The sequence below is a fragment of the Setaria italica genome, chromosome IV (genome assembly GCF_000263155.2).
Source record: "Setaria italica strain Yugu1 chromosome IV, Setaria_italica_v2.0, whole genome shotgun sequence".
NCBI classification, from domain to species: Eukaryota; Viridiplantae; Streptophyta; class Magnoliopsida; order Poales; family Poaceae; genus Setaria; species Setaria italica.
Genome location: NC_028453.1, coordinates 39,931,568 through 39,997,681, shown reverse-complemented (window position 1 = coordinate 39,997,681; position 66,114 = coordinate 39,931,568). Strand labels below are relative to the sequence as shown.

General features: G+C 46.5%; 12 protein-coding genes and 1 non-coding gene across 16 annotated transcripts in view; 4 read left to right on the top strand and 9 right to left on the bottom strand.

Annotated features, from left to right (window-relative positions):
* LOC101784452 (epidermal growth factor receptor substrate 15-like 1) overlaps positions 1–4,623 on the bottom strand; it is an 8,259-nt gene extending 3,636 nt beyond the window's left edge. Inside the window, exons 1-6 of one of the 2 annotated variants that reach the window (XM_004966468.3) lie at positions 4,377–4,623; positions 2,414–3,554; positions 1,522–1,740; positions 1,196–1,422; positions 614–688; positions 40–111 (exon numbers count right to left, since the gene is read on the bottom strand). In XM_004966468.3, coding sequence (XP_004966525.1) covers positions 40–111; positions 614–688; positions 1,196–1,422; positions 1,522–1,740; positions 2,414–3,554; positions 4,377–4,499 — 1,857 coding nt within the window. In that variant the 5' untranslated portion in view covers positions 4,500–4,623. The remainder of the gene's footprint in view (positions 1–39; positions 112–613; positions 689–1,195; positions 1,423–1,521; positions 1,741–2,413; positions 3,555–4,376) is intronic. The other variant, XM_004966469.4, reaches the window with a different exon arrangement.
* A 2,899-nt stretch (positions 4,624–7,522) lies between these two features.
* LOC101783772 (translation initiation factor IF-2) lies at positions 7,523–9,391 on the bottom strand. The gene is made up of 2 exons (XM_004966466.4): positions 9,197–9,391; positions 7,523–9,102 (listed from the first exon to the last, which is right to left on the bottom strand). The coding sequence occupies exon 2, from the start codon at positions 8,985–8,987 to the stop codon at positions 7,845–7,847; it is 1,143 nt and encodes a 380-aa protein (XP_004966523.1). The 5' UTR covers positions 8,988–9,102; positions 9,197–9,391; the 3' UTR covers positions 7,523–7,844.
* Positions 9,392–10,503: 1,112 nt separating this feature from the next.
* LOC101755837 lies at positions 10,504–11,772 on the bottom strand. Its single transcript, XM_022826182.1, has 3 exons — positions 11,639–11,772; positions 11,089–11,534; positions 10,504–10,985 (listed from the first exon to the last, which is right to left on the bottom strand). Exons 2-3 carry the CDS (start codon positions 11,350–11,352, stop codon positions 10,800–10,802), a joined length of 450 nt encoding a protein of 149 aa, XP_022681917.1. The 5' UTR covers positions 11,353–11,534; positions 11,639–11,772; the 3' UTR covers positions 10,504–10,799.
* Positions 11,773–13,958: 2,186 nt separating this feature from the next.
* Positions 13,959–14,030, bottom strand: TRNAT-CGU. Its single transcript has one exon. It is a non-coding gene; the product is annotated as a tRNA-Thr (tRNA).
* Positions 14,031–15,747: 1,717 nt separating this feature from the next.
* LOC101783372 (DNA-binding protein MNB1B) lies at positions 15,748–17,497 on the bottom strand. The gene is made up of 8 exons (XM_004966465.4): positions 17,346–17,497; positions 17,180–17,232; positions 16,955–17,065; positions 16,810–16,867; positions 16,663–16,707; positions 16,494–16,574; positions 16,282–16,398; positions 15,748–16,066 (listed from the first exon to the last, which is right to left on the bottom strand). Exons 1-8 carry the CDS (start codon positions 17,487–17,489, stop codon positions 16,046–16,048), a joined length of 630 nt encoding a protein of 209 aa, XP_004966522.2. The 5' UTR covers positions 17,490–17,497; the 3' UTR covers positions 15,748–16,045.
* Positions 17,498–19,154: 1,657 nt separating this feature from the next.
* LOC101782287 (probable tRNA-splicing endonuclease subunit Sen2) lies at positions 19,155–21,381 on the top strand. Of its 3 annotated transcripts, none has more exons than XM_012845114.2 (3): positions 19,155–19,582; positions 19,922–20,146; positions 20,404–21,381. In XM_012845114.2, the coding sequence occupies exon 3, from the start codon at positions 20,407–20,409 to the stop codon at positions 21,274–21,276; it is 870 nt and encodes a 289-aa protein (XP_012700568.1). In that variant the 5' UTR covers positions 19,155–19,582; positions 19,922–20,146; positions 20,404–20,406; the 3' UTR covers positions 21,277–21,381. The 3 variants fall into 3 exon arrangements, with proteins under 3 accessions (XP_012700568.1, XP_004966520.1, XP_022681702.1); XM_004966463.3 differs by having other exon boundaries at positions 19,871–20,146; XM_022825967.1 differs by lacking the exon at positions 19,155–19,582 and having other exon boundaries at positions 19,593–20,146.
* Positions 21,382–21,570: 189 nt separating this feature from the next.
* On the bottom strand, positions 21,571–24,173 carry LOC101781885 (transport and Golgi organization 2 homolog). The gene is made up of 5 exons (XM_004966461.3): positions 23,996–24,173; positions 23,510–23,699; positions 22,889–23,095; positions 22,239–22,433; positions 21,571–22,080 (listed from the first exon to the last, which is right to left on the bottom strand). The coding sequence occupies exons 1-5, from the start codon at positions 24,076–24,078 to the stop codon at positions 21,955–21,957; spliced, it is 801 nt and encodes a 266-aa protein (XP_004966518.1). The 5' UTR covers positions 24,079–24,173; the 3' UTR covers positions 21,571–21,954.
* A 5,078-nt stretch (positions 24,174–29,251) lies between these two features.
* LOC101755425 (glycosyltransferase family 92 protein Os08g0121900) lies at positions 29,252–31,001 on the bottom strand. Its single transcript, XM_022826161.1, has 2 exons — positions 30,362–31,001; positions 29,252–30,294 (listed from the first exon to the last, which is right to left on the bottom strand). The coding sequence occupies exons 1-2, from the start codon at positions 30,999–31,001 to the stop codon at positions 29,252–29,254; spliced, it is 1,683 nt and encodes a 560-aa protein (XP_022681896.1).
* A 3,395-nt stretch (positions 31,002–34,396) lies between these two features.
* On the bottom strand, positions 34,397–36,101 carry LOC101755016. Its single transcript, XM_004967247.2, has 4 exons — positions 35,975–36,101; positions 35,577–35,867; positions 35,415–35,495; positions 34,397–35,290 (listed from the first exon to the last, which is right to left on the bottom strand). The coding sequence occupies exons 1-4, from the start codon at positions 36,089–36,091 to the stop codon at positions 34,514–34,516; spliced, it is 1,266 nt and encodes a 421-aa protein (XP_004967304.2). The 5' UTR covers positions 36,092–36,101; the 3' UTR covers positions 34,397–34,513.
* A 7,289-nt stretch (positions 36,102–43,390) lies between these two features.
* Positions 43,391–47,139, top strand: LOC101781483 (probable serine/threonine-protein kinase PIX13). Its single transcript, XM_004966460.2, has 6 exons — positions 43,391–43,662; positions 44,542–44,891; positions 45,501–45,636; positions 46,064–46,206; positions 46,299–46,422; positions 46,541–47,139. Exons 1-6 carry the CDS (start codon positions 43,590–43,592, stop codon positions 46,960–46,962), a joined length of 1,248 nt encoding a protein of 415 aa, XP_004966517.1. The 5' UTR covers positions 43,391–43,589; the 3' UTR covers positions 46,963–47,139.
* A 1,280-nt stretch (positions 47,140–48,419) lies between these two features.
* On the top strand, positions 48,420–51,624 carry LOC101781085 (probable galacturonosyltransferase 3). The gene is made up of 8 exons (XM_004966459.4): positions 48,420–48,614; positions 48,750–48,814; positions 48,901–48,946; positions 49,044–49,190; positions 49,287–49,397; positions 49,506–49,840; positions 49,933–50,905; positions 51,055–51,624. Exons 1-8 carry the CDS (start codon positions 48,486–48,488, stop codon positions 51,331–51,333), a joined length of 2,085 nt encoding a protein of 694 aa, XP_004966516.1. The 5' UTR covers positions 48,420–48,485; the 3' UTR covers positions 51,334–51,624.
* Positions 51,625–52,960: 1,336 nt separating this feature from the next.
* On the bottom strand, positions 52,961–57,006 carry LOC101780682 (catalase isozyme 1). The gene is made up of 8 exons (XM_004966458.4): positions 56,822–57,006; positions 56,600–56,696; positions 55,364–55,641; positions 54,069–54,845; positions 53,845–53,934; positions 53,611–53,678; positions 53,415–53,508; positions 52,961–53,291 (listed from the first exon to the last, which is right to left on the bottom strand). The coding sequence occupies exons 1-8, from the start codon at positions 56,999–57,001 to the stop codon at positions 53,232–53,234; spliced, it is 1,644 nt and encodes a 547-aa protein (XP_004966515.3). The 5' UTR covers positions 57,002–57,006; the 3' UTR covers positions 52,961–53,231.
* A 7,027-nt stretch (positions 57,007–64,033) lies between these two features.
* Positions 64,034–64,606, top strand: LOC101754605 (zinc finger protein ZAT3). Its single transcript, XM_004967246.1, has one exon. It carries the CDS (start codon positions 64,034–64,036, stop codon positions 64,604–64,606), a length of 573 nt encoding a protein of 190 aa, XP_004967303.1.
* The last annotated feature ends 1,508 nt before the right edge of the window (positions 64,607–66,114 follow it).

The following is a 66,114-nucleotide window of genomic DNA, read 5'->3' as shown; positions in this document are numbered from 1 at the left end:
CAGAGCTCATTTCTTAATCAAGGTTACAGAGAAAATTACCTCACGTTTATCAGCAGACATACTTTCCGAGACTTCATTAAGCCTGTTCTCACACCTACTTTTGTAAAGAATCTAGGATAATATAATGAAAATAAGTCAGACAATAATACATCAAAATAGTACAAATATTTTATACAATGCAGTGTCATTCAGCACTTCATATATATGTTATATCCTTTGTCTGTGGCTCTTGTTGGGTTTCATCAAGGAAGTGAGCCTAGCTCAACTGGCTAGGGTGGGAGGTGTGGTCATGCACTCCAACCACCCAGGTTCGAGCCCCTTCTAGCTCGAATTTGGGTGCCTATTTCTTCTTAATGAAAAATCGCCTAGCTCCTCCTAGGTTGATCTAATTTTATCTTGTTGGGTTTCATCTATGGCCTAGCCCAACTTATTTGGGACAAAAGGTTCTTTTTGGGGGGTCGATGATGCAAGTTAGCAAAAGATAGTTATGCAGCTAGATGGCTAACTAATGAAATTGGAGGGTAAATGAAAATGATAGCATGGGAATTGAAATTAGTTCAGTAGAACCACATGTTTCTATTTAAAGAAAGGCATGATGCGAGAGAATACTCACAAGCTCCTGCATCTTGGTGCGATAAAACTCGGTCTTCTCTCTAGAATCCTGGATTTCCTTTTCCAGTTCTTGGACCTTCACAGAAGATTAAAAATATGTTATGATAACATATCAGGATAACCTAAATGAGTAGAATTGTATGAAGTCGAAATCTTGAGTTTCGCCAACCAAAACAAATTATCTAGACATCAAGTGCCACTGCCATTTTGATTACCATAGGAAATACAATTGGAACATCTGAAACAATGTTCTAGTCATTAATTTGTGTGCCAAAGAATTTTAGCTTGGTTATATTTTTCAAGTTTTTAAACCTTGGTCATGAGGTATCCAAGAATTATTAACCGTGTGACGCTTGAGCTGTTCGAAATAATCTGCTTGCCTCACTGGCACTACAAGAATGGTAGGGTTTTTTTGTGTGGTGGTGGTGGGGGGGGGGGGGGGGGGATAGATTTCTTGTCAACTCAACCGTGGTTAGAAAGACCCGGTTCTGAAAAATCACTTCAAAATATATTTGTCATTTCTTCTGTTTTCTCAAATCTTAAGACATGAAAGCTCTTGAAATAAGGAAATAGAACAATATACTTTCTTATCAGCGTCTGAAGCTTCCTTAAACTTTGCTTCTAGTGTGCCTTGTTCCTCCTTGCTCAGCTGGCCAACTAGATGTTCCTCCAAGACAGGGATCTTTGGCTTTTGTTGTTCTGCCTTAACAGTATCATCAGCATCTAAAGAAAGAGGCCTTCGAGATGGTGGCTTCATGGATGGCGGAAGCATCCCATGATGTGGTCCTTGCATTCCTCTATTTGCTAATCCTTCAACAAGTGTTCAGTAAAAACAGCATCATTGATAATGTACTCACTTACAAGTTGGTGATAGAAAAATCAACAAAGCAGTTTCTCTTGGATAAATACCTGTACTTGCATGAGAAGGCGGTCCACTAGGGTTTCCTGCAAACTGGCCAGTAGAGGGTAGCGAGGTGCCCTCGGCCCAAATACCATCCGGTAGTACATCAGGAAGAGGACGATGCTCTCGGTGCCTCTCCATTAAGTACACGGCAACACAAAATTCCTTGAAAGACAGCATCCCATCCTTATCCTGGTCAGACAAATCCCACACCTTCCTTAAGATATCTGTAGGTGGAGATGAAGATTTTTAGAAACTTTATATGAATATAGAAACTCAATTTCAGAGGAAATTTGTACATCAGAAGTAATTCACAGTGGGAAAAAAAGATAGTAAATGCGGAACTCTTCAATGCACCTTTGACACTGATAACATAATAAGTTGTAAATTGAAGTAAGGAATATCAGAGCATTGTGGTAATGCACAGGGACACTTAATTCCCATGATTATGATGCTAGGCCAAGTAGAAAACATCGCTCAAATGATATGAAGAAGCACTATGTGAATTCAATGTGCAGCTAGTAGTTGAAAAGTAATTGAGTAACAATATATACATGCACACAAGAGATGTACTGACAACAGCTAGCACACAATAGTTCTGAATGAATTTGGTACCCACAAAAATTAAGGAAACATTTAATAAATCATCTAAAATACAAGTTTCATGGCAAAAAATAAAAAGGAAAACGGAATGAAGGAGATTACAGACAATAAATGGACATCTCAAGATAGAAATTTCAAAAAAAAATTTGCAGGTTATACTGTGCATATAGTTACCAACATACTATTTGCTTGGATTACTGAAAATGTAATGAGTAGCATCATCAGCAGAAAGAAACATGGCTATGAACTACAGGATCTAGAAAGAGCAGAGTAAATATAAAGGGACATGTGATGTACCTCTTGGCAGCCTCCAACTTAAAAATAGATTCCTTGCCTCTTCGCCAGTGATCTTCCCATCACGATCCCTGTCTACCTTGATAAATACAATCATATATTTCCTGACATCCACTTGAGTGATTTTCGGCCATGGGGCCTGAGAGTGGTTTGGATTTGAAGGAATTCCACCAGGAATATTTGCACTCACTGGTCCTGGAGTGCTTGGTATAGAATTAAATTGTTGTTGCCTAGGAGCTGGTTGACTGTGTGGCAACTGGCTAGTATGAGAAGGAAGTGGCGATATAACCTGCGCGGGACCAGCCTGCATTGGCTTGGGAGGGTGATGAGGTCCAGCAGCTGAGGAAGGAGCTGTAGAACTGGGCAGATTATTTGGGACGTTGGGGTGCAAAGATGAGTCTTGTTCCGCTTGTGGAGTTGCCGAAAAGGGGTCAACACCAAAAGTTGAGTTAGATGACAATCCATTACCCAAGGGTACCAATGCCTTGGAGTCATTAACTGATGGTCGTGAAGGCATCATGTTTAAATTTGTTGAATTTGCGTTGGCAGGCGTTGTAGCACCGGCCGTCTGAGAATTGTAGCCTGGTAGAGGAGTTGAATTCTGTGCTGAAATTCCTGCACTATTAAGGTTGGCCTGCGGAGAAATACCTCTGGTTGGAGCTTGTGAAGTTGCACCCAACGGACTTGCACTCCTCTTACCACTAAACCAATCAGTAGCTAGATTTGTTGTGGTTGAACTAGTATGGTTTAGCCCACTAGGACCACCTCCGACGGGTGGCCTGGAAGCAATTCCCTGAGCAGGGGGCACAGCGTTTGCATTTGGAGGTTGTGGCGGCCTGACTTGTGGATTTGATGATGCACCAGGAAGCACTTGTGGTCCTCTTATAGCATGATTCTGTTGACCAGACCCTAGTGCTTGAGTGGCATTCGGGGGGCTAGCTGCACTATTTGTCTGAGGAGCAGCAGTAGAAATATTTATCCGAGGAGCAGGAATCTTTGCAGCAGCTGGACCAAACAATGCTGACCTAACAATATCAGGTGTCAATTCTCGACCGCTCTGAGCTACTGTGACAAGTTTAAGCGAATTGTAGAAGTCTTCACGCCCAAGGAAACCAGTCCGATTTTTATCAGCATACGTCCAAATCTGAACCACGGAAGAAAAATACAGAGCATCAGTAAGAAGCAAATGCAATTGTAGTGTGCAGTTCAATAGTGTTTAAATTTCTAATGATAGCAACATTCCAGTATATTACAATTGATTGGATAGTGCAATGTGCAGTTAAGTGTGGTTCCAAATAATGGGTGCACAGCTATTTCTTCCAGCTAACACTTGAAATGTAGCAAATGCTTACAGCAAAAGGTTGGCAAGTTTTGCAACAGCAAAGAAGTACTCCTCTAAATGTTCATTCTTAAAACTGTGATTCTCTCATCCAGAATCCAAACTTGAACAGCGCAAAGACACACTAAGGTAACCCTGTACTGCAACTTGGATCCCAACAGCATAACAAGTGGAAAGCCCCAAACCTCAGTTGTCTACACTTGCTAGTGAGAACATCATATATAGAAACTTAAAGTGATGTTCCAAGCTTAAATTGGTGAGCTCACCGTGCTATAGAGATAGAACGAGCAAAATTGCGAGCTAGAGCACGTAATTACGCAGCTGGATCAAGGCAGGAGTAGGGACATCTAACTGTAAGCATGAAGCACTGAAAAAGCAGCTAAAGTTGATCTGCTTGGTCGGTGGGAAAGGACGACATCCACAATGAGCAAAGCAGAGCAGGCTACAAATCTGGGCGCCTCGAGCCCACTAGAGCTCGAAATCCCGAGCGGCGCAACTGGCCTACAGCAACCACCCCCGCGATTGGAACCGCAGGGTGGCTCGAGTGCCACAGATCGTCGAGGCGCAAGGCGAAGGCGCGGAATTGGCGCGCGGAGCGGCGCTAAGGAGGGGAGATCTGAGGTTCACCTGCGCTAGGACGGGCTGCGGGAGGCCGGAGCCCTTGAAGAAGGCGACGGCCTCCTGGCCGCTGATCCGGCCGTCGCGGTCCAGATCCGCGGCGCGGAAGTAGGCGTCGAAGGCCGCCTCCATCGCCCCCAGCAGAGGGCGTGGGCGGCGCGGCTCGCTGGGGCGGGAGGCTGTCGCCGGCGGCGAGGGTACCCGGCCGGCGAGATCGGGGGGAGTGGGCGGGCGGGTGGAGGCGCGGGTCGGCGTGCGGGCGGTGGTGGTGGTGGGTATATTGCCTGGCCTTGTGTCGTCTCGCCCGGACGGAGATGAGTTGCATTTCGCTGGATCCTACACCTCCAGGGGCTTTTCTGTAAAAAAGTAGCCGTGCAAACACATGTCTTTTTTTTTCTTCCTTTTTTGAACTGGTGCAACTGCAAACAAAATGTTGGTTCATCGAAGGCTTAAGAATTCAGACCAGTGGAGTTAAAAGTTGAGAATAAATGTACTTACTGCCAGTTATTAAGTGTAATCGTAGTGCAAGATACAAAACAATTGAATTTCACCAAAATCATAGTCTGATTTTACCAAAATTTATTGTGACCAGTGTCGATCCACCAAAGAGTGGATACAAAATAGAGGCGCATTGCCATATGCTGAGAAGAGCTTGCATTGGACCTGCTCACTTGTGCTTTTTTGCAGATGCAGCCGCTCAGCTTCAGGCTAGACACTATGAGTTGCAGCTGCTGATGGCTGGTTAGCCGCAGCTCCTGTAGTGGCTGGTCGGCTGCAACGGCAGCTAGCTTGCCGAGCAGGTTGATTCTACAATGTCCTTACCAAGAATAAAAAAACTAGAAAGCACACCAATTTTATTTTGTTTATGGTGGCAAGAAAAAAAAATTGATCCATCATTATAACCTTTTTTAACATTAAATGAGCATTCTCATTCATTTTTATTATTTCTCTCCGTTGAAGCTTGATCGAGGCTTAAATATTTTGGAATGCACCTGTAAACTTATCAATGCACATGATAAGCTCAAAAAGAAGAAGAAAATTGGCTGCAAATGTTAAATGGCTGAATATACTCCGGCAAATCACAGGGCTTAGCAGAAGTAGCATATATATTAATGATACATCATCCATGTGAGCATACATGCTAACTTGTTGAGTTATTATTAGTTAGTCGATCTATGTTGCAGCCGACATGTACATATATGTTACACATTATTATCAAAGCCTCCAGCACAAGGGGCTCTGTATAGCTAAAGGGAGATGCATCATGCATGCCAACATCAACAACGCACACTTGCTCACAACAAGATCGATTATTTTTAAGGAAACAAGATCGAAATTAAATGATGCGTATATACTGTTCACCGGAAGTATGTGATTTAATTTTATTCATGAATTTATAGTTCCTTTTTTATTATACATGCGTCTTTATCAGAGAAGATATTTTTTTCTCGGGGGGTGGGGGCGAAGGACTAGGAGAATTCATCTTTTTGGGCAGTGGAACTGGATCGCATTTCTCCTGGATGACGGTGTGACGGTAGCTCTTGCATCCTGTTTAATTTCAACGTACTTTGCAGTGCGGCATCAGCACATACATGTTATATAAATTAAATTAAGTAGAAATATTGTAGTTTAATCTGCGCCGCGTGTCCTAATTTAACCCGCTGGGGGGCCCATCGGTCAGTCACTCGATCAGCAGGGAAGGCGCTGAAGAAGCACGCTTTCTTCGTTACCATACACAGTGCATGGATGGACAAGGCACTGGACAACCTTTGTGGTATCATATCATAAATATATTAAATTCTTTTCTAGTATCATAAATATAGTTATAAATATAATTATAGTAGAGGTAATAAAGATGTAATCAAATGTGTTGTACTCCCTCCGTCCCAAATTGCTTTTCTAGTTACTGAACATTTGATATGCACCAAGATATATGTTATGTCTAGATGCATAGCAAAAATCGTGTATTTAGAAAAGCTAAAATGAACAGTAATTTGGGAGAGAGCGGATGGCTGGCTGGAGCAACCAACCACTGTAGCAGGAGGATGTTTGGTACACCATTACATCATCCACATGGACTTTTGGAGAAAAGGAAGGAAGCTAATAGTATAAGCTGCCAGCCTGTCATGTTTAATCCCCATCACCTCTTCTCTAGTTCTCTCTCTCTCACACACACACCAGATGAGTGAGATACCAACAACAACATGATAATTGATAAAGCCAATGCAAAAAATGGTTAGGCTCCTCCAGATCAGATCTGAACCCTCAACTCAATCAATTATATAAATGCCACTCTGATTGCCCACCAAACTCTCGCTATTTCTGGTACAAGCCCAACTTCTTACCTTCAAACTTTTTACAGGGTTACTTGCTTCCAGTTTCAGGAAGAGTAGCTGAGCCTCCCTGGCACATCTCTCAGCCCACCACCAGGATACAGCACATGATTTCGTCTGCCCAGTTACTGTCACCTTTAGGAACTTGGGGGTTGAAGGGGAAATTAGTTCATTTCTCTTTCATCACCCTGCGATCGCTCCCAAAGAGGAATGGTTTATCCAAACTAGCCCTTACCGTTACTACTCATGCACCTTCATGTATGACAAATGCTGATGCGTACGAGGAGGCAGTATCGTCCAAAGTAACAGGGCTGGACGACCATTTTTCAGCGGCGATACCAATCGTCATCTAAATTGAACTGCAATGTCCATGCATCGTAGCAACTTTGCATCATGTAGGCTTTTCTTTTAACAAAATGGAAAGAACACCAATGATGGTTAAGCATTTGGAAATGGTGAGCTAACGACCAAAGTTTGGAAAGCAGCCAATTCAGTGGAAGGGCTCCAGAGTTTAACCAAATCACTTCACTTGGATGCACATTTTAGGAGCATAGCTGTTGCAGCTACAATGTAACAAGCAGCACAAACAGACTCACACACCAATCATGAAGGTATTATTAGTTAGTACATTCCTTTGATAACACATAACTTCTAATTCTACCATAACAAAGCAATCATGTTCACTAGTAGTTACGATCAAATACACAGATCTCTTGCATGTTGTCACAATCTTCCACATTTTAGGAACAAAACAGATATGCATCATAATCACAAGGGAGCAAATGAATCATGGGAAGGGAGGTAACTACTACAAGCTCAGTATATGAAGACCATTGGTTACACCGTGCCATTTATTAGAATGATGATATGCATAACAGGTACAACTAAATGGGTTTGTCACACTCCCTATTACTAATGACATCAAATGGGAAGGGTGGAACAGAAACAATACGGTAGAAATACCTTGTCACTTATATACCATAAAACAAGCACATTTGTATAAAAAATCAAAGCAAAGGCAAGATCTACCGAGAGAGATTTACCTCCTCTCCCTCTTGGTCCGAATAACCACTTCAACATACAAAAATCTCACAACAAGCATAGCTAAGACAAGCATCTGCCGACTATACGCTATGGTACCTCGCTAATCAGCTTTCACCGAAGCTGAAGTTTCGGCTGCTGTAGGAGAGGAACACACGTTGTGCAACACCTTGCTGTCGGATGAACAGTGTGACGTTTTTAACTTCTTGAACTTCCATACAGATGTAATCTTCATCGACGCCGTGCCGTCACCTGGGGCCTTTGCATCTGCTGGACTCCCATGCTTTTCTGTTCCATTTCCATTCGTCTTTGGCTCATCCTGTCCTATAGGTTGTACAGAGGGTTCTGTTTCCTTGGGCTCTTCTGTTTCTTTATTGTTATGTTGGTTCAGAAGCAATTCCTTCCTCTTGATCTTCACTTTCCGAGCAGCGCTCAAGTTTCCAGTGCCAACTCCATTATCAGTAACATCGCCTCTACTCTTTGCAGCATGCCTAGATGGGTCATCACCACCATCATCAGGACCCCCATGCTTGAACAATGGAACAGTTGTCTCGCTAGATTTCTCCTCACAGCATCCATTAGATAAGCCACCGCCAGCCTCAATTGGCGCATGAGTTGAAGAACCATTGCAAGCATCGTCACGACCTTCCCTGTTACCTTCACCGGGGGCGGCTCCATCTTTGCCATCACCGGCTTTGCCGCGAGGCCTCTTGGGTGGTCCAGTGTGAGAGATCCTCGGTGAGCTATTCATGGCACGGTGCAAATTGCGTGCGATCTCTTCATCGGACTGCTTGCGCCTCCTAGGCTTGGGAGCATCCCCCAGGGTTCCATTGGGCCTGTACAACATCTTGACCTGGACATGCTTCTTCCTCGACTTGACCTTGAACTGGAGGCCGTTCCTGGACGTGCCTGTCCTGGAAAAGGAATCGAGGAACTCCATAGCAGCCCGCGCAGCGGCCCTAGCCTTGGCGGCCACGGCCGCTTTCTCGGCCGCGGCGGCTCGGGCAGCCGCGGCCGCATCGGTAGCGGCTTCCGCAGCCGCCCTCGCCGCTTCGATCATTTCCTCGGGCGAGGAGGCCGAGGCGTTGGCGGCGAGCGCCATCTCGCGGAGGCGGGCGGCGAGATCGCCGGAGGCGAGCGGGGACGGGAGGGGCTCGGCTGCGTCGCAGGAGGTGGCCGCCGTCCTGAGCCCGGCGAGCAGCCGCTTCCGCGGCGGCAGGTGGGTGTTCAGATCCGACGGCTCCATTTCCAGATCACAATTCAAACCATCTCGGCGGGGCACCGCAAGATCGAACGCCGCCAGCGATTGAATCAGCTAAATCTGCGCGACCATCCCGAACCAGGCAAGGCGGGGAGAGGCCCTAGCAGGGGAAATAAAAATGGTTCCTTTAGCATCAGAACCATCGAAAACTTGGTCGAATTGGTAATAAGAGTGAAGGGGGAGAGAAACCCTACCTGTGGGTGCGCCGGGTGTACGGGGATCGGCGGCAATTTGGAGTGGATTTTTGTGGCAAGAAGAGGAGGCCGGCGAGCTGCGAGGAGGAAGAGGCGACGAGACGAGGCGAGGGGATCCCAAAACCCAAGGCCACGGGGGCGGAGGAGGAGGAACAGATCAGGCTTGAGAGCCACAGTTTTATTGTTTCTTTTCACCACCAAGCAAAAGCATTGCTCCTCCAGTTTTCCGACACAAACAACATTTAAATGCCCGTCCTCTCTTCAAGTATCATCAAACTCTCTGTTATTCCAAATTTCAAACCCATTGACAAAAAAAAACTTTCTTATCAACAATTCATAGTAGTAGTACATTGTTAAAAAAACCAATTCATACCTATACCTCCCTCCACTTAAAAAAATACCTATAGATACCTATATTTTGGACATAACAAGGTTTTAAATGTGAACCATAGAGCTAGGGGTGACCAGAGGAAGGGACTCCAACGCATGATTTTATTTGCACTTTTCAAACACGTGAATTTTGTCCCCTTGGTCAAATTCTCACCTTCCAAAACAATTATGAAACGTGCAAATATCTCCAAATAAAGAGGAGCATCAAGAAATTGTACTCTAGAAGAATATTTTGTATAGAAACAAACACTTACACATGCTTGCTCGGACCTATGAACCATGAACATTGATAGGGTTAGCAGGGGCGGAGCTAGGCCGCTTTGTTGGGGTCAGCTGATCCTGATGACTTTTTCAAAAACAATGATTAAATTACTGATGATGACCCCAGTCTTTAATGGTGATGACCCCGACATCGTTCGGTTAGTAAATCTCGAGATTGACGAAGTCTTGAGCCATTGGTTTTACAAGTTTATTATTTCTTTTCATTTATGGATCTTTTTATTAATTGGTGATTGTTCCTCGCTATAGTATGGAAGAACGGTGTCAGCTTGCGACTCCATCTTAACAAGGTTCTTGCCACGGGCTCACATGTGTATGGTTTTGCACTCCGTCTAGCACACATTCAACAACCATGGTGCCAGTGCGTAGACCGACAACCTACCGAGAGGTAGCCTGAGGTAGTGGATTTGTTGGTGGGGTCTCATCGAGATCAGGAACACGAAAAGAAAGTCATCCGCGAAGATTTTTTGTAGAATTAATTTTATAATGTTGTTATTTTTTTAGATTTTGTAATGTGTTACTGTAGAAGTTGTGTAAATACTTTGTTGATATCCGAAACATAAATGACTAACTCTGGGAGTAATTGGAAATATTTGCTGCTAAATGCTATTTGAACTTTCTTTTCAACCGTCGAAGGGAACATTTGTAAGTAATTTGCTCATTAAACAATTTTAACTATGACCTTTCAGGATTATAGTCTTGTATTTTTTTCCGCTACATCAATAAAAACTTGCACCGTCCTGTTTGTTCAAAAAGAAATTAAACAATTCTGAAGGTAAAGGGTACACACAAAGACAATCAAAGCCTATCCAATAGCAAAGTGGAGAATTTATTTCAACAAGACATGCAACTTGTGCATTGTTGATGCTCTTATTTTGAAACTGAAACTTTGCAGCTCAAGTCACTTATCGATGAAAGCATCTGCCCGGATTTATCAGATGAAAACCTCTACCATGAGGTCTTCAACCAGTTCATCAAAGATGGCACGTTCAATCTTCCTCCCAACAACATAAACATCCTCGTACAAAGCATCAGCCCACACAGATTTCCGGATTTCATATGCCACCATGCTATCTATTGTCTGCATTTCCTGCATCTGGGGGTTCCTCAGTGTTTGCACCTGAAATTTGAGAGAAACAAAGCTTCGGTAAAAATAAAAAATAAAATAAATTTAGCATGCTGCTACTATAGAACATGTCCATTATTTCGTCGAGATCAGTGACCTGCTGCCACACATCATCCACCAGCCTCCTCCCTCGCGACACACCAGTACTGTCAATGATCCACTGCCGCAGCGAGGAACCGGTCTTCGCACCCTGCACCAAGCTCTGCAATGCTTCGTTGGCAAGGTCGAACAGCATCCTGTGATCCGTTGCATTTCCTCCAGCGTCGTTGTACGTGCCGATGGCATCATCGCAATACTTGCCGCGGTAGTAGTAGATGTCCTCCACCTCCTCAAAGATGCCGTCGCAGATCGGTCTGGCCATGGAGTCCACCCTGGCATTGGCCTTGTTGTCCGATGACCCGTCGTCGTATAAGCCAGCGGCAACAAGGACCTCTCTGATGTAGGCCTTGTCTTGGTTGCATGCTGTTTCACCAGTAATGTCTGTCCTGTATGATAATTCACTGGCAGGTGCCTCGAATTCTGACACACATTTCGGGCTCAGTTCTGCAAACGATTAGGTTCAAAAGTGTTAAAAAAACAAACGAAGACATGGCGGCAGTTCAAGCTCAGCATAACTGTTTGTGGTTTAATTTACAGCCTTGTCATACCTGGCAAGGTGCAGTTCAAGTCACTGAAGAAATGGCGGCAGCTGTGGCCTACAACCTCCAGTGGGGACACTGGGCTAGGAGGCAACTCGGTGAGATTAGCCTAACAGCAAGCCAAAGACGGCAGAGTTTTCAGTCAGTCCATTTCTCTATGGGTGAAACAGTAACAATTCCTACCAAGCAAGGGATATGATGTTAGTGTTTTACTTGCCTGCGCAACCTTGAACAGGTTGAAAGTTTCAGGAGACGGAGGTGCCGTGCCAATCGCCATCTGAGGGTGGAGCTCTACAAGAGACGTCTTCTTCGACCAATGGGTCTTCCTCCTGAACAGATTCTTTCTCAGGCTGAAGCTGTGCCTCAAGCTTGAGACCGTCCCCCTGATGAAGCCGAAACTAGTACGGTTCTTGCTTGTCATCGCTGCAGAACCTTCAGAAGCCATGCCTGAAGCTTCATGCGTTGCGCTCCTCACACTGCCATCCCCAAACAGAATACCTAGGGAGAACCCCAACTCCGGTGCAGAGAACGACCGGAATAGTGCCCGTGCTGACGACACAGTACTGTGATCCTTGTGCTTCATCTGGCATTCGTCGCCAAAGCCAATGCCTGACGCTGACGGAGATACATCTGCCAACGACCTGACCCTTTCACTACTTGTGATGGAGCACGAGGAGCTCACTGATTCTTCATCGTCTTTCTTCGGTGACGACGATACTGTTTCGGTTCTTGCTCTTGGTGTGGCACTCGTGATCCTGTGAGCTAGATGGTTCCTCGTGACGATCCTGACATGCTCTGGAGATGCCTGTTTTGTAGTAGCCTCCTTGCGCTTGCGGTCGCTTCTGAAACCGCGGAAGGACTCTGACCGGAAGAATCGTTTACTGAGAAGATCCTTGGTGACAGTTTCTTTGGTCTGCTTTGCAAGGCCCCGAGCGATTTGCTCTGGCTCGGTTCCCCAGGTGGTTGTGTTGAGGTGGCTCGTGTCATTCGCTTTGAGCTGTTGCTGAAGCATCTCCTTTACCTCCTGAAGAAACCTGCTCATGTTGCCATCCCTCGTCACTTTTGGCAAACCAAACAGCGGTTCTTGACCCTCTTGAGCATCTACATCAGAACTTGGCTTGAGGAGCACTATCGTTGTCGGTTGCAGCAACTCTTCATCCTTGTCTGCCCCCTCAAGATCTCTGAATTTTCCAGATGCTGCTGCACCTGCACAGGGCCCTGCTCTCAGTACTGTTATGACCCTCTCTTCAGGCTTTGGATCATCAGTTTGTTGCATAGCATTCTTGAGTGAATTCTCACCCTCCATTGCCATGCTGCTCGCAAGACCATATCTCGCCATCTTTTGCTTGCGCAGGTTCTCCTGCGCGATCATCTGGATGCACCTGCCGTCCAACAGATGAGTGCTGCTTGTAGTCGGTAGCCGCGCTGCAGAAGTAACCGAACAACTGTCCATTGCATTGGACGCCTGCTGCCATGCGGCCTGGAAATCGTGCCTGATCGTCTGAAGCAGGTCCTCCTGGGGATGGCGGCGGCGCTGGCGCGAGCGCGATCTTCCGGGCACCCTCATCTTCTTCAGGCAATGATGCCTGGAAGAACTGGAATCTCCATTCAGGTCCCGGCTGCGGTACGACAGCAGGCTGCACTTGGCTTGCCTGAAGGGCGCCGAGCGAGGCGAGATGACCTTGGCTTCAGCGCCACTAGCGGTAGCAGGTGGTTTGAGGCAGCTGGTTGGGTGCGCATGCGCTTGGACGATGGCCGCAGGCTTTGGCGCCGGGATCGGGATCGGGATGGCGTCGATGCCCATGAGGCGGGCGATGACGTTCGGCGGTGGCTGGATGGGGATCTCTCTGGATGCCGCCTTCTCTGCAGTGCCCCTGCTCCTCCGTCTGGATGGCTTAGTATGATGATGACTCATCTGCATTGTAGCTGTAGTTGTAGTGTAGGAAAAACACCGGATTATCTCTCTGTTAAGCGGAGTGGTACAAGGCTGAAGAATGGCATCTACTGAAAAAATGGAACAAAATGCATGCTTTGTAATGCAAGAGAATGGGATAGGAGGATAAGCATTGACGGCCGTGTGTGTACCTGAATGTAGAACAAGATGCACAAGAGAAGGCTGCGGTTCTTAAAATTGAATTGAAACCAACCTTGCTGCTGCTGCTGCTAGGAATTTGCATTTGAGAGGAAACCTTCATCAATTCATTCAGAAAGGAGTTGAAGTGTTGGCGTCACGTCCAAAGTCCAAACCACAAACAAGCGGGGGAGGACAGGTAGTCCCACGCACGACCTAGCACAAACAAATGATAAGGAAAAAAAATAAAAATAAAAAAGCCCCCGGCGAGGATCGAACTCGCGACCTTTCGCTTACGAAGCGAACGCACTACCACTATGCTACGGAGGCCGAAGTTGAAAGGGGTGGTAGAAACAACTATTTATCTTCCTTCTCTTCAAGCTCAAAAGAGAGAGGAAGGGGAAGAGTGGGCGTGGATGCATGCTGATCCTGATGCTGATTAAACGAGGAGCAGAGCAGAGTGGATTCATTTCACTTGGCATGTGTAATCCGCAATTTGAAATCAAAACCGATGGAATGGGATATGGATGGGACAGCTTGGGCTGATGATCATTGCCTGACTCGACCGTTCTAGCTAGCCTCTTCTGCTGCTCACTGCTGTGCTGTAAAATTTCGACACGGGGGGACAGGAACTAGGACACCACCAGGTGGGCCCATTACCCTAACGGACATATATGCATCATGCACACGTGGTCCTTCCCAGCGGTAGCACCAACAACAAGAGAGACAGAGCTGTGAATCTGTGATGTGATGCTCTCTCTCTCTCTCTCTTTTTAGTTATTCCCCTCGTGATGTATATCCATTTTCTCAGGCTTCGCAAATACTAAATGGCTGCATGCATCAAATACATACGTATACCAACTTACAATGAAAGTTTCCGGGGCTCCACGCTCTTTCTTTCGGTGTGGGACGATGCCGGGGAATGTGTCGAGCGGCAAACAACGAGAAGACCAACTGAGGGTGTTTGTTTATTGGAATTCCTAAAATTTCTATCACATAATCACACATTTAGATACTAATTAGGAGAATTAAATATAGACTAATTATAAAACTAATTGCACAGATAGAGGCTAATTTACGAGATGAATCTATTAAATCTAATTAATCCATCATTAGCACATGTTTACTGTAGCATCACATAAATCATGAATCTATTAAACCTAATTAGTCCATGATTTATGTGATGCTACAGTAAACATGTGCTAATGATGGATTAATTAGATTTAATAGATTCATCTCGCGAATTAACCTCCATATGTGTAATTAGTTTTATAATTAGCTCATGTTCAATCCTCCTAATTAGTACCCGAATATTTGATGTGACATGAATTTTAATCCCGACTAAAGATCCAAACACCTCGAACTAAATTTGCTTTTTCCCTCCGTGAGATGAGCCAGTGCATTGGGACCGATGGATAATAGAACTAGCAGGCGATGAAACCTTACAGAATGTGCCCTCTTTATATACTTGGCCCCATCTGCAGCTGCTTCCTACCATGATGAATTTTCATGCTGCTACGCTTCACTAAGCTAGGTACCATTGCTTCTAATAAGCCATTCCTCTGACAGCACAACAAAGCCATTTGGTCGTTAATCAAAATACGGAAGCGCAAGCCACTACAAAAGCCTTGCACACATGCATTTTCTATCATGATCCTTCCTGCCAAATGGAAAAGCTAAATTGGCTAACCACAACACATCACAATTCACAACCGAACCATTCTTATTATAAACCAAACCTACCAAAGAGGGCAAAGATGCTACCCCCAACCGCCCCTGCATGTCACCACCACACCAATCATTAGCCACCCCCATTCCATTCCATTCCTCCGCAAAGATTCAACCCATCACCTTGTGCAGTCATGTACATGTATGTATCACTGAAACGGCAATTGGACACACGACTGCAACTTTGCAAACCAACTGCACCAAAGTAGCAGCAGTGCAGCAACAACCCAAACGAATCCCACAACAAAAACAGGCATATATGTCACCAAGCACAGCGCCAGTCAAAACCAAGCATCATGGAGCGGGACAACACCGAGACTAACCAAAGACAACAATGATTACTTCATCTAACATTACCCAAACTGATATTATCACAATATTAGCCGATGACGATGGAAACAGTAATCTAGGTAACAAGCGGGGCATTGCATCCCGCCAGACGCCGGTGGCGCCAACAAGGAGCGCTATCCGTTATAGGACGACAAAAGTAAAACATCACGATGTGAAGTGAAACTGAATAATTCTAGTAGATAGGATAGGCTCCTTATAATTCCCGCCACGGGGCCTTTGCATTCACCACTCCATCGTTCAGTGGAGCACATCATCTTCAGCTGAGTTCACTCGTCATCGTCTTCCTCCTGCAAACACAGCATGCAATGCAGGTTTTAGCCTCCACAGGACAAATCATCTCAACAGGGAGATCCACCGCTATACTTAGCATCTACCAAGAGAGTAAAATCTACTAGTCAGATAATAATTCAATCTGCTAGTACCTAGAGTAGCCTATACCAATGCAACTTTTCTAAAAGCATGAGCAGAATAGCATTCTCATCAAAGGCAGATATATGTATACCTCCTCACTACCCTCGTCATCATCCTCATCATTGACCTCGGACTTTGACTTGTCAGACTCCTCTTCATCTTCCTCCTCTTCCTCCTTGGCAGGAGCCTTCTTGGCAGCAGCAGTGCTCTGAACAAACCAACACATGAATGATTGTTTAGTACTATTGAATAACAATGGGCTGTGAGCAGGAGCAAGAATGACAGCGAAGCAATGGAGTGTACCTCGCCCTTGTTGTAGGCGGCAATGGCCTTGTTGTACTCCGACTTGAGCTTATTGGCCTTGGCTACATAAGGAGCCTTGTCCTGCAGTAATCAACAACAAACACATGGGATCAGCACTCAATCCTAACCACAGCGCAACTAGGAAGCGGTGAATGCAGAGGAAGCTTACCGCATCTGTCAGGGATTTCCACCTGTTACCGGCTGCTTTTCCCACCTGAAAAAGTTGAACCAGGACCGCAAAAATAATTAACCACGAGGTCAAAGCAGCTACTATCATAAAGGTGGCGTAAAGAGGTTGGTATTTTTAGCAACTTACCTCCGCAACAGACTTGTTCTTAGGGTTCTTCTCCTTGAACTCCTTGCGGAATTCCTCCCTAACCAGAAATAGATCAAACCACGGCCAACCGAAATAAAAACTAACTTTTCCTAAAACTAAAAAAGGTAAGCAGCTAGGATCTCACATGAAGACGAAGAAGGCGCTGGGCGCCCTCTTGGGCTTGTTGGGGTCCTTGCCGGCCTTTCCCTTCCTGCCCTTGGCGGGCTTCTCCGCTCCCTTGCTCTTCACCGCCAACCTGCAAAACCAAAGACGAAAAAAAGTCAAAACGGCGTCGTAACGCATAGAAATCGAACGTATCGCAGGCCGCCGAACAGATCGAAAACCAGGATAGAAAAGGCGTGGTTCTTACTTGGCATCTGCCTTGGCGGCGCCCTTGGATTTGGCCCCCTTCATGGCGGATTCCTGCGGAGACACCGAGGGAAGCGGTCAGATCCGCGCGGGGCGGAGCGAATCCCGCTTGGAATCGGGCGCGACGGCGGCGAATCGAGGGCGAATTGGGGGCGGGGGCGGCTCACCTGGACCGGAGGGAGACGAGGGCAAGCCTGGCCTTGGGAGGGGAAAGGGAAGGAGGGAGGAGACAGAGAGAGGCGGGCAGGGGCAGGGGCAGGGGCAGGCAGAGAGAGAGAGGGGATAAGAAGGAGGCGCGCCCCCGAGGGCATATCTGCGATTCCCCCCCGCCCCCGAGGGCCCGCACACAACTCCTAATTTGAATTTGAGTACCGACGCCAAACTTTTCTCACCCGGGGTGACCGGTTTCCCGCTGACAAGTGGGGCCGGTACCAGGTGGGGCCGACCTGTCATTCGCACCATCCCAGCGCTGATTAGGGCTACGGGCGCCCGCGTACAAGTGGTGGAGGGGGTATTCGCGGTTCCGGAGGACCCCGGGGGGTTTTCTCGTAAACCGGCGCTGGCAGGGGCTTGGGCGGGATTTTGGAAAATTTCGGGCCGCGTTGGTGTGCCTGCCCATGACAACCTGGACCCGCAAGCCAGTCCAGGATATTTTCGGCCACGTCAGCGATCCGCGAGAGGGCGCCTGGTTGGCTGGGGCGCGGGGTTGAGCGCGCTGTGCTTCTCGCTGTGCTTTCTACAACACAAACCCTGGCCTGGTTTGCGGTTTTGGAGCCCCCCATTTTGCCTCCGGGGGATTACTGCGCCTCTCCCTTCACTCGTCTCACGTGCTACTGCTCTTTCAATCCTCTCATCTGCGATTAGCTGTGCTTTTTTTACTTTGATCTTTGCGGTAAAAAATGTGCACTACATTGCTGTGCAATTTGTAATCCAACCAAGGGTGCTGTAGTAGTCCTCCACCTACAGCTGCAAAGGTGTTGTTAGCCACAATTAGGGGGGAAAAGGACTCTTGGTGTCCAAGGAATGACCAATTTGGAACAGATACATGTTGTGGCACTATGCGTGAGGTTCCGATGGTCCTCGTCTACGTCCTTACGTGTACAATACAAAAGGGGTCAAGTTTTTATTTATATAATAACTCCGTCCTTTTGGCACGCACTGTATTCGCTAAAAATAGAAATATACAAGCACATTTGAAAATGCCACCTCAATCAATTCCAACCAAAACAAAAGCTGTCGATGACTACATGATGACCAATCTAAGAAACAGTGATGCTGTGGTGCTTATATACAAGATGGGTAACAGGTAACAACTTTGCCGTAGGAAGCCGAAAAGGAGGATAAAATCAATCCTCGTGGGAAAAAAAAGAGAGAACAATATTCACCCAACCATGCTAGGACATTGGATTTGTCGAAGCTAGTTGGGCTCATCATGACAATGTTATTCTGCCCATTCAAGATACAAACAATATCTATTCAAGATACGACGGTTTCTCTCATCATAAGTACAAATCCATTCAAGGTACAAACACGTTCTTCAATACGACGGTTTGACGAACAATATCTATAAAACAATATTAGCTTAATAGTAAATTACTCCATATACGAAAATCATTTTTCATAGCCAAAACAGTAGTGACAACTTATGTTTTTGTTAAACTAAATCGTTACCACTTTATACTACTTTTATTTATCCTAGGAACAGGGAAATATTCCATGGGTCCATTAAGTGGTTATTACAAACATGCAGTAGACTTATATTACGAAAAACAAGAATGAGGTCGTGGCCTGCGGGGAAGGTATGCACAAAGAATGCACATTTGGTCCGCTATTTAAAACATTGCAATAAACATGTGCTGAATAATATTTTGATCATTTTTTAGGTACTGGGCCTGTTGCCTTATTGGCTGCTGGGCTGCCGGCCATCTATCTATAGGCCAGGCCAGTGCCACACCCTGCTTGTTTGGAGAGGAGGGAGGCCCAACTGGCAACTGCAGCAGCGGCATCTCCTTCCTTCCATCGGCGGTCGGCGCCTCGGCCGCACGCCGCCGCCGCCGCCGCCGCCAGCAGGGGAGGCGAGGGGTTCTCCGCGCCGCTGGTGGCTGACACACCCTGCCGTAGGAGCTGCTCCACCTCCGCGGTCCGTTAGGCGCCACTCCACCCGCCCGTTCTCCACTCTCCAGGCTCTGCTCGAGGCTGCGCCGCCCGACATCGACGACGCCCTCACGCACGACGCCCGAGCGGGAGCAGCCGAGCCTAGTGCCAGCGTGGCTGCGTATTTCCGCGGCCGCCCGACGCCACGACCGGCCGGCGCCGTGACGGGCGACGCCGGCACTCCACGACGGCGGACGGCCACAGCGGCACAGGAGCCATCCCCAATCGGCAAATTCCCTCACGGCGACTGGTGTGTAGTCTACTCCATCTCCATCCGCTTTAACCCTTCGTCGTGATGCTTTAATGGACCAGATCATTACTGGTTAGTTAAACTAAATTGTTGGAGGAAATGTGGAGTTGGTACCATGTTCCTATACTGCTCCATTTATCTTTGTTAGGATGCGATCTATATTTCCCCTTGTTCCATGCTCCTGAAAGCTGGTACTCTCAAATCATGCCGGTGATAATGCTTCTTTTGAGTTCTTTATCAAATTATGACAACACAGCTTGTAAATGTTTGGTCTTGCCCAATTGTTAGGCTCTGGAAGAGGTAGAGAAGAACATCTCATCCTTGATTAATTATTGTAAGGCCCGGAGCTGGAGCGGCACGCGGATTCTTTGTGCTGGTTTCGCGGCGTGATTAATTATTTCAGACTCAAACCGCCAGCCCAGTAGCCCACGTCCCTGCTTTGGTCCTTGGCGGTGGCCGGCGGGCCGCTGCTGGTCCGGTGAGCCTCTTGTGTTCGGCTGGAAGCCGTGCAGCTCCGCGCGTAGGCGCAGCCACAGCATAAGCCTCTGCACTTCAGGCCTCCAGGTGAGCCCCTACCCCTCTCTCATGCTTGGATTGGTTGATTGATTCCACAGCAACATAGATTTCTCCAACTGAATCTCGCACTGAGATAGTACATCATTAGCTAGATTCTGCTGCCATCTGTGCGAGACCCCCACTTGATTTCACTCCACAAGCTTGCGACGAATCCAAACTAAAAAAAGTTGTCAATGTCATCCCCTTTTACTATTGCGTGCTCTTTAAATCGTTGCTATGAACCAAGTCTCATGCCGTGTCGTCAGCTTATGGATTTGCCAGGTCCGAGATGGAAGAAGGGCAAGGACGGCAAGGACTTTGCAGCTCTCGCAGCGGCCAATCCCATGTCGAGGATAGTTGCTGAGCTCCAGGCTTCACTGAGGGACTCACAAGCCGTGGCGATATTATCAGTGAATGGCGGGGATGCGATTCTTGCGGTAGGACCACACCAAGCCGCACTTCTGAACCGCGCCGCCTTTGGCCAGGCTGTGGGAAATGCAGGAGAGGAGAGGCAATGGTTCCAGCTAGGCCCCGAGGAGGTGTTCTTCCTTTGCCATGCCCTCAGGTGCATCGCAGTCGATACGGAGAACAAGAAGCAGATGGGTGAAGGGGACCTGTGGGATCTCTTGAACTCCATCTCAGAGCCATTCCCGGAGATGTACAAGGCGTATGAGCACCTTAGATTCAAGAATTGGGTTGTGAGGTCAGGAAAGCAGTACGGTGCAGATTTTGTAGCTTACCGTCATCATCCGGCACTTGTACACTCGGAGTTTGCAGTAACTGTAGTTCCAGAAGGCAAAGCATTTGGCACCAGATGTGGCCCCTTGCAGGTGTGGTCTAATCTACTCTCCAAACTTCGGGCTTCTGGCAGTGTGGCCAAGACATTACTTGTTCTCACCATCAGCACCGAGAACAAGTGTGGGTCCTCAGATTGTTTGGAAAAGATGATTGTTCATGAGAGGACTATCACGAGATGGATACCGCAGAAGTGCCGCGAGCAACAAGACAAACCGTGCAGAGAAGAAGCAAGCAGGGAAGAACAAGACGATACAAGAGAGGGTGTAGTATTTAGCTATTGGGGTGTAATATTAAGCTTTACAATTCTTTCTAGCTTACTTGTCTACAAGCTCAAATTTTGACTGAAGAGCTTAATATTTATGTATACTCATGTTGGCAAACGTGAATTTTTCTGTCTTATTGAATCCTATGATTTTACTATGTGATCCTCGTTGAAGTTTCTAAGATATCCTGGCTAATATCATCGTATGTCTGCACTTGACTGCAGATTGCACAAGAATATTTGTATTGTTGTCTCTTGGTAAATGTTTTCAGGCCTTCAAGACCGCTATGGGCTAGCATTTATGCACTCCGGTCTGGTGGGACAGAAAAGTTCTATCTGCATGACCGATACTACTGGAACATATTGAAAAAAATGAGGTACACCGGATGCATTTCTTTATGCATATTCTATAATTTCAGTACCTTAAATAGGTACTAGCATCTACAATTGAGTTAGGTTACAGATTAACCTTTAGTACAACAACTCTCAACATTTAATAGCTTGCTAAGATCTGGAGTAAACAGGGCCAAGAAAATTGATCTGACTTGAAGTCTGTATCTTTTTAATAAAAAATCAACCTTTTGATTGATAGTTTTTTTCCTTCAAGTCACAAATCTGCTTACAATAAATAGTTTAATCGGTATCATTTGGGGATCTTAGATCACCGTGAAGGTGATTATGGAAAGAATGACATTCACAATTGCATCTGCTTCATCTCTGTATTTATTTGAGGCTGCCAGCTTTTCGAGTTCGACCCTTAATCTATCTGGTAATTCACCGTGTGATCCTTCCATATACCACTCTCGAGGTACTTCTCGTACAAGCTAGCTTCACCATCATAGTTCACTGATAAAACTGCTGTGCTTCGTGTCCCATAGAGCCCCTTCACCAAAACAGAATTATGTGAGATGATTTTCACAAGTTCATTTCTGAAGTATTTGATACACAAATATTAATGAGAGGCCAAATGATATAGTTTTTCAACTAGTTGAATTCTGAATGTAACTGTAACTGGAATCATGTCAGAGATTGTTTTCTCACTTGGTCAGTTTGCACCTCGATGAAAATGGAGCTCAGACCATGCTCCCAGTTGGGATCACAACCAGTGTTTGGCAGTGTATCTTTGTCAGCCTTTGTAGTGTCAGTCATTAGCCTCTCAACTATATCCTTCACTTCAACCTCATCATCACCATGCTTCATAAGAAGCTCCCTGAAGTTTTTGCCAAGGCGAATTGCCTACAAGTGCATACATAGCAATGAGAGAGAAAAAATCCCTTCAGGTACCAACACACTGTCTTCATGAATAACGGTCTAACATCTTGGTAGGATGAATGGTCCCTAAGAGACAGAGTAGCTTGCAATAATGCAATATCATCTTATCTTACTTCTTGCACATGCTATGCTATAAATTGAGTTAAATGCATTGTTGTTTAAGTACTTCAGATGGTTCAGCTGTAGCTTTCTCACACTTTTCTCCCAGCTCAGTGTTTGCTTTGTGATCCATAGTTTCAGGGCATCTAAAGACAAAATCATTAAAATCACACCTCATGCATTCAGCATTTCTAGATGTGCACCAACATATCCTACCAGCTATATCAAATAAGAGCATTCTATGGATTTTATCTGCAAGGCATTCTGAGAGTTTTATCTATCTACAAATTTTGAGTTGAACATGAAAAAGCTGTGCTTACCTTCTGCCAAGGGCTATCTAGCCTTGCATTGGACAGCACATGGAGTCCTGGTGAGACGAGTTGAATTGTCGTGGGCTGCCCCTTGGGCCGGTTTGACACATAGACCATAATATTTGTGGTTAGATCAGCTAGTATGAGGTTGAAGCCATTGTATTCATCAGCTTCTTCTGCCACTTCAGTTGCAACTTCAAGTGGGCTCTTGTTGCTCTGCACGGTGCATACGATTATGCTTGCTCTTGTGGAGAAATGATACGTCGAAGATAATTTCATGGTAATAAATCATAATTTTTTCTTACAATACAGACTATAGTTCTCAGTTGTATTAGAATGAATGTTTTCAAAGGTAAAGTTGTGGTTTCTACTGGGAATGGGGTATGCATATGTGTTTCTATGTGCACTGTCTACTGTCTATTCCAATCACTGTCAGAACAAAGGAAAGTCAGATAGTGATTGAATCAGCTGCTAAGGGTCGATAGTGATAAGAAAAAGATATTGGGAAACACCAACTTGGATTGTACTTGAAAGGGATATATCTTCCTCTGCATCACCTCAGCCATTGGATATAGACTTCAATCAACTTGAATGATCTAGGGGAAGCTTTTGGTATGTTTTGCTATATACCTGCAGGTACCTGAGGGGCAGGTCTCCCCTAGTTCGTGCGCCGGGCATGGCATCTGGCTCAAGCACATTGGTCAGGAATGCGAGCCTGCCATCCTTGGTGCACCCCATCCATGTTCCTCCACCAAGCACATCCCTGCCTCCAAGAATCTTCTTTGAGCCTTCTCCCCACCATCCTACTGCCTTTGTAGGCCTGCATTAGTTTGTCAAGGACAACAGAGAAGCTCTGAAACTGAGCACCCAGCAGACAGCACTGTTGTTTTGCAGGGTTAACCTTTCTATAGGTTTCTCTAATAGCATTTTGCTTATGAAAACTGGTGATTGAACAATATTAACAAGCATGTAAGGGGAGTTTGCATAGCATATAAGTGAATATGCAACTCGGGAGGGAAACCGGTTACTCAATTTCAAACCAGACCTCATACAGCAGAGTTATCACATCCAGATTGGGTACTGCAAACATCAATAAAACCAAGTAAGATCATGTACCTGCTGTGGAACTCATCTCTGTTGAGCAGGAGCAGGAGCTGGTGCACAGGGTGAGCTTGCCAAATCCATGCAGCTATGCACATGGCTTCAGGTGTTTTCTACTCCTTAGCTGGTTGTAAGTAACTCGCTTGTTTCGCAACTATATCTTTTGTGTTTGGCTGATGATTCTCTATGCGCATGCCTCTGTATTTATAGGGAGAAGGTTGGAAGGAGAGCGAAAGCACAAGGAGCCCACAGAGTCTTCGCATTATTGGCCGCCAACCAGGTGCTCTGCAGTCTGTCATTCTTCTGTCAGAGTTCCATCCTGTTCAGTTACCTGGTTATATTACTTCCCATGTGAGTTCCTGATTAGGGCCCCCTTCCTTACCACTGACGTCTTCTATATCTGGTGAAATATTTAGTACTTCATCTCAGGACAGCTCTAGTTTGGCCCATCATTTGTTCCTGAGATACTGTTAACCATAGTACATGTGTAAAAAAAAACAGCAACTGAGCTACTGTCAGTTAGATGGGATTCTAGCAGCACCCCACCTGAAAACAGGCAGCAGCACTCTGCTTTCCTCTGTTCTGACTCGTGATTGGAGTGTTGTTGCTTCTGCAGGCCCCGGGAACTCATCCATCTCTCAACAAAACCAGGGGCGTGCTGGATTGGGATAAACAAAAGCGGTAAACAACGACCTGATCTTTCGAAGCAATATATGACCCCTGTTTCCGTGTATGATCAACCAGGGGCGTGGGTAGTTGGCTGCGGTGGCTCACACGTGTCGAGCTCCAAGAATAGCATGGCCCGGCCTCGCTACACGGCGGTTTTCAGGCACTCGTCATCTACTCTATCCGTTTCCAGGTACGATGTCATTTCTGTTCATGTTTATCCCCTCCTGTGATAGATGTGCTACCAATTCATAAAAAACATCAGCGGCGCGTGCATCTCTTAGAGATGACAGTCACAAGGTTTTCTTGTGGTAACATAGACGCCGCCGTTGTTTAGAATTAAATAACCTGTAGGTGCCGTCATGGTACTGACATATCAGGCCATAGGCCATACAGTGTTTAAAAGGATACAGTGTTCATAGTTCCTGATAGAGCTTCCGTGCATGAGATGCCATACCAACTAATAAAGCTCTTAAAGTAAAGATCATTGTTACCATTATGTTTAACTAAACTTGATGGCCAACAGCAAAGTCTAAGATATCATGTGAAGCTTTATGCAAAGTCAGGATATTTGGTTTCTGCGGACCTTTTCAGGGGGCCGTGGTCGGCCGTGGTCCTGCGTTTGGTAAGTGCTTAGGACGATGGATTTGGGTAAGTTGGTGACTCCATCTCACTTATTGGTTTACATGGAGAAGAATAGATCTCACTTATTTGGTTTACATGGAGAAGAATAGTCATCCCGCACTTGTTGGTTAGATATTTTTAGTGTAATTTTCATATGGTGGCTGTCCACCATTTATCTGTCTCATCAATATGTAAGAAGTCACGCCTTGTCCATATTTTGCAGAAAAGGTGTTATTAAGTTACAGTTCTAATAAGATAGGATTCTGCATTGTTTTTTCTGCATGCTGCGTCAGAAATTAGCAACAACTAAGGGTTTGTTTGTTTGGTAAAACTCCATCTGATTCTCATTCTCTATGGGAGCTGATTCTCTGAGAGAAGTGATTTTGTGGCTGAAAGTGATTCTCTAGCATAAACTTTTAAAATCACGATGAAGAATCACTCCACGTAATCAAGAGAAGCTACTTTTTCCGGCTCTCAGCCTTTTAGTTCATTTCAGAGAATCATTTTACAGAATTAGCAGAGAATCACTTCTCCCAGAAAAACTGCTTGGCAGAACTCCTGCTGGAATCAACAGAGAATCAGTTCTGGGAGCTCTGTCAAACACACCCTTAATTTTGTGTTTTTTTTAGCTTAGCTTCTCATTGTGAAAAATAAGGATGGAATGGAAGTAGCTAAAACATTTATTGTGGGGCAGCAAAATTAGAAGGGCAATAACACAAGTGCTCATAGGTTGGGGGTCACTCCAACCTACCATGTCGGCACCCAATTACTACTCTTGTCACCATGCCCGATGATGCACGCTACCGCTTTGCCAATAACCAACAACAGCATTTCCTGCCAACTAGCCAATGTACCTTCTGTGATTGCTACCATAATGGTCTAGAATGCATGGATGCGCCTATTCTATTCTATTCTATTTCTACACTGTATTCTAATGTATGAAACTGCGGCAAAATTCCATGGAAGCAGCCCGCTCATTTTTGCCGGTTTTAAAGCCACAAAAAAGTGGGTGAGATTTACAACCAGAAGCACTGTACAGTAGTTGTCATCCAATTCATAATCATGACATGTAGGAAGGGACATCACATATGGCGTATTGTCTTTTGGAGATTATTACAATGGCATAGTGAGATTACAATGGCATTGTGGTGATCATCATGTCTTCCTGCTATAATAATAGGCTTTTGCAACCATCCTATTCGGCCCATGTACTTTGCAAGAAAATGGGGCCGTCTTTACGTGGTGGGCTCTTAAACTGGCTGAAGAATTTGTATGTACTGGGCCGTGTGAAGTTGCAAGGAGCATCTAGGGGCCCACGAGTTGCAGAATGAAATGGTTCAATTTTTTTCTGAAGTCACTAGAGAAGAAAAGCCCACGCCTTCTAACTAAATAGCAAGCAGGCACCTGAAATTTGGAAAGATTCAGTGGCTACCACCGGTGGACGGATTAGGGCTTTGGGTTACTCGGGTTTGCTGTTATAGCTGCCGAGATTACACAAAGGGGAGGACTAAAAAAAGAGAGGTTGGAGCAACACCACCAATGCTCGTACTCAGGTTCCTACTCAAGTAAGGTTCAAGGGTCCAGCAGTGTTCCTACACGGATCTCTACTCTATTATGTTTGTTTGTTTCTTTCCCCAATCTGCTTCGCGCGCTCGCACGAACTCCGTTCTTGCCTGTGCAACCTCCACTAAATCTCGACGAGCACGTGGTGGCCTGAGCGCCGCCCTGCTACCAATGCCGGTGCATGTAAAGGAGCAGGCGGCCTAAGCTCGGGCGGATTCGCCACCGCCCCAAGAATAGGACAGAATCAACTATTCGAATCCGTGCCTAACCTCGGCTGCGGCGGACCGCTCCTACCCATGGCTGATACTCCATGGCACTTGCCCAACATCGGCTCGAGGTACTTCGCAGGCAAATCAAGTGCCACCCGGGCTCTACAAGGTCCTTGCCGCCGCCCGGGCTTGATTCGCTCCGATTCAGAGCCGTGTTTCCTCCGATTCAGCACGAGCAGCTTGACCGGCAGCTGTAGCGTGAGCACTTGGGGAGCAGCCTGCCGCCGCCGCCGCGGCGGCGCAAGCGCAAGAAAGATCTCCGCAGCTGACATACTTCCGTACCTCTATGACCGACGGCTAGAGGGGAGCCGTGCGGGCGGTGGGGGAGAAAGAGGAGCCGAAGAGAGAGGAGGGGGCCAGGGAAAAAATAAATAAAAGGAAAATGATGATACAATGATAGGTGGGTCCTAAATAAGTTGGGGTTGATGAGTAGAAGCTGTTGCTTGGAGTTTATGATGATAACGTTGGTGGCGAAGCTGCAGAGGCAACTTGGTTGAAACCTTGGCCCGCGGGTCTGACACAAGGTTAGAATCCGAGCTCTTCCAGAGTGGTATCTCACTGATGGCTCGGGCCCCCCCGGAAGGGGGCCTTCTTCGCCTTCCACCTAAGCTGCGCAGGAAAGGCCCAAAGCCAATCCCAGGGAACAGTAAAGCTTCATAGGGTCTTTCTGTCCAGGTGCAGGAAATCGATCACCCACGGGTCTTTGGGGGCTAAGGTTGGTCCACGCACGGGTCTTGGAGCACCAGGCATCCACCAATGCCGTTTCAGTGATACATTCATGTACTTTGCCCCCTTCCATCGAGGTGAATAAGGTCCTGTTTGTTGAGTTTTAGCTTTCCAAACTTTCGAGCAAGCTGGCTTTTAGCTTTTGCTCCCTAGAAGGGTGGCTTTCTGAAAGCTGGTTTTTGGAAAGCTAACACCGTTTGGCAACCTAGCTTTTGAAATGGTGGGATGGAGTGTCTGTTCTGTAGGGTCCACATGTTAGGCTTTTCTTCAACCTTGGATGCCGGCCGGATCTGTTGGCCTTTGCCCTTGCTCGACGGCTGCAAGGCAAGACCGACGGGGAGAAGGAAGGGGCGGAGCGGCCGGAGGTGAGACCGATGGAGGAGGGGACGCTGGGGAGCTCCGCGCTCCTATAGCGGTGCAGCGCCGGGCGTCAGAGGGGTCGAGAGGGGCGGCGGGCGAGATTTGGCGGGAAGGAGGGGTGCTGCGCCAGCGGGGGAGATTTGGAGTGGAGGAGCTCCCCTGCGGCCCCACCCCTGCCCCTGCGCTCCTCCGCGCCGGCTAGGAGCCGTAGCCGAGCTCGCCCCATCCCCTCCCCTGCGCTCCTCCACGCCAGCAGGAAGCGACCTGGCGGAGTAGGAAGGCGCGTCGGCCTGGCGGAGCAGAGGGGCGTCGCCTGCGCGGAGCGTAGGGGTGCGTCATCTGGGCGGAGGAGGGGCGCACACCGGTCATGGCTCAGGCACCACAAGACCGGAGGAGAGGGAGACGACGCAGATGGAGATGGAGCCGAGGAAAGAAAAATGACCGGTTCGCAACATAAACGATGTCAGATGAGTAATTTTCGCAACTTTAACGTAGAAAGCTGCGGAAAGCTCATAGTTCACTGCTTCTGAGCTTTCCATATAATCATAACGTCCGTGGACTTTTAACTTTCGAAAAGAGCTGACCGTTTGTTTGAGCTTTCCACCTTCTGCGATGGAAAGCTGCTGGAAAGCCGGATCGGATGAGGTACGACAATCTCACCGATCTCCCTATTTTCTCAAGATGAGAGAACAAGTACTTATCACATACACGTGAGCATATGTGTTGATGCCAACTACATCACACAATGCTGATTCCACCGGCCAATCACATGGAAGCATATGCATGAATGCATGATGATTATAGAATAAAGAAATCAAAGAATGAATGAACAAACAGTTGGTTAGCTTTTTGTACACATTTTTGCCAATCCGCTGCAACAAGAAAGGCATGTAAGTATGCATGTTCACATGGAAGTTACACCTCCTCCTACGACCTAACAAAAAAAATACACCAACGAACTCGATCTGTCTGTTGAAACAATATAATTAATTGACCTGATCTATTTTTGTATAACCTGTACCTTTCTGTGTCTGATGCTGAATTAGTAGTATGCCTACTGCTGCTATGAGCTGCTGTAATGAGTTGGCGGTCCGAGTGGCCGAAGCTTGTTGCTGCTGAATCCAACACCGAACCACCCCCGGGTCACGTCCCGGAGCAAGTTGTCCTCCACGTCGCAGAACTTGTGCGCCCACCCGGCCGGCTCGACCGCCTCGAACCCTAGGCCTGGCGTCCTGTCCTTGGAGCCATGGTTCACCGGGTCCGTCCAGTCCGCCACGTAGGTCGACACGCGGCGGCGGAACTTCACCTTGAACTCGTCCCAAGCTTGGTACTTGTAGTGGTTCACTCGGGCTTGCCGAGACCGCTCCCACCTCAACTCCGGCCGGAGCTCGAAATGGTGGATGGAGTTGATCAGTGACGGGTCCACGGCGTCGAGCCGGACGAGCGACTTGTGCCGCTCCTCCGCTCGCCTCCGGCAAGTGTAGCCCTGGGTGACTCCCTCCTCGGGGTGCTTGGTCTGGCCCGAGGGTCCGAAATCCTTGCAACCTAGTGTCACCTGCCCGACATCCGGCTCGACGGCGGCGACGATGGAGCGGAGCATGGATTTGGTCGGCTTGCTTGATGGAGCCCAGCTCGGGGAGAAGATGAACTCGTCGACGTCGACGAACGCCATCCACTCGCAGGAATCTCGGTGCACGGCGGCCGCGTAGGAGAAGCCGGCCTCCTGCGTCTTGGGCCAGGGCCAGAGGTGCGTGGAGACGTGGAAGCCGGCGGAGTTGAGCTGGCGCACCTGGCCCTCCAGGTCGTCCTGGCTTCCGTTGTCGTAGAGGAAGAAGCGGTCGACGCCCACGGCCGCGTGGTACGCCACCCACTCGCGCAGGAACTTGGCCACATCGCGGACCATGGTGCACGCGCACACCGCGACCTTCTTGTTCTTCTCGTCCGTCGGCGTAGGGGATGGAGGGCTGTAGGTCGCCATGGAGGGGATGGGCTCGCCGTCCGCGACGGCGAGCGTGACGCGGAGGTCGTCGGTCGTCGTGGTCGGCGGGGGCGGGCAGCGGAAAGACCTGCTGCGCCGAGGTGGACGCCGGGAGCGAGGCGACGACGCTACCGGTTGCGTTGTTATTATCGCGGTAGTAGACGCAGCGGATGTAGGAGGCGTTGCGGTTGACACCCTGGCGCGGGTTGACTCCCTTGGCGAGGACGAGCACGTCGCCGGTGCCGTGGAGCGCGACGGCGTCGTAGACGAGGCGGCCGCTCCAGCGCAGCAGCATCAAAGGCGGCGTCGACTGGGATTCGGAGGATTGGTCGTCGGAGGAGGTCATCGAGGTCGCGATCAGCCTCGGCGCGCGGAAGGGCTTGTGGCGGCGCTCCGGCCTGGGCATGTCGCAGGTGTATGCTCGGCGGCCGGACGCGGGCATCCTCCCGAGCGATCGAGCCGGGGACGCCGCCCCGCCTGGGAAGGCGCAGGTGGCGTTGCCCCCGGCCGGGGCGGGGGCGCCGGGGCGGAGCAGGACGAGGACCTCCCAGTCCGGGAGCAGGACGGCGTCCGGTGGGTCTCCGTGGTAGGCGGGCGTCGACGTTGCTTCCCGGACGGCGCGCAGGGTGAGGCGCTTACTATTGCTGCTGCTGCTGCTGGTGCGCGGCGGCGGTACGAGTAGGGCGCGCGCGGGCGAGGACGAGGAGACGGAGGAGGCGTAGTGCTGTGCCGGGGTGGAGGTGAGGAAGGCGAGGAGCGCGGCGGCGGCGAGGGCGAGGAGGAGGAGCAGGCGCAGCGCCCTGCCGCGGCGGCGAGGGGAGGGCGGCGACTGCATGGCGCCGGGGTTGGCGTGCGAGATTGCAACAAGACAGGCGATACGGGCGGAGTCAGCGGCGGCTGTTTATACGCGGAGTAGTTATGGTTGTTGAATTGGATACGCGGGGGGCGATCGGAGTCGGAGATGATGATCAAAGGTTTGAATTCGACGCGAGTTTGTTATATGGAAAGAAGGTTCCTTTTCGAATTCATTCATACGGCTGGGAGCTGGAGTCCGATTCGAAACAACGCGGCAGCGATGATGATGCAAAGCAGCATGCACACAAGAGCGGTGCGGTCACGGTCAGAGGCAGAGCACACGGCAAAGGAAACTCCAGCCAAGGCGACATGAGCGACGCATGCTCTAGCTAGGAATGTTCCTTGCTTGCTCTCACGATCGCTTCGCTTGCATTGGTCCACGATTCAGCGGCCTGCTCGCAGCCAGCATGGAATTTAATAATTTTTCATTGTCGGTTCATATTCAAATTTCTTCCACCACATCTTTTCTTCAACGATCGTGTTGACGCGGCATCTTTGAGTGTTAACATGCACAATGAAGTTCGCCTTGATCGATTTTGATTCTCTAACTTGCTGAAGGAAAGTCACTGTACTGCACTCCCACAATATAGCAAGGGATCCAGCCCGAGCCTAGTCCGAACTGTTAAACAAACGATGTAACAGATAGCATGAGTTGCAACCGGTCAGGAGATTGAATTGTTGTTATTCTAGAGATAGGGCTCTTGTAAACCTTTCTTTGTATATATATATATATATATATATATATATATATATATATATATATATATATATATATATATATATATATATATATATATATAATCATATGTGTCATGTTTGATGCATCTATTAATACGAAGCCGTCATCGACCCAAGATAGGGTGTTGACATTCCACCCTTCCGCACCTCTGATTTCTACGTGGTAATCACAGCTTTGGTCAAAAACAGCTAAACATATCGGTGTTATATATTGTATTACAAAAAATATGCATGCCGCGCACGACGAGAGGGTGAAAACAAACGTACTAATAAAGTTTGGTGGAATCTAATTCTCGTGTGTGCATTGCAATGCTGTCGTAGTTTGCCTGCTTGGGGAGTAGAACAAATTACTATACTCCCCCGTGAAGCAAAGTACTATACTAAGAGCCACACGATTACTAATGAACGTGCGTACGTCACAAGATATGGCGAATTGCCTCTGCATGCAGCTCGTTCGGCGTACGTTGTTCTTCACTAGCTTGTTACTGACTTACAAAAAAACAATGTTATTCCTCGATTGATATCCATGTCCCCATGCCAATATACCACTGCGAACACTACATCAGAAACGATTTGTGCTCTCACAGGCAAATTAGCGCGCTGGCGGGCGTGATTGGCACCCGCCAGCACAAAGCTTCGGCGGGCCGGCAGGGGAGCACCCGCCAGCACTGGTGGGCGACGCAAGCACCCGCCAGCACTGGTGGGCGACGCAAGCACCCGCCAGCACAGATCGTCCCATCTATGCTGGCGGTGAGCTTAGATGACCCACCAACACATATTTTATTATCTCATAACTTACTGTAAAAGGGTAGAGTATATTCAAGCCATAATACAATATAACCAGTTTTGATAATAGTGCAAGTTATTACATCAATAATTAAAAGTCCTAGAGAGACAGTAGCAGTACGAATGTTACATATCTCACGGCTCGCCTCCTTAGAAATGTCATGAATGAAGTTTCGGCATCTGCAACGAGCTGCTACCCATATTTTATGTCATGTAATGATCAGGCAAATTAAAATATTAGCACGCCTAAATTGATCATTAGCCCAGCAGTGTTAGTCCGCCCAGTTGGCCACTTATTGGATTGGATGCTACGTAGAGTAGCTCCTGCACTACAAGACGAGACCTAGTCTCTCTCCACCTGCACAATTCCTCCTCAGCTTGTTAGGTTGATTTTTTCTTTTCTTTTTTAAGAAAATTCTACGTTTCAAATTATAAGTCATTTTAACTTTCTTAAGAGTCAAAATATCTCAAATTTGATCAAATTTATACAATAAAGTACTAACATTCATAATACCAAATAAGTACCATTAGTTTTTTCATTAAATATATTTTCATAGTATATCCATTCGATACTATAAATTTTTATGATCCTCTCTATAATTTTGATCAAACATAAGATTAATTTGACTTTCTAAAAAATTAGAATTACTTATAATTTAGAACGGAGGTCAAGCCTGCCTGCCGTCGCCTGCACCAACTGATCGTTTTGGGTTGCTTCATTGGTTTTTCCTTTTCCTTTTTTTTTTCTGGGATTTTTTTTTTTGGTAGTTGGTGCGGCCTGGGCCTTCTTTCCGAGCGGGGAGAGCAAGCAGAGCGGCCTGCTGGGCCTTCTCTTGGGCGATGACGCCATGGCATTCATGGTTATATATAGCTTACCAGCAGAGAGGTTCCCAGTTGTTCCTGCTTCTTCTCATTCCTTCCTCTGCTACAGTTGAGAGGAGGCGAAAAGCAGGCGACGCTTCCGGAGCCGATTTTCTCCGTTTCCCCTCCACTTCGGTGGCCGGTTCGGTGCTGGAGAGGATGGGGAACGGGGATTGAGGTGGCTGGTGTGTATATAGTCCTACGTAGTTTAGGTCCAGGCGGCGTTCGTAGGGTGGAGGCGGCGCTGCGTCTATGGAATAAGCGTCTCCAGCTCCTTTTCCGCCTCACTGGTGTGTGCTCCAGTACCAGCGAAGAGATGCTGAGGTGTGACCTTGCTGGATCTGGAGACCTAGGGTTTGCTTCAGAGCTCGTCGGGTTTTCTTCTTCTCCCTTCCTCATCTCCGACGGCGGCGATGCAAGTCTTTCCGGCGGGAGCCTTGGGAGGACGTCTACCAACGTGCCGAGAAATCGGGTTGGATTTTGTTTCCCAACTGTTTTGGTGGTTTTGTTTCCCTTCGGGTTGTGTCGTGGTCCGGTGAGCTGGGGTTGATGGTAGTCCTTGAGGTGCCAGATCCCTTGTCTCCCAGCGATGCGATAGCCGGCAGCCATCTTCTTTAGCTAGGACGTTCAGCGATTATAGAGCATGTTGATGTGTTCGATGTGCCGTTCTCAGAGGCAATCAAAAACTGTGAAGTTCCATCATCGGGAAGGAGGTCAGCTAGCTGCAAACTCGGAGTGTCTCCTCTCCAACCTTTGGTGCGACGGGAGTGCGTCGTGTGGCTACTCCGACCGCCCACGACGAGGACAACTGGAGGATCTTGCAAGGATTAGGTTGTAATTTTCTTTTCTTCAAGGGTGTCTTTGTAAGAGTTGCAACTAAATTATTAAACAAAATGCATGGTTATATATTTGATCGGGGTTGGGAGCTCTTATCGTTTGTTTTTAATTTTCTTTTTCATATTTAGTATCATCAAGTGTCCAGAAGGGAGGTGAGTCAAAAGGAACAAGTTGGTAGATGCTAAACTGAAAACTTGATAATCCAGGAACACATTTTGCCTGCTGATTTAATTTGCGCGCAATATAATTGCTATGTCAGTTGAAATGAGCTTATTTTGACCGGGGCGGCGACGGCGTCGGCGGCGTCGCAACAAGAAGGGCTGCTGCTGCTTCCCGGCGCCGTTCGGTCTCGGCGGCCCTGTCGGCATCGCGGATTCTGGTTTTGAATTCGCTGAACTCTTGCCACGCGCGCGCTCTGACGTTGCCGCCGCCGCCCGTCTCCGGGTTGCCCTGCCGCCCCAGCGTGGGCAGGCCGCGGTGCGCGATGTACTGCGCGTCCACCACCCCCATCTGCTCCTCGGGGTCGTCGACGCACCTCCAGAAGTTGAGGTCCAGCCCCCACCCGTGGATGAGGTCGTTCTGCACCATGTACCACGCGCACGCCCACGCCTTCCTCGAGAACACGGGCGCCATCACCTCCACGAAGCCGCTGCATGGCCGGCGGTGCACGTCGGGGCAGTTCCCGGGGCCCCCGGTGGTGTTCTTGTGGACCTCGCTAGTGTTGTTGCTCCTCCGGGTGGTGATGTCGTAGGTCTTCTTGCCCCGGGTGATGTCGAGCCCCGGCTGCGAGATCTCGAGGCCGTGCTCGCGGACGATGCGGACGTACTCGGTGGCGTCGAAGAAGTCGACGGCGAGGTCCTCGTCCCAGAGGAAGACGTAGTCGTAGGGCGCCACGACGCTGGGGTGGAGGAAGCGCTTGGCGTACCACCACTTGGCCTGCTTCCGGGCGCTCACGTGGATGGCGTCCTTGGACCACGCGAACTCGTCGTCCCACTCCGTCGTGCGGCCGTCGTAGTGGAAAAGCATCACGTCGAACTCATCCGAGAACTACATAGCATCGTTCATGGATGATCACTTGAGTTCTTCTGAGACTAGGACAGTTGAAAGAAAGTAGCAGCTAGAAACATGGTCATCAGCACGAGATTCTCACTTAATAACCCTATGTACGTACCTTGTGAACTGTGGCGTTGACATTGGCTTTCTCACTGAGCCCTACTGTCATCGTCAGGAGGTACTTGCGCACGGGAGTGTCCTGCATGCATTGCATGCTCAGAATGAAGAGAGCTGCTGAGGAGGATGTCAAGATAGATCAGGAACGGAACGAAGGAATTACCTGCCGCGGGTCTCCCCAGAGGCGGCGCATGTGGAGATCGGACTCTGAAACTACGATGTTGGGAGGGAGCCTCTCCGCGCCTGTCGGCTTTATGATTGCTGGCGAAGTGGCATTTGGGTGCACGACGGCGGGAGCAGTAGTAGCCTTCCCCTCGGTTGCTGCTGCTGTATTGTTGTTGTTGTTGTTACCGACGACCCAGAATCTGCTTAGCATGCCGGTGGCCCTCAAGGTGGAGTTGGCGGCATCACCACCACCACCACCACCATTCCAAGGGAACACATAGCAAGGAAGCTGTACATGTCGTCCAAACAATCAATGGTCATGTACTGCTGTGGGTCGTTAGCTAGTATGACAGAGATCGATCGATTACACACCGTATACGCGCATATAGTACGTACCTGTGGTGCCATCTGTAGAGGAAATGAAATGCCAATGAAGAAGCCGAATGTCGCCGCGGACAGAGCCGTCAGGATGGGATTTGCTTTCTTCATCTCTCTCTGCTCTTTATTATTCATCTCTCTCTGGTCTCTGCTCTTTATACTGTCCACCATGCATGGACATGTGTGTATATATAGCTAGCCTCTGAGCTGTGGAGTACAGGTAGAAAGGAGGAGTGGTGGTGAAGCAGCAAGAGTAAAATGTATCTCATGCATCACGTACGTACGCTGACTATGTACAGTACGTACGTAACTTGTACAGATGAAAAAGCAAATTAGACTTGCAGCCAAAGTTTTTCCAGAGCTGACTCCTTGGTAGAGGATTCGTACGTGCTCCCTAATTAAGCTACAAGTAGCACATCTTTTATTTAATTTGTCCTGACATGCAATGCATATATGTGTGTGTTCGCAGTAGTGGATGATGGGCATTACTCATCTGCTAATAGCTGCCTATAGTTTACTAATGCAAGTAGCATTATTATTGCTTTATTGTTTAGTTGAATTTGCGGATATACGAAGCAAAAGAATCGCGTGCATTATATTGCTACTTGAGAATAATATATATACAATGAGACATTGAGACCAGCTTAGCATCCAATACGGTATGTCCGATCTGGATATGTATATCCATCGCACAGGCCCCAAGGTCAGCGCCAACCAGTCATGCATGCATGCGTGGACATGGCATGCATGTGCATTAAGCAAGCAATACAGACACACGTAGTTATTTAATTTAATATATGCATCATATATAACCAAACAAAAACTTGAGCATCATGTGGTGATCAATATTATGCAAGTACTCTGATGTTTAAAGCAACACAACGTAGTTCTATATATTGATAAGGCATTATGGGTGCTTTTAGTTGGACTTTTCAACCTACTTTTGCTTTTGCAAAAGTTAAAAGCTAACCAAAAAGTTTAAAAGCTCTACGTGCTTTTGCTAAAAACTATTTTTATTCTAATACAAAACCAAAAATAAATTTACCTGCTTTGAAGTGCTTTTGAGATAAAAAATTACCAGCTGCTACGAAGGTAACTGTTCTTTTTTCTCCCGGTGTTTCTCCCGACACCGTCCGCTCCTCCCCGCACAACCGTAGCCTCCTTCGCGCGCCGTCCTCGGTGGCCCGTCGCCCGCCGCCCCCGTCGCCGGCCGCCGGCCTGCCATCCGCCGCCCCCGGACGCCCGCTGCTCACCGCCCGCGGCACCCCGCCCCCGGACGGCCGCGTCCTCGATGAAGGCAGCCGAGCTCTTGGCGCTCTACGGCGCCTCGGCCAACCCAATGCTCCCGCTGCTCTCCGTCCAGCACGTTCGCTTGCTCTAAGCCTGTTCCACAGCGCCAGGGCTTGCGCCGAGGAGGCGTGCGGCTGCGTGGAGACATGCTGCGTCCACCTGCGGACGGCCAACGACGTGCACGACGTCCCGACTATTCCGGGCATGGACGGCTTACTCGACGTTGAGCGCTTCATCGCCCTCCACGCCGGCCTCAAGGCCGCGGCTGATCTCGCAGGGGTCAGCGCCGCGCTTGCCATCACCGCCCACTGGTCAGTGCGTTAGGTGGTGTCAACGAGAAGAGGCCTCTCAGTTGTGTTGGACTCGCGATTTGATCGATTGCCATACAACACCTGTTCTGTGTTCTTACGCGTTCATTGTGTTCATGCCTGTGTCACGATGAACTCTGAGAAACTGATGATCCAGCAGATGTTCTCTGCTATTGATATATACTTAGCACTTTCTGCAGATGCATGTACGCCCTTTTCCGTTTGCCATTGCAGATTGGATTGTTAGTTATATCAGGTGTAAATGTTCTGATCAGGTTACTTCTTATTAGTTTTGCAATAATATGATGTTTAACACATCAATCATTTTTTCCTTTTCCCACAGCTACTTTCTCATAGCTGCTTTTCTACAGCTCACAGTTCACAGCAGCGTTTCTAAAAGCCACAGCCCAACCAAACACACCCTATATCGACATCCTTGGACACTACCGTTCAAGCTGAATATAAGGTGAATCTGTTCTTATATTTGCATGATGAAATAATTGAGGGCACGCCACTACCTAATATTGGTCATACAATTATGTTTAATTAGGAGATAACATGAGGAGGACCCACTCAATGAAAAGATGTTCTCAATGGCCTCAAGCAACGCCGGAGTAGTCACTTAGGCCCTGTTTGGCATGGCTCCAGCTCTGGGTGGAGCTGCTCCACTTCAGAACTTCAGGTGGAGCTAGCTCCACTCCAGAACTCCAGAACTAAAATGAGGTGTTTGGCAAGTTGGGTGCTCTCAGCTCAAAAAAAGACCAATTTCAGTGTGGATTGCCATTGTTGCCCCCTAATTCAGGCCCCACTTGTCATCCTCTCTATCCCATCTTCTTCTTCCTCTGGATATGAACGGATCACTCTATAACAAAATCTTGAATGAGACCAGAAAGGAACATATATACATCACATTTCTCATAAATCACCCTTGTCATCGGAGGCCGGTCCTGCGTCCATTGAGCTAGTTAAGAAGTAAGAACTGGACATTGCTTAATGCTTACCAACAATAATCCCAAAATTTAGAAGAAAATCTTGATTTTGCAGATAAGCCAGACCAACACAAGGCATTACAGAACACCGTCGGCCACAGCTATCGGCGCTGCGGCTGGCCGCGGCCTTCGGCGGTGGGGCGCTCCGGCCGGCGGCGGGCTTCGGCGGCGGGGCGCTCCGGCCGCCGGAGGGGCGCTGCGGCCGGTGGCGGGGACCTTCGACCGAAGGGGTTGAGGCGCGTGGGTGCCGTCTAGCGCGGGCGGCGGTGGGTGCGGCCGGCGACGGGGGGTGCGGCCGGCGGCGGGGCTCGGGCGGGTGGCGGGGGGTGCGGCCGGCGGCGAGGCTAGGGCGGGCGGCGGTGGGGGCGGCCGGCGGTGGGGCTCCAAGGCGCGGGACGGAGGGGCCACGGCGGCCGGCGGCGGGAGCAACGGGCGGCGCTGGGGGTGGCCGGCGGCGGGAGCGACGGGCGGCGTTGGGGGTGGCCGGCGACGGGGCTCCAAGGCGCGGGACGGAGGGGCCACGGCGGCCGGCGGCGGGAGCGACGGGCGGCGCTGGGGGCGGCCGGCGGCGGGGCTCCAAGGCGCGGGACGGAGGGGCCACGGCGGCCGGTGGCGGGAGCGACGGGTGGCGCTGGGGGCGGCCGGCAGCGGGCTCCAAGGCGCGGGACGGAGGGGCCATGACGGCCGGCGGCGGGAGCGACGGGCGGCCAAGGCGCGGTGGAGACGAGTGCGTGGAGTATCGGAGGAAAATAGAACGAACCGTTTTTTCTATGTAACCAGTGGCATTGGTGGGTAATTATCCACCAACTCCACGAGGAGGTTCAAAAGAGTGGTTTCTGGAGCAGCAAAAGAGGTGCTCCAAAACTCCACCTCCATTTGCACTACAGCTCCATGGAGTTGGCAACTCCATGGAGTTTTGGAGTTGGGGTGTTTGGCTGAATTTTTTGATAGAGTTGCTGAAGTTTAGGAGTGGAGCTATGCCAAACAGAGCCTTAATTTCTCATGTTTAGTCGTCTCGGTCGTTTTGTTTTTTTTCCCCGGTAGTGGCGCCCGTTGAGTGGCTGGGAAGTCGGTGGAGTTGTTGCTTATATTTTCCTGGTTGTTACTATTTTTCTTTTTTTGTTCTTCTAATAAAAATTACGGCAATCCTCTTGTTGTTCCGTTCAAAAAAAAAACATATGGGATGTGGGTATTCCATACACAAGGCACAACTTGGAGTACAAGCCCATGGAGGTCCACAACTCAGTTCGGCATCCACCCCACAATGCTATACTGGAGTCTATAACCCTTTCATGTGGAGTCCGATTGAGAACCATGAGAACTTGATGGCTACTGGATCTGGTTTTGACCTCAATAATATGTTGGGAAGGCCTTAAATTATCGCGTCAACCTGCTTAATTCTGCCGGATGCCTGCATCACCTTTTATCGGGCCACCGGCCTTGTAATTCATGGGAATGGCCTAAGACTAGGTATTGTGTGACCCTAGCACCAGGAGCACATCCAAGGGTTTGCACACGTCCACTGCACCCCCTTGACCATTGCCCTTCATTTACATACCTTGATATCGTCACTTTTAGACTTAGGGTTTTTCTTAGTTCTAGCTTTCCACCATGAAAGAAGACAATATTCATTGTACTTCTTCGATGATTCACATGCTGGCATAGCTTTTTTGGCAAGATCAATCATGCTTTTAGCACGGTTGATAACCAATAGAGAAGTGGTGTAGTGGTTGCAGGGTTTGGATCGCGTAATACCGACACATAGCATAATAAAATACTGACATGTGGCGTCCAACTGCTGTGGCAAATCAAGGCCCCCGTTGTTGTTCTTTTGGACTATTGACGACATGTCCACTCGAATCAAGAGGTTGAACCTTCATCTCTCAAAACTTCATACATTTTGCAATTTCAGAATGCGTTCTTTTGTGTTCTTCGGAGTGTGGAGAATTGAGCATTGGTCCTAGCCCTCAGTACCGGTTGGACATTAGTACCGGGTCTAACGGTTAGTCCCCAAGGAGCTCCCAGTGACCCCCTTTAGTACGGGGTGGGTGCTCCACCCAGTACTAAAGGTCATCCATTAGTACCAGGTGGAGGCTCCACCCGGTACTAACGTGCCTGAGGGCCTTTAGTACCGGGTGGGAGCTCCACCCAGTACTAAAGGGGTCACGAGTACCTTTAATTCTCCTCGCATCTTTCCTCTCCCCCTTATCTCTTCTCTCTTCTCTCTCACGGGTACCTTATCTCTTTCTCTCACACTTTCTCACACTTCTCAGGCTAGGGGAGGCGAGGTGCAGCGCACGCAGGCGGCGGATGGCGGTGGGGCGAGAGGGCGGGGGTAGGACCGGCGAGGCGGGGGCCGCGGGAGGGCGGTAGCGGGGCGGCGGGGGCGGGGGCCGCGGGAGGGCGGGGGCTGGCGGCGGGATTTCTTTTTTTTAATTTTAAATACCCCTTTAGTACTGCTTATTTGATCCAGTATTAAAGTCCCCCCTTTAGTATCAAAGTAGCAATACCGGTTGCACAACCGGTACTAAAGGGGGGTTAGGAACCGGTACTAAAGCCCTTTCCCCAGTAGTGGTAGTTGACAGTAACCTCAAGGTCTTGTGTCTCTGTCTCTCTCAATCTAAAGCTGAAAATCTATCATCCACACATATATCTCAGAGAGGTATTGACTTAGTTGAGACACATTTTCACATTCTCTGAATCTAACCTGTAGAATATATAGCTGTTTGCTAGAACAAATAATGGTGAGTGTTGGAGTTGTCCCAGCTCTTTCTATTAGCTTAAGTTTTTTTTTTAAATTGGTTGGTGCATGCAACTCAGTATGGTACAGAAGTCTCAAGTTCAAATTTTCTAGGATTATTGCATTTTTTTGGATATAGCTATGGGTACATGAAAAGTAGCATACTATCACTCATCCCCTTATTTTTGAAGGTCCACGCATGCAAATCAATATTCAAATTTTTTAATCTTTAACTGATACTTAGTCTTTGGATCTATAGGTTATACTATACAAGTTTGGATAGGTCAAAGCATCTCGTTTAAGATCGAACTGGGTGAGATCATACCTTACATTTTGAGGAGGGAGTACAGAGTAGACCTATCTGCCTTGGAACCTAAACTCTGTCACCATGTATAAAGCTTACTCAAACCTATTTGGATGGACTGCAACTAAAGTTTAGACATCTAAACTTTAGCGAGCTTAAATTAAGCCCGAACTAATTTTTAGCCCATTTATTGATAAAATACAATTCTACTCCTAGGGTTCGGGAGAAGAAAGGATAATGTTTTTGGTGGGAGGATATTTTGGTCTTTTACCATTCATGTCTAAAATTAACCCCCAATAGCTGGGTTTGGAGGGTTAATAAACTAAAGTTTAGTTTGTGGTTTGGCTAATTTTTAGCCCACCTTTAGGCCCCCTGTTTGAATCACCAAGGGCTAATTTTTCACTGACTATAATTTAGCTTCTGGATCCAAACAGGATCTTAATCTTTGAATTTGTAGATTATACCATACAAATTTCATACGCTGGCTTCATATTTGAAATGGTTTCATGGTCCGAATATAGTAACATACTTCCTCCGTTCCAAATTGTAGATCTTTTTAACTTTTTAAGTTCATATGTCTAGATGAATAATAATATCTATAAACTAAAAAAGCCAAAACGACCTATAATTTGGAACGGAGGGAGTATTTCTGTTCCAAATTGTAGATCTTTTTAACTTTTTAAGTTCATATGTCTAGATGAATAATAATATCTATGAACTAAAAAAGCCAAAACGACCTATAATTTGGAACGGAGGGAGTATAAGATATCAATTAGTCAAAGTTGATGTTAGAAACCGAACAAATTTTTGTCTTACATTTTGAGAAGCAGAGAGTATATAGTGGCCCTCATACTTCAATAATCTCACATGCCTTTACCAAAAGAAGAACGAAAAACCATTTCTAAGATATGGATACATAACTTAATTTTTTTTTCGAGATAGACGTGCACACTAAAACGTGCATGCATATCCACGCATATCCACATCTACAAGTAGACGTACTCCCTCCATCCCAAAATGAGTGTTTGTTTAGAAAATTTTGGACACACTAGTAGTTGTGACAAGTGACCATGCTACCTCTAATTACTCATATTAGTTGTGGTTGAAATATGTGCAATCTGTTTAGTTTTATGGATTCTGAATAAATAGGCGTGCATGGGAACCAGAGAAAAAGTATCCATTGATCATTAGCTCTGTGCACTTCTTAATAGACTTTTTTTATTGGTTTGTGCTGCTTTAATAAGATGAGTCTCACTGGAAGCTAAATGAACATTCTTTGTAGGACAAAATTTGAAAGCTAAACGAGCACTCTTTGTACATCTTACATCCTATCCCTATATAAGCCTACAGGAGAATAGACCCACAAATTTTGAGAATGACGAATGGCGCCTATCATCTATTATTAAACTATACTATCCACATTAACGAGGCATTAGATATTAAATCTAGGGTTTGATCCATGGTGAGAGCTTGGCATGCGTTGCAACCACTTTTGCCACAAGCTATTGCCAATCACCTTTTTCGTTCTCATGCAATTCAACAACCTACTGCTACGCGCTAGTGTGTGTACTCAAGAAGAAGAAGCAGCAGCAGCACTGACATATGTACACGTCGACTAGACAACCGTGGACTCATCACTGGTCAAGTTTATTTAAAGCGTGCGTGCGCTTTTGCTTGTCTTGTGTTTGGCAGAACACAAAGAAAAAAAATGCATGGATTTTTCTTTTTTCTTTTTTCTTTTCAGTGGTTTGCAGTGAGCGAGACTCGCAGTCGACGTAATAACTTCCTCGCCCCTTCCACCGCGGTTGCAGTTGCAGTCGGTTCCCTCCCTCCCTCCCTTCTTGCCTCTGCTGCAGTTGCAAACCTCCCTTGGTTCTGCAACCACCACTAGAGGCCGAGCCCAGGCCCTTATCCATCTTCTTCATCGGCCATCTGCAACAACCACAGCAGAGGAAGAATCCGTCGGCGGAAGGGGAGCGAGGGCGCCCTGCCTGCAGTATCCATGGGGAACTGCGCCAGCGCCATCAATTCCTTCGTCCAGCGCGGCACCAGGTCGTCGCCGTCCGCTGCTCCTGGTAAGTGACAACCACCAACAAGCCGAGCGCGCGCCATTTCTCTCTCTCTCTCTCTCTCTCTCTCTCTCTCTCTCTCTCTCTCTCTCTCTCTCCTTCAATCTTTGGCCTCCTGATGAGGCCACTTCCTCTCCCCTTGAAATGCAATCGGTGAATTGTTCAATTGTTTGGTAAATTCAGTTATTCTCGCTTTTAACTTCAGTTCTGGATTCAGAATGATCATGACCACTCGCTGATGCTGCAACAAAGCGTATCTTTTTTACTCGCCCCTTACCAGTGTGTTGCTAATTCCATCATGTGGATAAGAATTTCCTGTGCGCAGAGCTGCCCACCTATTTGATTCATTATGCTTTCAAAACTGAAACTTTGCATGCCTTTACTTGCCTGATTGCGTATTATGACATAAAGTTGTCTTCTTTTATTCACAAATTTCTGTTCTATATTGTAACAAACCTCCTACGAATAATCATGCTACTCAAGCCTACAGCGCACTTTCTCAATATATTTGGCCGATTTGATGCATCAACTAAATTCTTGCTCTTGCAACTAAATTTGTTGGTTTCTGCCAATTGTGCTGACTTTTCTTCTGTAGAATAAAGCACCACTTCTTCTTTTTCCCCCCTTACAAAATGTTTGTCCGGGCCATAGAGAACCCTTGCACCATGTATATGTTGTTAGTACAAACCGGGAGAATATTACTTCTTTTTACCCGAATGGTAAAATTCGCCTTATAACCTGGTATCTTAATCCCAGTAAGCAAACACAGCGTCTTACATCTAAATCATTTTAGTGCTATACATGGTAAATTTGCACGCACTTGAAACTTCTCGTTTTCTATCCATTTATTAACGCAAGACCTCACATAGTCTATCGCAAGTGCAGGAATGTCTGCATCGAGGAGGACTAGTAGCTCTGCCACCACTGGGAAGCTGTCAACACTGAGTACCAGCACCTTCATGCCATCCACAATTAGTGGTGTTAGCGTCGATGATGATTATCCAGATGGCCAGATTCTTGAGTCTCCAGATCTCAAAATATACACCTTCGCCGAACTCAAGAGTGCCACCAGGAGCTTCAGGCCTGAGACAGTGCTTGGGGAGGGCGGATTCGGAAAGGTTTACAAGGGCTGGGTCGATGAGAAGACCTTGAACCCGTCCAGGAGTAGCATTGGCATGGTGGTTGCTGTCAAGAAGCTCAATCCTGAGAGCGTGCAGGGAATGGAGCAATGGCAGGTACTGCAGTCGTCAAGTTGCTGGCTTTGTTACATTATTAATTGCATGCTTTAGAAAAAAATAAATGCAACTCTGAGGTAGTTTTGGGTTGGGTTATCAGGGAAATGATTCAGTGAATGCTTACAAAAATAGTTCAGTAGTTATTTAAAAATCATCAAAAGAAAAATCAGTGGATAGCTCATGTCATTTTAATGTTTGAGGAAAAACTGCAGCTTGCTTGCCTTTTCAATTTGTTTCTATCTTTCACTGATTTTCTTTCTCTGTGCGTTGTTAACTCATACAATTGTCTGCTTTTTTTGGAGAATGAACCTGAAGTATTCCTGTTACTCTGATTATTTTTCTTTGTATAAAGGACCCCGGTATTTTCCCCTCTTCTACTTACAATTAGAATGCTCTATTTTTTTTATACTTATCAGAATGCTCTAGTTGCTAGGCCTTAGTGCATGCTCCTGTACTCTCACTAATTATTTTGTACTTTTTATTCCTCTTTTGTTTCTGCTTATAGTCTTATCGACAGAAGAATTTCTGATTTAGGTCATGGCTTCCTACTATCTGAAATGTACTTCTAGCTCGTCTGTCAAAAATAATTATTGCTTGTTTCCATTGCAGTCTGAAGTCAATTTCCTTGGGAGGATTTCACATCCCAATCTCGTTAAACTCTTGGGCTACTGCATGGACGACAACGAGCTACTACTCGTGTACGAGTTCATGGCAAAGGGGAGCTTGGAGAACCACCTGTTTCGAAGTGAGTATTTTAGCAGATCTTTTCATAATTATAGTACGATCAATAAATAATTCTCTTTATGTCACTCTGTTCCACACTCTTTATGCCAACTTCGTGTGCAGTAGCGCACTATGCAAATGTTGGTGCTTTATCTGCATCTATGAATCATATTTCATAAAATATCATATATCAAGCACCATAGTCCATAGTGCTGCACAACTAACTAGCATTTTGGAGGATGTCAGCGTCAAGCAAATTGTCCAGACCTGTACGATATCTTGTTGCTTCAGCCTTCAATCATTCTTGTCGAGTCAACTTGGAAATTCAAGATGAAAAGTTGGCGCCACTTGTATTTTACCTTCTACTATTTCGGGCCATCCAGGGATTCCTTTTTTTTTTTTTGGATGAAACATCCTATTTACTAGTACTGAATATCCACCATTGCCAGGAGGGGCGGTTTACGAGCCTCTGCCTTGGAGCCTCAGGCTGAAGATTCTCATCGGTGCAGCTCGTGGCCTTGCTTTTCTTCATTCATCAGAAAGGCAAATCATCTACAGGGACTTCAAGGCTTCAAACATCTTACTAGATTCGGTAAATACTCTTAATTTCCAGAGCTACTACTAACCAGCTGTTGTTACCTGAACAATGCTCTAACCAGCCTACTCCAACAATGCCATGTTCAGCACTTCAACGCAAAGCTTTCAGATTTCGGGTTGGCCAAACACGGTCCAGATGGCGAGGAGTCTCATGTGACAACAAGAGTCATGGGAACCTATGGGTATGCAGCTCCAGAATATGTTTCTACCGGTATGTCTGTTGTCAGGGTTTCTGTGTCTATCATATACAGTATATGTCTACCATTTTATCCCTTATCTTTTCACAGTGCTAGCTAACTGTTAACTGATTTGCATCTTTCATGAATTAGGCCATCTGTATGTGAAGAGTGACGTGTATGGCTTTGGTGTTGTACTGCTGGAGATGATCTCTGGTCTAAGGGCACTGGACCCAAGCCGACAGAACGAGAAGGTGAACCTGGTGAACTGGGCAAAGCCATTGCTGGCTGACCGGAGGAAGCTCAGCCAAGTGATGGACAGCGGGCTGGAGGGACAGTACAGTTCCAAAGGAGCCCTCCTCGCTGCCCAGCTGACCCTCAAGTGCCTGAACGGTGACCCGAAGAGCCGGCCATCCATGAAAGAAGTTGTGGAGGTGCTGGAGCAGATCGAGTCGATGAAGAGCAGGGTGAGGAGGGAGCCCAGGCACAGTGGCTCCTCGCTCACGCGTCGCGGCCAGGGGTACTCACCCAGGAGTGACAGCGGCAGCTCTAGGAACAACTCCAGGGGCAGGTAGACACATAGGATGAACTGATTCTGATGTGGAGATTGTTGTAAAGGTAGACTGCATTTTTTGTTGTCATGACGAAGTTTGTGCCGATCATGATGATCAATGTAATAGTTTAGGTACAGAGAATACGCACGTTCGATGACTTGGCAGCTGGCATATGCATAAATTCAACCATTTTCCCACTGAAAGTCTTGTCTGAGTTGAATCGCATCAGATTGCACTTACAATAGCATCCAGTCACCATCATTCACATCCTTTTTTCGTTGTCAGTCATGGTTCTGTACAAGTGCTGAATTTCTATGGTCAAATGTGAAGAAAAGCAAACACTCAAATCATCACCAGAAAGATTTTAGGAATCTTGTTATTAGGGAAAAAAAATCTAGCTGCTGAAAATGTTGAGACCGAAAGTGATGTTGGATTCTTGCTCGCTCTTACAGATTACTACTCCTGGCTGTAGATAGTTTAATAAACTAACAATGTGATAGTCCAAAGCAATGTGGCTCTCTTTTGCATTCCTTTTCGACGTTTCTAGTGGGATGTCCACTAACAAAGACAGTCTAGAATGCTTTAGAGACTAACAAGCAATAACTTTTGGTGGTAATGGGGGATTTATAAATGATTTCGAGGCACTTAAGGATTTGATGCCCCGGTTTAGGCCTCCAATTCTGCATTCCCCACTGGATGGTCAAAAGCTGTAACTTGGTTGGAACTAAGCCTACCTGCGCATGTCATCAGTCGGCAAAAGGGGGTGCTTATCAAGTCCATCTCTGCTAAGCAAGCTCATTGGCTACGCATGTGGATTATGTATCTTGATCCCGTGTTTAACTAACAACGTTAGGCATGCCCCGAGTGAGTGAGTACTTGACCATTGTCTCACTTTTTGATCCTTGCAAATTACTAGCATCTGACCATGCCTGCACCAGAATACATGAGTTGCAAGAAAGATCATGTTATTTCTCTCTAGGATCAATAATCTGAGTGTACAGACTTCCAAGCACTAGTTTTTGTGCAACTTCAAACTTCCAAGTGTTGGCTCTGAGTGCACAAACACTTGGAAGAAAGAAAGATAAGGAGTTGATATCAATATCATGTGGTTTTCAGTCGATAACACAAGAACTATCTATTGCCGATCCAAACATACAATCCTTCATCTTCTACCTCGGATTATCTTCTTGCTCTGCTAGTCATTCTTCTTGAGGTGACCACGCTTCTCCTGTCCCACACCCTCCCCAGCCATTGGAGTACAGAGGTCTGAAAAAATATAGAGATGTGCAGTTAGTTACTCATCATCACTGGTTTGGCATAAGTGAAAATGTGGCAATTTTTAGGCCAGAAAACAGTAGCCCCGACAAATGTGCCTTTCATTCCCACTGTGGCAAGAAAATAAAAGAAAACGAAACGATTCGGCATTCCTCCTGCTACCTGCACCCAGCTCTCGTCCCCCAAAATCCACCTTCCTTAATAAGGGTAAAAAAAAAGAGGAAAACAAAATTCACATCCCCATCAGGCCATCACTCCACTCCCCGTCCATGGCGTCATCCGCCGCCGCCGCCTCCTCGGCGGCTGCGGCAGCGTATCCCAGAACCCCCTTCTCCCTGCGGCGGCGCCCGGGCCTCCTCGCCCTCCTCTTCGTCTTCCTCTGCTTCATCTCCTTCCAGGTTGGTCGGTTCCCGTGCCATTGCCACTCGCCCCTTACTGTTCACTGCAACGCCGAAATGTTAGGTTCATCGCCGTGGACCCCCAGAATTAGGGCTTCTTCCTTTCTTACTGTCCCTGACGCTTCTACCCTGTAGGTCGTGATCCATGTGCCCTCCGCCAGATCGGCGGTGTCCCAGTGGCTCTTCTCCGGTCACCAGGGGTAAGAACCATCGCCAGCGCCCCTTTACTCCTATATGCGACTAAAGGTTCTAACTTTGGTGTTGTCTTGCGATTTTGGATTGCCAGCGAGCGCGAGCGTCCCAAGAACTGCCGTGGGTGTGCCAATTCACAGGTAATTTTATCTGAATTTGGATGCCCAGGATACTCTCAACTGCGCTGTATTGCTTGTCTTGCCAGGTTACTGAGCGTGCATTGTGAATGGCTGGCAGGATGTTGATAGTGCTGACAAGACGATTGCCTACACCGACCAGCACGGCAGGATCAAGCTGTTCAAAGTCACCGCAAGAGAGTTTGCGTCCTCCTCTATCTGGGAGAACCCTTGGTTGGGCAGAGATAGCCAGCCGGTAGCCAGAACCGTACGTGCTGAACAACAGTGTGTTGTTTGTGTGGGCAGGTTGGTAGGTTGTTCATTATTGCATCTCTCATGTGTGTTTTTTCTGCTGTTGCACCAGCAAAAGGCTTCTGAGAATCTTCTACTAGCCAATGGATCAGAAGCCACCAATCTTTCAAGTGCAGAAACTCTGGCAACTAAAAGCGTTGATCCGATCAAATTAAAGCGGCAGGTCAATTTCATTTGCCTATATGTTGTGAGAGTATTTGTTTGGTTTACTCTCTGGTGTGTTAATTCTGACCATCTGAGTGGATTTGGTGTGCTGCTATTGCTTCTTCAGGTATTTCGGCGTAGAAGAAAGGTGCAGAGGGTCCAGGAGTTGCTTCAGATGGATAAGAAGGTTGAACTTGAGATGCGAAATGCAGCGATAAACAGCTCAAGGAACTTTGATAATAAAGTTAGGGGCAGTTACAACATATGGAGGCAGGAGTTCCGCCTTATTAATACAGATTCAACCCTAAGGCTCATGAAGGATCAGATAATAATGGCCAAGTTATATGCCACTATTGCACTCACTGAGAAGGAACCAGACATGTATGCTTTGCTCATGAAGTGCACAAAACAAAGCCAAACAGCTATCGGGGATGCACTTATTGATAGCGAACTCGATTCGAGGTATTTCGTTTCACTTCTGAAGATTAATCGATTTGGCTATTTTATGCTTCGGTGTTAAAGGATAAGTTTCTTATCAGCCCTCATTTCTGCAGTGCTTTAGAGAGAGCAAAAGCAATGGGGCATGTGCTGTCTTCGGCTAGAGATGTTCTGTACAGCTCGAGTGAAGTATCAAGAAAACTGCGTGTTATGCTGCAGTCTACGGAACTAAATATCGATGCAGTGAAGAAACAAAATTCATTCCTGGTTCAGCATGCTGCAAAGACTGTCCCCATGCCCTTGCACTGCCTGCATATGCAGCTGACAACCGATTACTATTTTCGTGATGGTGTGACCAAGGAGCAGTTTCATGATGCTGCTTTGAAGGAGGAAGAAAATATAGCAAAGCTTGAGGATAGGTCACTCTATCACTATGCTATATTTTCTGATAATGTGCTTGCAGCCTCAGTAGTTGTCAGATCAACTGTGACAAATGCCAATAAACCAGAGAAGCATGTGTTCCACATTGTCACCGACAAACTTAATTTTGCAGCCATGAAGATGTGGTTCATTACTCATCCTCCCCAGCTGGCTACTGTTCATGTGGAGAACATAGACAATTTCAAGTGGCTCAATTCGTCGTACTGTTCTGTTCTGCGGCAACTTGAGTCAGCTCGCCTCAAAGAATATTACTTCAAAGCACATGACCTATCATCACTTTCTGATGGAAACGAGAATCTAAAGTACAGGAACCCCAAATATTTGTCTATGCTCAACCATTTAAGGTTCTACATGCCGGAAATACACCCGAAGCTTGACAAGATACTGTTTCTCGATGATGATATTGTTGTACAGAAGGATTTGACGCCCCTATGGGATGTTGATCTTCAAGGGATGGTAAATGGTGCTGTTGAAACCTGTAAAGAGAGTTTTCATCGCTTTGACACTTATCTCAACTTCTCACACCCAAAGATATCAGAGAACTTCGATCCACGTGCTTGTGGGTGGGCGTTTGGAATGAACATGTTTGACCTGAAAGAGTGGAGGAAGCGAAATATCACTGTAATATACCATTATTGGCAAGATTTGGTAAGTATTGGAACAAGTAATTTGCTGTTGATTGTATTTTTTTGAATCGCATGTTCCCATCATGTATATTCTGTCTATGACAACTATGCTACATAAATAACTTGTAATTATTTTTTTTGTTTTACTTACTAATATAAGACATTTTGCAGAATGAGGATCGCAAGCTGTGGAAGCTGGGTACATTGCCTCCGGGACTAATTACTTTCTACAACCTGACATACCCATTGAATCGTACTTGGCATGTCTTGGGCCTGGGATATGATCCAGCTGTTGACATTTCTGAGATCGAGAATGCTGCGGTAGTTCATTACAACGGGAATTACAAGCCCTGGCTTGACCTTGCCATTTCCAAGTACAAGTCATACTGGTCCAAGTATGTAGATCTTGACAACTCACATGTTCAGCATTGCTATGCAAGTAAACAATGACATGTAGATCTTCGTCCAGTTTTGTTTTTCTTTTTGGAGCATAAGTTATTCATTAGGAGAGCGTTGGACAGAGTAGTGGTGTGTCTAACCTAGTTCAGCCTTCATAATCTTGTCATTCTTCTGCATAGTAAAGTAACTATTCTTGTATCAACTGATGAACAAGGTGATTTATACTCTGCAACAAACTAACTATTCTTTTGTTCACTTTAGAATTACGCCAGTACCTTGTATGAATTGCAAAAGGAATAAACCTTCACATCAATGAAGAGGTTCAACTCTTACGTCCTGTTATATGAACACTGTGTAGTTATAATGGATGTTTATGAATGTTGTAAAAAATGGATGTATAGGAAAGCTTTTGATCTCAGAACTGTGCCAAAAAGCATAGAACAGAAGGTCATTGTTATGCCTATGAATGAGTTGAGCGAAATAGACTAACAGTGAACAGATGCTGTTAGTCTCACTTATACTGTAGGTGGCACCAAAAATGACATTACTAATGAACAAAAAGGCATTACTAACAGTTCCTGAAGAGTGTACCAAGCCAAATGTTTCCGATGAATTGTCTCCAGGGGCGGGGAAGTTTGTGAACCTGAAAATGCAAGGACGTCAACCTGGCTGCCAATTACCTAGGAATAGTTTGGTCAGGGTATGTTCCAGGCCGCTTATTGTAGCAAGGTGTCCTTCTAAATTTGAAAATGCTTTGTTGGCGATTCAGTAATAGCTCTGGTTACAATGGAAAGAAAGATAGTGAGAAAATTGTGGAGCAACAGGATCTCTTTTTGGAGCACTTTCTTTGCTACATGTAACCGCAGTTGTCGGTCTGAGCTCTGATGGCCATGGCGCGCCTATCATCTCAAATGCACACTCCATCAGTTCAGATAAATTCTCCTGTCAAAAGAAGTTCAGATAAAGGATTGTCATCACGGCAATACGGCATGATCGCCTTGCGGATAGGGGCCTGCGTACAAGGAGTCCATTGGAAATGGCAGCTGCAATGCACGTTCATCTCAGGAACTCGGTTCGTGGCAGGACTGAATTACAAGCACACTGACTGACTGACACCAAGCGCAGAATTCAGCACGATAGCGATCAGTTTAGCCTTGGCCGTTACGAACTTGACCATATAATCCATCAGAACATAGGTCAGCTCCCATCCCAGCTGCAGGAATGCTGCTGCTGTCGGTGCTAGCGGTGGTAGCCATAGCCCGCCATTGTTAAGAACCAAATCGGCGTAAAACCCCCGCCTCCTCGCATGGCGATGGCTCCCTTCCGGCGGTGCTCGAGATTCAGAGGGTTCCGCAGCCTAGTTGGGCGAGCTCCGGAACGCCGTCGTCCGAGCTGCTCAACCTCCTCGTGCTGGACCACTTCCTCTACAAACCTGATCAGCAGTAACAACTCTGGAACCTGCTGCACTTCACTCCACTCTCAACAGGACCAACCAGCTGCTTCTCTCTCTCGCCAACCTGAGCACACAAGAACTAACCAACATGTCCAACTCCTACCGAATCCCAAGAGCCTCCAGGCAGGGATCAATTACTAATGCAAACTCAAATATACCAATGGTAAATTCATTGCTGTATTTCTTACCTCTTGGATGCCGAGCATCCTGCAACGCAACAACAGAGAACAAACAACCAGAGCACCACACTGTTATTATAATCCAACACATTCCTCTTTATTGTACTTGTACTCTGTGTATGTCTTTCTTGCAAAGATGAAGCAGGGCAAAGTTACAGGATAGGATAACCCACCACTGGTTCGCATCCCAGGACACGTACTACTATCACATCCATTACTCTTTATTCAATGTTACAACCATTCCCAGCATCACACACTTCATGTTGCATCCACCTCCGGTTTGCTGCGCTTTTTGTGCTTGCTTCGCCCTTGCCAAACTACATGTTCGGCTTCAGGTTAAGCCTAGACGCCAGCTTCTGACCAAGGGATGCGTCGCACTGCAACACATAGGTAAAACGTGCTCGGTTTCAGTACCAAGATCAAAGCATAAGGATATCCGCAGTTGTACATGGCCCAAATGGCAAGCATTTCACCAAAAACCAACAAAAATGAATGAATACCTGAGACCAGTAGGAGATCCAAATGCTACGATGCTCATGGGTAACACGAGGATCTGAGAGCGCGTCAACCACCCGCTGGATGAACCGGTCTTGCCTGTGTGTGTTTCCACATCAAAACGCTTTAATTAGCCAAACAACAGCTTAAACCCTTCCTATGCCTCTACTAAACCAAACTAACTCAGGTGTGAGGGCAAACCTGGCAGGGTCGAAGGACCGGTATCTCTCACCAGCCTGCTTGAAGTTGTTCTCCTTATGGATAATGCACTGCAGATCAACAGTAAAGATTAGATGTTATAGCTCAACAATAAGTTTTCCAATGGTTTATTCAAACTCACCATTATACTGTAGAACAAAGCTATTGCTAAGCACAATGTAGCCACCACAGCGTATGGAACATAATGGTACACTTGTAACTTCCAAGTATACTCACCTTCTCACGGCATCCTGTCAGAACACGGGGAGGGATAGGGACCTTCTCAGCATGACGGGCAGGATCAAACCTCGACGGGAAGTAATTCACCTGAAAAAAGGAAGGAAAATAGATAAGTGCAATGGATATTTCATTTTATTTATGTCAATAGTTACAAAACTGCATAATGGACCCGGCAGACTGGCCTTCTAAAGGAGGCAAAAACGCCAAAGAAAACATAGTACCTCCTCATCCCTGTGCATGAAGTTCATGAAGCCATCATGGTGGTTATTGTGGTGAGCACATTTTGGTGCATTCACAGGAAGCATCAGGTAGTTTGGACCAAGGCGGTGCCTCTGGGTGTCAGCATAGGAGAAAATTCTCGTCTGGAGCAGCTTATCATCAGAATAGTGGATTCCAGGGACGATGATTGCTGGGCAGAAAGCAATTTGTTCGTTTTCTGCAAAGAAGTTGTCAATGTTCTTGTTCAGGACCATCCGTCCAACAGGCTGCAGTGGGATGATATCCTCTGGCCAGGTCTTGGTGACATCGAGTGGGTCAAAATCAAATTTATCCTCATGGTCAGCATCAATGGTTTGAATGTAAAGCTTCCATTCCGGGAAATTCCCAGCGGCAATAGAATCATACAGATCCTTTGTGGCATGGCTGTGGCAGGTGCCTCCAACAGTAACAGCTTCATCATCCAACAAGCATTTCACACCACAAGTAGGCTTCCAATGGAATTTGACAAGGTGAGGCTTTCCGTCCCTGCTGATCAAGGTGTAGGTGTTCACACCAAAACCCTCCATGTGCCTGTAGTTGAGTGGGATGCCAACATCATCGAAGAGGAAGGTGAACATGTGCATGCTCTCTGGGTGGTGTGAGAAGAAGTCTACTATTCTCCAGTTCTCCTGCAAATTGGTCTTTGGGTTTGGCTTGAAAGCATGAACCATGTCAGGGAATTTCATCCCATCTCGGATGAAAAACACAGGCATGTTGTTACCCACAAGGTCAAAGTTACCCTGAAAAAAAGCATGGTGAAAGCTATTAAGTACTATCCCTTGGATATAAAAAGGTCAATATAAGGTGTCAGAAACTAGGAGAAAGTTAACGAACAGCATAAGAATAGGTCAGCAGCGTGTCCCCATAAAAGAATCCCCTCATGACAAGGTAAACATTCAATTGCATAGGCCTACAAGTGGGAAGGGGGGTAGTGGTAATCAAACCTTCAAACAGAAAAAATGGTCGGATCTAAGATATTATTTCATCTGTATAGCAGCTCATGCAAAGGATATTTACAGGGATTAAGCACAATTCAAGTTGTTGTAACTCCAGTGCAATAATCACAATAGGAAAAAAAATTGATATTACAGTCTTTGATAAGTGCATATGTTGACAGAAAAATATTGCCAAGATGTTCCACATAACTTGCAATAGTTTTAATTTTAAAATAACGGTCATGCTCAAGGTAAAACAACAAACAGAACAGTTAAGATGTATACATCTTTTTAGGATGAAAGTTAAGATTTATCATCAGTACCTCTCTGGTGTAGAACTTGACAGCAAAACCACGTGGATCCCTCAAGGTCTCAGGGCTTCCACGCTCATGCACAACGGTGGAGAACCGAACAATAACAGGGGTCTGAACCCCAGGAGCCCGGAGAAAATCAGCACATGTAAGGTGAGATACATCGTGAGTTACTTCAAAGAAACCCTTGGCACTGGCTCCTCGAGCATGAACAACACGTTCAGGGATACGTTCCCTGTCGAACTGAGCAAGCTTTTCAATCAGATGATAGTCCTCAAGGAGGATGGGTCCTGCCAAAGAAGAATACATCGCGGTAGGTAATAAAGCCAAAACACAAGTGCTGCAAGTAGACCAAAAAAATCCTAACCAAAAAGAATTTATTGTTTTTTTTTCTGGTTTCACTGATAGGAACATATTGTTTATGATAAGCACACACATATGCATGCTATGATTGTTGTGGTACTTCTTTTATGACAATGACATTCAGAAGAAGCAAAGTTGAGTTCCAATCACTTTCAACGTCTGGCCATGACCGTGTTGACCATAGGAGAACAAGGGTCAAGTAAGTTTCTTCTCTGGTAGTAATTCAGCCCTACCCAGGTAATCGTCAAAAGGAAATGAACCATACCAGTAACAATCAGCTATGATGACTACTCCCCTGACTTTACTATCATGGAACTGCTCATCAACTTAGATTTTATCAGTATGACTGAATGATGGACTATCGAATTGAAAAAGGCACTTTCTTTCCCTTAAGCAACTTAATGGTGTTACAGTGACTGACGAAAATATCCACACAAAAGACTGAAATATAAGGTTTTTCGCCTTAGAGTTGATCAAGGAATGCGACCTTAACAGAATAGCAGGGCAGTAATCATAACTCAATTGAGTGCCTTTTCTTTTAATTTCTATAATATAATAAAGCAGGCGAACCAAAACTCAATATGGAACAGCAAAATTAGCATCAAGGTGCAAACTTTGGATGATCATAGCAACTAGCAAGGCACAATCGGTGGCGTTTAGTGTTAAAGAGTTCATTTTCCACAGCCCACAGGTCATGAGATGAGAAGGAGAAACAACCAAAAAGCCTCTGATTCCCCAGGGCTGCCCCAGATCATCGCAGAACAACCACGTATCCGTGTAATTAAGCTCACCCACATGAGGTACATATGCCAACTGCAGGTTCATATAAGGAGGGGAACAAAAACAGAGAGAAGGAAAGGAAAGGCAGAAGCGACAGGTCCCGACCTCGCTGGCCGACGGTGAGGGCGGAGTTGTTGTTCCAGACGGGGGCGCCGGAGTTGGTGGTCCAGAAGCTGGAGTTGTTCCCACTGGAGGGGCGGTGCTGCAAGAACCAAAGACGGGGAAAATCCGGTCAGTGAGATGAGTGCGCGCATGGAGGGGGCAACAAAGGCGCGAAATTGAGGATCTAGGAGGGAGGGCGGAGGCTGGATGAAAGGCAGGACTCACCCTGTACGGATCCATGGCTGGGCGACCGGGATCGCGGCGGGGATTGGGCCCTGGAGTTGTGTTGCTTGGGGGAAAGGAGCAATGGTGGTTGGCGATAAGGACGAGGAGTGGCAGGAGGAAGAAGAAATAAGGGACGAGGGAGGGTTTCGTGCTCTGCTCGCTCTCGATTCGCCTCCCCATCCACGTGGACTTGTTTACTATTTCCGGTCGGCGAGAGGGTCCACCTGCAGGGACAGAGGTGGCTGTTACGTGTGGTTGTGTACGTGCTTACCACGAGCATTTTTGATATTTAGGGGCAGACAGGACTCCAGCTCTGGTTTCTTATGCGGCTCAAACTGTAGCTCTACAAAATAAACGGCTCCATCCATAGAGTATTGGAGGAGCCGGAGCTGTTTTTTTGAAAAAGTTGGAGAAAAAAGTAGCTCCTCTAACTCCGGCTTTTTTAAGGAGTTGAAACCCTACCAAACTTACCCTTAATTTTGTTTGCTCCTCCATCTTCCTGCTGGATTTTTTTTCTTTTGGGTCTCTTTGGATCAAGTGCTAATAAATAAAAGTGCTAAAGTTTAGCATCTTTATGCATTAACCCATTTAAACGGGAGGACTAAACTTTAGCCCACCCCAAAAATGGAAAAAAGCATTAGCTGGTGGAGAGATGCTAATGAGTGCTAATGGCTTGTGAAAAGATCAAAAGGAGAGAAAGGGGAGGTGAGGAGATGAAGGGGTCAAAGTGACATTTCATGAGTTTTACCTCTATCCACTAGTCATATCTCCAAATGGGAATGGTAATGAATGGGAGTGCTAAACTTTAAACGGTCTAAACTTTAGCACTCTCTAAATTTTAATAATAAAAAGATTGTTTTTTTAAGCTGAGTTTCTTTCTTCCTCCTCCCTCAAATTTTCTCCTGCTTTTGAAAGGAAAAGGATGGATGGATTATGGATAGTAGAGTTGTTACGGTTGAATTGAAGAGAACCAGGAGTACATATGCAGATGCATGTCTTGTAAACAATTTTAATTTATCCACAACTAATAATTCTTAAATGATCGATCGAGTGAGTAGCAGATAAGAGTACATGCGATGGAGGCATCTTCTAGATGTGGTGTGGTGACGCGACCGAGGCGGCATCTCCCTTGCTTTCATACGACGTGGTATGTCGGAGGAAATGATGGTGACGTGGGAGTATGGTATGGGCGTATGGGCGTATGGCCGTATGGGACATTGCGTCCTCTCTTTGGACTTTCGGTTCTGGATCAGCAGCTAGCCATCTCCTTCTTTTCTCTTTTCTTTTTTTTTCCCTTTTTGATGAACCGTGGATTGATGATCAGCTGCTAGCTCTGTGACAACGATCTGCGTCACTGTATGGCCGGGTTCGCACTCCCAGATTAGGTTAGATGGATCAACTTTAGGCTAGGTCGGTGGAGTTCTTACCGGCTCCCCTCCTCCACTGACAAGACAAGCTACTGTAGCGTCAAAGGAACTGGTACTGGAGGAGCCACAAAAACTGATTCCACCGACTCTATGAGAGGAAGGGAGAAAAGAGAGAAATATGAATTCGCGTGAACAAGATTGCAACAGCACGTGAACAATAAAATATCATAAGGAGCCGGAGCTATTTGGAGCCGCACCCCTTTGTCTGGTCGGTACGTGACTCGTATCGTATCGTCGCCGTATAAAATGCCCAGCAATTGTGCTGTCCTCGTGTAGGCACTACGGCGTCCTTTTTATTTATTTTTTACAGAGAGAAATACCGATACTTGTATGTTATCATTTCTAGCGTACCCTAGTCATACGGTATTTCTTCTGATGGAAAAAAAAACATTTTGCGCAGACAGCTGCGAGGAATGGGCATGCAAAAATTTCAGCCCAGCATTTCTACCTTTTTTTTTTTCCCTTTTCCCACTACCCAGCCTACTTACTTGCAACCAGGCTAGCTACTGATGTTTAAGCCCGACCGACCGTGCGAAGGCCCAATAGAGGCCCAGGCGTGGATTGAAAATATTCTTCCAAGTTCCAAAACACACACTGTCAGTCAGGCTCAGACTTGTGCACATTACTGCAACAGATCTACACCCTCCCTTCCAAATTATAGCTCGTTTTAAATTTTCTAGATGCATAGATATTATTATGCATCTAAATATAGGATATATCTAGGTAGTTTATGAATCTAATAAAACCAAGATGACCTATAATTTGGAACTGAAGGCAAAATTAGTGATCGTCCCGAGCTACATCCAGATCGATGTAAAGTGTAAACTGGACCAAGCAACAAATTAATTAAGACAAACAACAACGCAAGGATTATATTAAACGGCATTGCTTCAGTGTGGTAATAAATTCCAGCTGTGCTGTTATACAAGGATTCATAAACAGAATAATATTCTTCTTTGATTGCCATGGATGACTATATATGAGGATTAATTTTTCAGTTCTTTCAAATTAAATGATGAGGGATTTTTATGCAGTTTACTGTTTCTAATGTTGTTAGGTAAACAAGCTGAATTGCACATAGATAACTGCTATGAACTATCTATATCAACAGAAAATCACTTTCGAGCAAATTTTATGCAGAGTTTCGTGAACATAAGACTTACCAATCTTCATGGTGGCTAGTACTAGGGCTTATTACTTTGGCATTTATACATAGGGCCTTCAATATAAGGAAAAAGGAAATATAGTATGTCGCGTCTTGCAACTCTGCGTTATTGTCATTTGTATAAAGGTAATGGATTGGCTAGACAAGTAACATTTTTAGGTCGGATTGTCGTGAAACAATTAATCACAACATATATTTTCTTATCGTTGAGTTTAATTTGCTTTTGTTACACCATGCATTGACCTTTCATATACATGAAATCTCTAAATTTGACATTTCTATTTGCTTTTTTCACGGAGTTAATTGTCATACTGCGCAAGTACGCTTTCATCATATCGTATACAAGACTTTCAGAGCTATTGGTAGGCAGCTTTGAGTGTCTGCCCGACCTCTCTAAAAAGAAGCAATAGACTAATAAAGTGGGTTTTTGTTGGGTTCCTTATGCATGTATTACTTATTATTTGACCAATCGCGAGGAACTCTTATGTTCCTGTGATTTTGTCGGGTTGCTGTCGAGCAATTGATTTTGTCGGGTTGCTGTCGATGGTAGTTAATTTTCTTGTCGTGGCATTAACTGCCATCGACAAAATCTTGAAATGCGACATTTTTATTTTCTTTGTCGTGGCGCTAACCGTCATGCTCGAAAGCTCTAAAAGTGACATATTTGCTCAATAAAAGCCTACTTTTGTCGGATAGTATGCCCGGCGTACGGAGCTATTGGTGGGGCAGCTTGGGTGTCCGCCGTCCAACCTAATTGTAAACAAGAAATAGATAAATAGAGTAGGTTTTTGTCGTATTTTGTATGCATGCATGTATATTGTGTATGTGTTATTCAGCCGATCCCATTGAACTTGCGCATTTCCTATTAGGGTTTCGTGATCCTGGTTGATGATCGGATGTTTTTAGAGGAAGAAAACATCTTTGAGCAAGAAGCAAAGCACCTCTATGTTATCTTGCCATGGCAGTGAAAAATAAATAATATTGAACCTACCCGGATACCACCTTAGCAGAAAGTTTATGAAATTTATTTTTTTGAATGTTTTTTTTATGAAATTTAGCACTGATCAGTCCAGATGGTCATATAACATCTGCCAAGCATGAAGATATATATGACCGACACCTGAACCCAATGTTTAGCAGTTTGCTATATCAACAACTGCAGACTACTGATACACTAGCAGGGTGGCGGGGCAAAATGAAAGCCTTTCTACAATGTTTCAACTTGGACTTTGTTTTATTATGTAAAAGTTTGAGTATTTCCCAGCAGCCCTTAATAATTTTAAATGGGAAAAGATTGTACGTAGGACTTGTTTTTCGTTCTGTCTTGAAGCAAAGTGATATATGTATAGTCGTGTTGCCGAGTCATCGCCTTGTCACGTACAGCTTGGAGTCGAAATAGCAGCCACGTAGATATATATGATGCTAGGGAAAAATAACGTCAAGAGAAGCTATGGAGTAATGCAGAACTTTGCAAAGAAAGAAGTACCCCAGCCACAGTACACAAAGAATGACGTAGAGGTTGCTAGCATGAGCGGCCGGCGGCAGTGGCGACGATAAGCCAAACCGCCCCAAGTCGACGCACGAGGTGGACGGCCTCCCGGCGGCCCTGCAAGCGCAAGCAGAAGCCGGCGGCACCCGGTACGAAGAAGATCGACGACCTTCCACCGGCAGGGGAGCACGTGTGCCCCGTCTGCCAGCGCCGCGCTTCGACAGAGTGGCGCTTCAACTGATGGTTCACCAGCTAGGCCACGGAGCCCTCGCGGACCATGCTTGCTTGGCAGCTGGCCCCACGGCCACGCTTCCTTCTAAAAATGAATCCCTTCCTCTCCTATAATTGGCATACCAAGTAATTGACCGTTCCCCCAAAATTTTTACAATCGTGGGCTCGTGGCACTAGTATATCCATTTTATTTATCATTATAATTTTGCACCGCATAAATAAAATATTAGTGGAGTAACTGTCTGTCAAAGTATAGCCCTGACAAAATAAAAGCCTAGGAAAAAACAGAAAAACAACTATCTGTAATTTTTTGACTAATTAAATGACCAACGATTTTGTGATCGGGTTGTTCTCGAACAATTGCTTTGTTATTGTATTCACTGTCATGGATTTTAGTATGTTTTATCATGATGTTAACCATCGTTCTCAAAGTCTCTAGACGCGATGTTTCAATTTGCTTTTTTATGGTGTCAACTGTCATGCTCGCTCGAAACGCTCTAAATACAATATTTATATTATGTGCTCGATAAGTCTAATTTTGTCGGATAGTATGCACGGTGTACATAGCTATTGGCGTGTATAATTTGCCTTTTCATGGTGTTAACTGTCATGGCGTCATGCTCGGAAAGCTCTAAATATGACATTTGTGCTCGAGAAGTTTGATTTTGTCGTATAGTATGCATGGCGTACGCAGCTATTGGTGTGCATGGTGTTAGCCGTCATGGCGTCATGCTTGAAAAGCTCTAAATATGACATATGTGTCTGATAAGTCTGATTTTGTCCGATAGTATGCATGACATACGTAGCTATTGGTGTGTATCTTGGATAGTCGCACAACCTCATCTAATAAAGTAGGTTTTTGTCGGGTTCCATATATATGCATGTGATTTTGCGTGTTATCCAATCAAACATTATGGCTTCCTCATCCTCTAGCTTGTATTTTACTTGCCCGGTTGCTGATTGGGTATTTTCAGTGAAAAAGCAAACCAACCTTCGAGGCAATGTCTCTTTGCTTTACGTTAAAATTAGGATATTTTTGTCCTGGGAGCATTGTTGTACACCGTACCTGAAGTACCGCCATGTACTTCTCTAAACACTTTATGCAATTTCTCTCTTAATACTACATATTTAACTGAAAGGTATGTTCAAAAAAAATGAAGGACCCGCCTTGTTTTTCTTGAATGCTGCTTTGAGCTTGATTCTTCTCAATCTTGATGGTGCAAGACATTAATATTCCGTGTCTCCATGAGCGATCTGTAGGCTGGTCTCTGCTAGCCACAGCAGGAGAGAGAGAATCCGCTCCTAGGAGGAGACATTTATTGAGTAGATCGGTGTGTATTTATGACACATGTTGCTACTCATGGATCAGAAAATCTACTTATTTATGTACAAGGGTTGTGATCTTTTTTCCTAATGTACAATTCCAAAAATTTGATCATGAACAAAATTTGCCGGGTTCCTACTATACAGACAATGTTTCAATTTGGATTTGTTTTATGTAACAGTTCAGATTTCTCCTGAATTGTTTTAAAGGGTATGTTGAGATTTATATATATGGTTCTAAAGGGATATTTAAGCAGAAACCCCTCTTGGTTTTGTTTCCACCTCTGTTTGGGGGATGACTTGCTGATGCCCTCATTTTGATTCAAAGATTTTTCCTAGCTCCTCTTCACTAACTACTTCTCAACTCTCAAGTTAGGGCTTAGTACTTTCTCTCATTTTTTCCGTGGAAGCAAAGTGATAAAATGCTACGGATCAGTAAACCTTTGCCTTGTCTCGGAGTCAAACTGTACGTATAGCAACAAAACCTATAAATGTTAGGGATAGCCTGACGTTGTACTTACATGATATCACACCTTTTTATTGCCTGTGGCCAGTTAAAGCAAGATATACGGTAAGTACTCTCCTAACTACAACTAAACAGTGCATGTCGTCTAACTAACTACAATTAACATCATTACTGCTCTTTTTTCCCTTGATCTTTCTTTGTTTTTTGGGTTGCTCTTATTAGCAATTAAGTTTTGTATGTGCAGTCCACGCTGACATATGCCTTTGACCTAGGGAAACAAGGCTTTGGGTTCCATAACATCACGTACTAGAAGCTTTCGTCTGCTTATATTGGCTTTTAGCTTGATCTTTTATTTTGTTGTTTCTCTCTCCTCTGACCTTTTTGTTTCAGACTTTGAGGGTAAGCAAGCTCCGGCCGGGAGTACTACGCTAGAGGTGTACGCGTGGAAGCAACAAGAGATCGACTTGCAGGTACCTACTACTCCCTCTGTCCCAAATTACTATTCGTTTTAGTTTTTCTAGATACATAATTTTTATTATACATCTAGATATATATTATATCTCGATATGTAGCAAATGCTATATGCCTAGAAAAGCCAAAACAAATAGGTACATACAGCATAGCTTAAGCACATTCAGTATTGATTGTCATTTTTACTTATCTTTGCAGCCGATGATTGCTGATCCCAACAACAACAAAGAAAAAACACCCGGCGATTCGGTGGAAAAGAGTCGCTAGGTACAAAGTGTGACTGTGAATTGGCCTTCCGCGCGCCGGCCACATATCCTTGCTTGTCAACCAACTAAATGCAGACAGAATTCAAGTGTGAGTTGTCATGGCAACCGTGAGGGGTCGCCCTTAAATAAAGTTGCAGAAGCAGCGTTTAGTGAGCAAGAGACAGAGAAAGGATGTGTGGAGAGTAATGGATACGTCCAAAGGAGGAAGCTAGGGAGAAAGCAGCCACCGCTTGACACGGCCGTGCAGGCCACGGAGAGCCTATATATAGAAACCACCTCTCTGCACTCGTGCTCAGTCACACACCGTACACCTTCACCAAGAAGCAGCCACTGCAGTCCACTGTCTGTCTGCCGTTGCACGCGCAAGTCCTTCTATGAACGGAGCTCAGGTGTTCTTCTACGGCGTGGCCTACGGCCAGTTCCTCGCCGGCGTGGGTGGGGGCCCCGGCGGCGACGAGCCGAACCGCCCGTGGCGCCCCAAGTCGGCGCACGAGGCCGACGCCGCCCCGGCGGCGGCCCTGCGCAAGAAGAGGCCGGCGGCGTCCCGCAACCGCAAGAAAGACCACCCTGCAGCTGCAGCAGCAGCAGGGGGAGAGGCAGCGGGGCCTTACCCGTGCCCCATCTGCCACCGCCTCTTCGACGCGGTGAAAGCCGTCCATGGCCACCAGCGCAGCCACCCGGAGCGCGACTGGCGCGGCATGGCGCCGCCGCGCCCGCTGCCGCCCGTCGCCGCCGACGGCAAGCAGTACCGCTACGCCTGCGACCGCTGCGGGGCCCCCTTCGAGACACGCCAGGCGCTCGGCGGCCACCGCGCCAGCCACAGCGGCAAGATGGGGTGCTTCTCGCTCTCCAGGCAGCAGCCGCCCGCCGCCGTGCCGCCTGCTGCTGCGCCCATGCCCGTCTTCCCCTTTGACCTCAACGAGCCGGCGCCGGAGCAGGAGGAGTAGCAGGCTGGCGGAGGAGCGAGCAGCTAGGGCTCGGCGAATCGACGACGTGCTTGCGTGTCTTAATTATTAATCCTTCTCTTTCTTTTCCTGTAGTTTCTCTTTCTTTCAATCAGATCGGACTTCCTAGCTAGTTCGATCGGTTGCAGCCCTGAAGATCCCTAAACTTTGTTGATCTGGGCTTTAATTTGTTCATATGAGAGTATGTAACTTCGATCGATCAAACCGATCGATTGATTAACTAAAGAAGAAGGCCGCAAGCCGTTATCATGTACAGACATGTTGGTGTGGTGTTTCGATGTGATCCCTCGCTCTGCTGCATGTCCCTTATCTAGCTATAGACGATGTCGATTCCTCAAGCTGGTCATGGACTCACCTTATCTCATGCGCAGCTTTGAGTTCGAGCTCCTTCTACCCATCGATCTTCAATTCATCCTGCAAAACATTCAGATTAATTCCGGCCGTGTCTCTAACTCTCCATAAGCGATCTTGCAAAACTAAGAGCTGCGTGCAAGAGATATATTCCCCTGTTAGGATGTGTTTATTATTAAGCATCAAGCCGGAGTGCATTATTCATGGCATGTTTCTACTCATGGATCGCCCAAATCTCCCAGTAATTATGTAGATCAAGGGGGTATCCAACTGATTTCCTAAAGCATAAATGCAAAAATTTCCATCATGTGTAGAATTGTGATCTTCATCCTACTCGTGGATCAGCAAAGATCCTTTTATAATTATTTTCCTTCTTCGTTTCAAATGTTGTAAGTTGAAAATTGTAGTGGTAAAGGAAACCTTAAGGGGGAAAAAACCTCGGTTCCATCGCTATTTGGGCCAGCGGCGATGACTCCAAAATCCTCCATATGATCATCATTTAATTCGAAGATTTGAAGCTAGATCCCCTTCACTAATTATATTTGCAAGTCTGGCTCCCCTTCGACACAAAGTGGTATTTCTTCCAACCAAAAGAGGCACCCACTGTTTTCATGGGGACTGCGTTTCCCAGCAGCCCTTTCATGAGAAGAAAGGATGGTGTGTGGGAGTTATAGATGTTAGGGATAGAGTGACGTTAGAAAGGTTGTACATATCGCATGTCACTTTTTTGTTGCTTGCGGCTGGTCAGAGCAATATAATATATATTCTTTCCTCACAAGAATTAAGCAATATATATAATAATGATGTATAACATAGCAATACATATATGTTTGATCTGAAATAACTTTTTATATTCAATGTTAAACCCCTTAATGTACACTACTACTGCTAGTTGTTTAAAAAATTTTCCCCTCCAGTTTTGTATGCATTTTGAATAGTTTTATATTCCATCAGTAATGTGTTTTCGTCTGCTTATAGCTACATATAGTATTGGTTTGTAGCTAGCTTGGTCGTTTGTTTTATTTTCTCTCAGTTTGGAACCTTCATTTTCGGGCGAGTAGTATGCAAGGGACTTGCGGGTTAACTACACACAAGCTTAAGCTACATGCGCTACTTTTTTAGTGTGGCTTGATCTGATG

Bases quoted from the DNA above. Each gene is read 5' to 3' on its own strand.
- LOC101782287 (XM_012845114.2), top strand. From the start codon at position 20,407: ATGGATTTGCCAGGTCCGAGATGGAAGAAGGGCAAGGACGGCAAGGAC.
- LOC101781483 (XM_004966460.2), top strand. From the start codon at position 43,590: ATGGGGAACTGCGCCAGCGCCATCAATTCCTTCGTCCAGCGCGGCACC. The intron at 43,663-44,541 runs GTAAGTGACAAC...TCGCAAGTGCAG, and splicing joins GTCGCCGTCCGCTGCTCCTG to GAATGTCTGCATCGAGGAGG. The intron at 46,207-46,298 runs GTAAATACTCTT...TGCCATGTTCAG, and splicing joins CAAACATCTTACTAGATTCG to CACTTCAACGCAAAGCTTTC.
- LOC101780682 (XM_004966458.4), bottom strand. From the start codon at position 57,001: ATGGGGAGGCGAATCGAGAGCGAGCAGAGCACGAAACCCTCCCTCGTC. The intron at 54,846-55,363 runs GTACTGATGATA...GCTTTTTTTCAG, and splicing joins TCAAGTTCTACACCAGAGAG to GGTAACTTTGACCTTGTGGG. The intron at 53,292-53,414 runs GTATTCATTCAT...TATGTGTTGCAG, and splicing joins GGATCTCCTACTGGTCTCAG to TGCGACGCATCCCTTGGTCA.
- LOC101755425 (XM_022826161.1), bottom strand. From the start codon at position 31,001: ATGCAGTCGCCGCCCTCCCCTCGCCGCCGCGGCAGGGCGCTGCGCCTG. The intron at 30,295-30,361 runs GTGTCAACCGCA...CGCAACCGGTAG, and splicing joins GGGAGTCAACCCGCGCCAGG to CGTCGTCGCCTCGCTCCCGG.
- LOC101783772 (XM_004966466.4), bottom strand. From the start codon at position 8,987: ATGGAGCCGTCGGATCTGAACACCCACCTGCCGCCGCGGAAGCGGCTG.
- LOC101755016 (XM_004967247.2), bottom strand. From the start codon at position 36,091: ATGAATAATAAAGAGCAGAGAGAGATGAAGAAAGCAAATCCCATCCTG. The intron at 35,868-35,974 runs GTACGTACTATA...CGACATGTACAG, and splicing joins CTCTACAGATGGCACCACAG to CTTCCTTGCTATGTGTTCCC. The intron at 35,496-35,576 runs GTAATTCCTTCG...CAATGCATGCAG, and splicing joins TCTGGGGAGACCCGCGGCAG to GACACTCCCGTGCGCAAGTA.
- LOC101755837 (XM_022826182.1), bottom strand. From the start codon at position 11,352: ATGGCCAGACCGATCTGCGACGGCATCTTTGAGGAGGTGGAGGACATC. The intron at 10,986-11,088 runs GTCACTGATCTC...CTCAAATTTCAG, and splicing joins TGGATGATGTGTGGCAGCAG to GTGCAAACACTGAGGAACCC.
- LOC101781885 (XM_004966461.3), bottom strand. From the start codon at position 24,078: ATGTGCATAGCTGCATGGATTTGGCAAGCTCACCCTGTGCACCAGCTC. The intron at 22,434-22,888 runs GTAAGCACAGCT...ATGCACTTGTAG, and splicing joins TAGATAGCCCTTGGCAGAAG to GCAATTCGCCTTGGCAAAAA. The intron at 22,081-22,238 runs GTGAGAAAACAA...GTTTTGGTGAAG, and splicing joins TCGAGGTGCAAACTGACCAA to GGGCTCTATGGGACACGAAG.
- LOC101754605 (XM_004967246.1), top strand. From the start codon at position 64,034: ATGAACGGAGCTCAGGTGTTCTTCTACGGCGTGGCCTACGGCCAGTTC.
- LOC101783372 (XM_004966465.4), bottom strand. From the start codon at position 17,489: ATGCCCTCGGGGGCGCGCCTCCTTCTTATCCCCTCTCTCTCTCTGCCT. The intron at 17,066-17,179 runs GTAAGAACCACG...TTGGTTTTGCAG, and splicing joins GCCGCCAAGGCAGATGCCAA to GTTGGCGGTGAAGAGCAAGG. The intron at 16,067-16,281 runs GTATACATATAT...CTGTGTTTGCAG, and splicing joins ATGACGAGGGTAGTGAGGAG to GAGGAAGACGATGACGAGTG.
- LOC101781085 (XM_004966459.4), top strand. From the start codon at position 48,486: ATGGCGTCATCCGCCGCCGCCGCCTCCTCGGCGGCTGCGGCAGCGTAT. The intron at 48,815-48,900 runs GTAAGAACCATC...TTGGATTGCCAG, and splicing joins CTCTTCTCCGGTCACCAGGG to CGAGCGCGAGCGTCCCAAGA. The intron at 49,841-49,932 runs GTATTTCGTTTC...TCATTTCTGCAG, and splicing joins GATAGCGAACTCGATTCGAG to TGCTTTAGAGAGAGCAAAAG.